Source organism: Rhipicephalus microplus, chromosome 9 (assembly GCF_043290135.1).
Source record: "Rhipicephalus microplus isolate Deutch F79 chromosome 9, USDA_Rmic, whole genome shotgun sequence".
NCBI lineage: Eukaryota > Metazoa > Arthropoda > Arachnida > Ixodida > Ixodidae > Rhipicephalus > Rhipicephalus microplus.
In genome coordinates this window covers 7,579,452-7,643,222 of record NC_134708.1, presented here as the reverse complement: position 1 = coordinate 7,643,222, position 63,771 = coordinate 7,579,452, and the positions used below count along the sequence as shown (strand labels likewise).

At 44.3% G+C, this 63,771-nt stretch overlaps 3 protein-coding genes across 4 annotated transcripts; 1 reads left to right on the top strand and 2 right to left on the bottom strand.

Annotated features, from left to right (window-relative positions):
• Window positions 1-3,911: 3,911 nt before the first annotated feature.
• On the bottom strand, window positions 3,912-30,252 carry LOC119164833 (uncharacterized). Its single transcript, XM_075873047.1, has 4 exons — window positions 29,965-30,252; window positions 26,470-26,675; window positions 19,208-19,511; window positions 3,912-16,039 (listed from the first exon to the last, which is right to left on the bottom strand). Exons 2-4 carry the CDS (start codon window positions 26,612-26,614, stop codon window positions 15,319-15,321), a joined length of 1,170 nt encoding a protein of 389 aa, XP_075729162.1. The 5' UTR covers window positions 26,615-26,675; window positions 29,965-30,252; the 3' UTR covers window positions 3,912-15,318.
• Window positions 30,253-30,627: 375 nt separating this feature from the next.
• On the top strand, window positions 30,628-45,774 carry LOC119163408 (acid sphingomyelinase-like phosphodiesterase 3b). The gene is made up of 7 exons (XM_037415397.2): window positions 30,628-30,952; window positions 32,572-32,788; window positions 33,542-33,789; window positions 35,453-35,613; window positions 37,334-37,526; window positions 38,402-38,598; window positions 40,288-45,774. The coding sequence occupies exons 1-7, from the start codon at window positions 30,784-30,786 to the stop codon at window positions 40,708-40,710; spliced, it is 1,608 nt and encodes a 535-aa protein (XP_037271294.2). The 5' UTR covers window positions 30,628-30,783; the 3' UTR covers window positions 40,711-45,774.
• A 4,906-nt stretch (window positions 45,775-50,680) lies between these two features.
• On the bottom strand, window positions 50,681-61,778 carry LOC119164832 (acid sphingomyelinase-like phosphodiesterase 3b). Of its 2 annotated transcripts, none has more exons than XM_075873045.1 (7): window positions 61,559-61,776; window positions 60,905-61,124; window positions 58,655-58,902; window positions 57,742-57,902; window positions 56,215-56,407; window positions 52,628-52,824; window positions 50,681-51,287 (listed from the first exon to the last, which is right to left on the bottom strand). In XM_075873045.1, the coding sequence occupies exons 1-7, from the start codon at window positions 61,638-61,640 to the stop codon at window positions 50,883-50,885; spliced, it is 1,506 nt and encodes a 501-aa protein (XP_075729160.1). In that variant the 5' UTR covers window positions 61,641-61,776; the 3' UTR covers window positions 50,681-50,882. The 2 variants fall into 2 exon arrangements, with proteins under 2 accessions (XP_075729160.1, XP_075729161.1); XM_075873046.1 differs by having other exon boundaries at window positions 51,093-51,352; window positions 61,559-61,778.
• Window positions 61,779-63,771: the final 1,993 nt, after the last annotated feature.

The following is a 63,771-nucleotide window of genomic DNA, read 5'->3' as shown; positions in this document are numbered from 1 at the left end:
AGTACTGGTGTTGAACATTGTGGTGCCTGGCGATGCATCGCACATATATTTTTATTACCGCTACATTAAAAAAAAACACTTTCGGTTCTGATATCGACGGGGCGGCTTCTTCGTTACTTTTCACAGCAGTGTGGCGTCACAGAAAGACAGCAACGATTGAAGTATTACCGGCAATTTTGTCACCTGCTCCTGCTCCTAGTGCACGTAAACAGCGATGAGTGAATCGTCGTTCAGTGTCCCTAAACGTGATTCCTGAGATAGAGGTAGCGTGATTCTAACTGAGCGCTCACCACCTAGCTGCCGCGCCTGGAAACGGCGCTAACAGGGTCGACTTTGAAAGACGGATAGTTATAGCGCGAGAACATGACGACACAGAGACAAGAAGGACACGAGCGCTTGTGTCCATCAATCAAATCAATAGTGCACGACCTTATTGCTTGGAAACCTGATAACATAGATCGTCAAAAAAAAAAGAAGCACTTCTATTACAATTGAAACTACGATTTGCCTTATCTCATGATTGATATGTGGGGTTTAACGCCCCAAAACCACCATATGATTATGAGGGACGCCGTAGTGGAGGGCTCCGGAAATTTTGACCACCTGGGGTTCTTTAACGTGCACCCAAATCTGAGCACACGGGCCCACAACATTTCCGCCTCCATCGGAAAAGCAGTTGCCGCAACCGGGATTCGATCCCACGACCTGCGGGTCAGAGGCCGAGTATACCTTAGCCACTAGACCACCACGGCGGGGATTTGCCTCATCTCAGGATACACTGACCCAGGCATAGCTCCGTTCTGTAATGAAGTTGACGGTGTGGGTACTCCACTTTTGACGGGACAACGGAACTCCGTGGGATACATGCAATCGGCTACAAGAGTCGTTGTTACCTTGAAAACTGTTAAGGCCTTGCCTGTAGCTGTTCAGCAACGAAGCGCACAAGTGCTTGCACCTTTCGGAGAGGCCCGCTACACATGAGCAGTTGCCTTCTTCAACTTCGGGCTCACTGACAGGCTCTTCAACTTGTGAAGTAAATCTGATTTGGTTTGCCGAAGAGGCTCGATGTTTGCACGAACAGCGCAACTTTCCGCTGTTTCACCAGTGAAGTCCTTCCTGCCGATGAGAATGAGGCGGTCCGCGTCCAGCAACGCAATTCGACGCCACAATCAAGAAACTTCAGCACAGCGCCAAGCGAAACTGCCGCGTTTTAAGCTTTGCCATCTTTGTTTTCTGACCAGTGTTGCCAGCACACGGAGCGTTTTAGGCAGCAGCGAATGTCTGTTGCAGGGGAGCTGGTTTGCAGATACTCAGCAACAAAATCGTTTACTTTAAAAGCAAAATATGTTATACTCTGATGAGAGAGCCTTGATAGTGCACACCAAGTAAACATTTTTTTGCATTGTCTACAACTTAAGCAAACACGCCTTCAAAGACACGTTTAAAGGGTTACTCACACAAAAATTTTCATTTGTCGCTTTCTTGCGTCAGGTGAAAGGCCAATCCATCAAGAGGCCTGGAAACGTGCACTGGTATAGACTCTGTAGTACTGTGTATCCAGTTCGCTGTGGTACAAGTGAACGCGAGTGCGCCCTCGAACATTATTGGGAAAGCTAGTTTCGGTTCATACTGTACTTTGAGTTATGGCCACGACACTGTACGAGCTTCTCGTTACATGCCCGCAAAATATACCATGACGTTTCCACAGCTCCGTGAGGCCCGACCACACGCACCCGTTTCAGCGCGTGACTTGCTGGCGCGGGACTGCGCACGTGGCTACGCGAAGTTGCGTGTAGTCGCCAATACCCCACGTCACACCAATGTTGATATGAGTAGGTGCGCCATGCAAAACTTTACTATTATATCATAAACGAAAAATATAAAGATAAACATATCTTATAGAAATAGGAAGTTTTCGAATAGGGGTCCCAAAGAAATAACGTCAAGGCTGCTGCGCATGCACAAACCCCATACCGCCTTTGGGTTTCCTGTCTGTCTCTCTTCTTTAGTATCCCCATGTTGAGTTACTTCATTATGCCAAAACAACTAGCCCAAAGTTTCACTCTACTAAGTTATATTTGGGTTCAGGGTTGGGGACCCTTTTTCTCGAATTTAGCGGCATCTCAAAGCCTGACCCAAAATTTTGGGCCAGACAAACGTGACGGCTCTCAGCCAAGACAACAGTGACATAGAACAGGGAGTGTGTTGGGGGGGGGGGGGGGGGGCGCCACAGACTCTATTCAAAAACTCATTGCTCCTGCTTGACCCAAAGTGTCCATAGTCAAAGACCTTTGAGACCCCTATTCGAAAACCCGATTATGTCAGGATGGATGGGAGCTGTCTCTATATCCAGATTTGTACATCAGAGTTAAATCCGCTTCGAAAGTTTGTGTCGGTACCTTTAGTACACTGGCCTAGGCGGAGGGGGAGGAGGAGGCTGTTAGAGCTTCAGCCAACCCCCCTCCGAAATTTTTAATGTTGCATGTGTATACTAACACGCCCATGAGCACCCCAAAGGCTGACTGAACCCTCCCGCCCCAAGCATAGGAAAGTCAACAGCGCTTCGATCTGAAGCAACAACATCCTTGAGGCCGAAAAAGTAGTGATCGCACTCGTCATCACGCACCAGAGCGAAGAGGCTACTACAGAAATAGTTATTGGCTCGCAAGAAGCACGTAGACGGTACAGCAGTGGACGCATATCAACTGCTTCCATTCGCATACTCAAGGGGAAAAAAAATTACCTCCTCGAGCTACTCCATTACGTGTATACCAGGCCATGCAACTGTGATAGGAAACCAGCATGCAGATGCCATGGCCCAGCATACGCCGACCGGGGGCGCACGACGGCGAGGAACCAGCAATAATTACTAGACGCGATGGGGTAATTTTAGAGCACAAAAGAGCCCCGAGGATATACCCCCTCCCCACAAAAACCTCAGCAGAGAGCAGTCGATTGCCTGGAGACAGCTGCGTAGCCCAATTTCGGTCTTCTGAGCAAAATCTATCCAACAGTATATACCAACAAATGCCCGCAGTGCAGAGAACCCCCAACACCCATAAGTAGTGCCAAGAAACTGCACACCAACACAGGAGCAGTGGGAGGCTGCACTGTACTGCTCGATGCCTGAAAACAGCTCAAGCTGATCGACAGAGCTTGCAAGATGGCAAAGACCCCTGGAGCCCTGAACTGAGCGCTCCACCATCGCCAAAAAAATTTATTTGAAATATACTTTTGCATTCCGTTTCCACCACTCCCTCTTTTCCCCTGAAAATTTCTGGTTATACCCCTTATAAAAATCGCCATGACATAACATCGGTGTGTCATGAAAGTCATGCATATCGTGATATATATGACAAGATGTCACCATTCTAGTGACCATTTCCTTAACTTGATATCAAAATTAGCATGGAATGACATGCATGCATGATGAACACAAATGACAGTTGATGAATGTTTGAAAAATGGATATCATCTCTACCATAAGGGGAATAAATATGAATGACACAAGGAGAATTTTAAGGGCTACGTTTTCGTTAGACACATCATTTATGAGAACAGACAAAAAAAGACGAGGAAAGGATAGGGGATGTTAACATCGCCTATACTTTCCTTGTCTTTTTTTTTTTTTTGCCTGTTAGTTCTATATACTAAATTATATGATGCAAATTTTTTGAAGCCGTCACAACTGTTTCAGTGGCATCGTATACAACTTGCATGAATATATATGAAGAACATGCGATAGTGAATCATATGCGATCACATAAATGGCAAGGCTTGCCTCATGGCCAAGTAATGCTATGTATGAAGCTCCTTGTTGACTGTTTTAAATAAGTGGACTCTTTGAATAACTAGATTTTTTTAGTGTGTTCTCGTAGGTCATATGCCAAAGTAACACAGACTTCCAGTAGTAAATTATTCACTAATTTTATTCAAGAATAGCCGCTACTCGAGTACAAACAAGTTGTGATAGACACTCTCTGCCACCCAGAAAAAAAGATTGGGCAGCGATTCGATGGACACTGGCTTTACCAGCAGCATGGCTAGGATAAATGTCGTTGCCACATGGGTCCTCCCTTGTCGACTGCTACAAAACACACACATCCAACTCCAACCTTTCTACAAGTGAAACGCCATGTCCATGTTTGAAGAACACACAAACAAAAGCATTCTCCACTCTGCTGTGCCCGCCACATGCACCAAAAGGGGTGCTCAGGCCACCTATCTAGACATTTTGGCTTGCCTGTGGGCCCTGCACTCGTGGAAGATTTGACAATGTCCCAAGCACCGAATCCCCGTGTACATTCTAACACCTTTATATGCCAATGAAGGTATGCAGCAAAATACTTAGGTTGTGTGACTACTAGCAACATCAGTGCAGTAAGCAATTCATCAGAACCAAAACATAAAATTTAGAAAGCTTTCCTATAGTATTCGTTATCTAAAGAGAATGTTAGGCATTAAAAGGATATCTCTGACGTCGAATAAAAATATGGTATCTTTAGAATGTGAACCACATGCCAATAATGATTTAATCACTTTAATTAAAAACTTTAGTTTTCTTTTTAGCACATCTTCAACTTACAAAATAATCCTACAGTGCTTTCAATTCACTTCACATTCTATACTTGCAAACTTCATTTTAAGTTTCCATTAAGCATGAACATTGATGAAGGAAACCACAGTTTCTGTCGTTACTTTTTTGAAGTATTTAGTCCTAGACATTGAAAAGAAGAAATTGCAGCACAAATTAACCAGATACTTTAATGTTGCTCAATAAAATTGATTTGCCGAATAAGTATGCGTGACTTCCTTCTTTTTTTTTAAACCTTTTTAACATGACTTCTGCATTATACGTTTTATTTTCAAGTTCCTATGAAAAACATATCAACAAGATTCCCCTCTATTTTGCACTGCTGAAGCCACAAAGCAGCCAGGTATCCTCCTGTGTTTTCATATAACACTAGACAAAGAATAACCAAACTTGTCTAACAACTGTTTTCACATTTGTGCAACAAGCCTAATCAATTTCTTTAGTGCACGTGAGGTGCAAACTTGTCATCCAAAGATGAAGGCATCAACAAATCGCAAGCTGAAGTTTCTCCACCAAACTGGGCACCAGAGTAAGAAATACATGTTTGAGAACGAATGTTGCTACTCATGTTTTGAGAAAACGTATACTTCGAGACATGTGAAACTTCCAAGAGTATAGGGCGTTAACTTTGCAACATCTCAACACGCTTACAAATGGAGACAGCATGAAAAGCACTGCTTGAGACTAAAAAAAAAAAAAAAAACAAGCCACTTTCAAGAAGCTTGGCATCATTGGCAGATGCTCACAACAATAAATACATCCTACAGCTATGACAGAGCTTCACACAGCTTGATACAAAAACTGCCCAAGATCTGCACAGGACCGTTTCATGGGTGATGAATCTGCCTGCCTTACTACTTAAACAAAACAACAAGAAGAATTAAGAACACACTCAACTTAACCAGCTGAAGATACAAGGAACTTGCAGTGAAAACATAAAACAGAACTGATAAAACACCAGCTATTACATACAGCTTACGGATGACACGTAACATTATTAAAGGATGATTTGCTTAAAGGGGCACTAAAATGAACTGCTGAATCTGTTAAGAATCTGTTTAGATTGACTAACTATACTTTGAAAGCTGTAATGGCATTAATATTGCCATTTTATGTCCCCTAATAGTGAAGAAAATCAAGGTCAAAGTTTCACTTCTGAATTTTGAGCCGGAACCTCCACGCGTGATGTCACAAATTTTAAAGTATTTCATATTTTGACGACACTGGCTCAAAAAAAAAAGATTTCCTAAAACTGAGATGTCCTGTCTGTGTTCGCCTCGGAGGAAAATACTATTCATTTTTACCGTTTATGAATAATGTATGCCTTAGCGCACGCCATCCAAGTCCATGATATCATGGCGATTGGTGTGAGAATTTCGAGGAGGCATATCCACCTGCATTTTCTTTTCGCATGTTATCTCACTTGCCAAGCATTTACTTGAGGCAAGCATGGCAGTTTTGGTGTAGTGAAATAACAGTTTACTAATATGAGAAACATAGTTTTTCTCTGTCAAGTCCCTGTCAAACAATCAAATGGGGACAGGATATGGGCAGCAGTGCGTGCTGCTTTCGCTACTGTTGAGATAATTCAGCAGTGCTTCTTTTTTGTTTAGTTTCTTTTTGGGGGGAGGGGAGAGTTAACGCCCCGAAACCAACATATAATTACGAGAGACACTGTAGTGGAGGGCTCCAAAAATTTTGACCATCTGAGGTTTTTTAACCTGCACCTAAATCTGGGCAGCAATGGCCGGGATTCGATCCCACGACCTGCAGGATAGCGCACCTGTTAGAATTTGAGATTTCATTAAGAATTTCGCGAGTCATCAACAGACCACTACACCATGCACAATAAAACCGAAAAATGCCCGGAAAATCTGCTTGAAGACCAATGAGGTGCTACTAAATCGCTTGACACTTGTTCTGGACAATTAAGCAGCAATGATGAAACTCGGATGTATACACTGCTACTAAAGTTCCCTGAATGTTGTTATAGCCTTTGCCAAAAAGTATATGCCATAACACAAGTGAAGATGCAGGAACTGTTACTTGGCTAGATGAGTTATAAGTGATACACAAGTTCTCTGAGCAGCTCAGACGGGCAGGCTGACATTTCGATAGGTGGACCTATTTCTATCAAAAGTGCCTCATTATCACTGACAACATAGTTCTGAAAGGGCCAGTCGCGTCATATGGTACTTCTGATCTGAAAGTGCAAAATGATCGTCCTGACTCCCTCTCTTGCTGCTTTTTTTTTTCTTTCTTACGGTTGACAAATACTGGCTGTGATACCACATCACATCATGACCCTGACCAAGCCTTTAAAAAAAAACCGACATGCCAAGGATTATGAAGCACCTTTGATGAACATAGGCCCACCTATTGAAACGTTGGCCAGCCTATCTGAGGCACTTATAAGCAATGCATATCGCATTGTGCTTCCATCTATCAGTCTCCATGTGAACTTTGTAATGTGAGGAGCATTTTAGACGCTGAAAACGGAAGGAACTGAGGATAATTTTTGCAATCTGTGGGATTTGCTATGCTACTAGGGCACCACATCATACTTTCAGTGTTTCGTTGTGAACTGCTGCAATTATTGTTTGACACATGATGCCTTTTTCCGTGACGAGAAGGGACAAAAAAATTCCTGCCGACAGTAATTCTGCAGGTAAATTGCTGGAGCAACAATATTTCAATAGAATATAAATGATTCCAACAAAAATAGCTTGGTGTTCACCCGGAGCACAATCCTGTGCAGATCGGGCGCAATGCACTATGGTCAAAGCGACACGATGAGCATGTGTGAGCCTACAGTAACATGGCTTGCCAAAATAGTTCACCCGACTGTGAGCATTGGGTCCCTAGATGGACGACAAATCTGTGAGCAATACGAGTGATGCATATGTATGCACAAGGTTGAACGCTTCTTTATAGCATGGCTGATCTGGGTCTGTATTTCGGCTCCCATCCCTGAGGACACGATTCCAAAAAGCAGTGCGGCATTGTCAGCTAGAGTGATGGAAGCTGGCTCATTTCAGACTAGAACCTCGGCTATCAGCCATTGATGGAAGTCGCATATTCTAGGGCCTCCACAATTGCTAAACTGAGTGCTGGGTCCTAACCATACTTCCGCATGGTTCTTCGTTCTGAGCGTGACGCTGGAAAGCACATTTGCCACATTTTCATGGTAGCTACAGCCATGAAATTTATTGTACAGCTGCTCGCTTTTTCGAAAGCAGCAGTCATTTCTAGAACACAATCTTGTCAATGCATCCTTAATAATCAAGGCCTTAATGAAACGCAAGCACCGATGTGCAAACTGAAGCTAGTGCTGGTTGATCTTGTCAATGCATCCTTAATTATCAAGGCCTTAATGAAACGCAAGCACCGATGTGCAAACTGAAGCTAGTGCTGGTTGATGGTGCCAGCAAGCATGGCGAACAGTCTGACAGTGTGCTTGTCTTTTCTGCCAAGCTTGAATCCATTTCACTTACAGTGCGGCACAGACCAACCAGACTGAGTCTATTGAGGACTGTTTCAGTGGGAATAAAAACCAACAATATGATGAGAGTGCATGAACTTACTCAGTAGAAGTGGCTGGCAGAGAAGAGAACGACATAATGAGCATCCAGCACTTGCAGGAAAACCTCTAAGCTACGGCACGGAAGCACATGCAGTCATTGAAAGTTGTGGGGTACAGGACCACAAAAAAGGATGACGCACTGTAGACGAAGGGCACAGATGCCACTGACTACATCACACCTTGAACCCTGGACGCCGTTGTCCTTCAGCCATGCATAAAGTCGATGCCTCTTCGAAGAAACTTTGGCCTATTTTAGAGTACTTGTTCTGTGTGGCCATGGTGTTGTTGCTGTACATTAGAGTCCCCACATCAGATCGTGCAGGATTTCATGACAAAGGGCAAGACAAAAATTATTCGTCCCTCGCCCATCACACACACAGCGCAACCAGCCCACGAAGAACAGAAAAGAGAAAGCGCACAAATGAGCGTGCAGAAAGCAGTAAATGCATGCATATAAAAAGCAAAAGCTGATTCCGGACAAACAAACTTCATACGTAGAAGATGATACTGTAATAAAAATCTGCTTAATACTTTCATAAAAAATATAAGCACGTAGAAAAACAAAAAGCACATTAACAAGGTGTATCAGACATGCGCCAGCGCATTCCATATAGGCTATAACAATTCTTGCAGACTATATTAAAGTTAAAGTGGAGTGACCTGCCTTACAAAGACAAAAAAAGCCTAATCAGCCACAACAGACAGATCAAACTCTCGAACAGAACCCTGAAATTATTTACTATATAACACTTCAGATTTCAAATCAATAATATACCTCTCGCTTTTACTCTCTGCTGCCACTGGTTCCAAAAGTCTAAAGCCACAGCAGAAATACCGCAAAAAGCTCGACATCACCGGTCAGTGATCCTTCCTCGTCCAACCTGACTAATGTAGTGCAGTGGTAAAAAACTAGAGTGCCAAGATAAAATGATAAAAGAACCCTACAGCCACAAGCATGTTGAGAAGTCTGCGCCATGAAGCCCTGTTCGGTTAATCCAGCATAGCATGATCCTGGAATTGACGGAGCAACTCTAGCTGAAAAGCAACTGCTGTCTACCAAGTTGCATCAATTTTACCTGTACTGCAACAGATGCTGGACAAGTTGATGCCAACTTTGACGCCGAAATATCAACATGTGCTTGTGGCTTTGTACATCAAATATTTCATACCTGCACACAAATAAAACACACATAGAAAAAGGAAGATCCATGATGATGTGACAAGTGGACAAGGCTATGACAGGACTAAAATCACTCTTCGGCTAATCTAGATACCACCTCATGGTCCTCCCAAAAGGGCCCGGCAACACTTTATCAGCATGGTCAAAAATTGCTGGCTAACAGAGGTTGATGCTCCTGAAAACATGTAAGCCAAACAGTACAACACTGCATATGGCCTAGCATTTACAATTCATTCTCAAAATCAGCTGCACAGCCATTGGCTGATTTGAGCATCGTGAGCTGCATAGTTAACATGGATGCTGCAGGATAGGGCGACGTGTCAGCGTGCGTACCAGTGAATACACTTAAAGTAAGCTATGCGTTCAAAGGAAAAAGGAAATAGAGTGCTCAAGGTCACAACACGCACTCATGAACGATGGTAGCTGCGTGCTCCTTTATCATCCCTCCACTTCGAAACAGCTTTCAGCGAGCTCACTGAAAATTGAAAGCCCTTGAACCTTTCGACAAGTCCCTGGAACTGCGTGGGCTCTTACTTTACAGATTCCAGAAATTTTTGCAGCAGTCAATTCATAAAGCAATAAACACCTTTAATGAATTCATTCGACAATTATGTGCTAAAGTGTGTCAGGGCTCCTTCAAAACTACATGTTAAAACGCCAGAAAAGTGCATGACATAGGTGAGAAAGACCTAGAGAAATGCGAGTGAGAGCCCAAAAAAGTCTATCTTTGTATACTAGCACCGGTGTATGTTGTGTAGGAAAAGCTGCCCACATACCTGCGGAAGAGACAAGGAGAGCAGCCATTGCATACAGGCCCGGGCGCCTGACTAGACAGCGTTTTACAAAAAGAAACTCGCACAGTGGCCCTTTCCTGCAGTGTGGCTATGGAAAGTGTTCAGTCCCAAAATAATCCTTTGGTAGACATAGGAAACAATGCACAGCTGTTTCTATCAAAAGTGTGCAATCCTAAAGCGGCTGCAAACATGGTAAGTCATTTTATTTTTTACATGATGTCGATGCGCAGCCCTCATTCAGAGCCACCCCGAAGCAAAATGTAAGGTAGCGCCTGAGCGACACATTGTGCTCATTATTGCAATAGAATAAAAAATGACATTTCAGACAGGGCATTGTAAAGAATATGATGGACCTGACACTGCCTTCACTTCAATTTTTACTGAAGCACTTTTCGATACTATTCGAATAGTGTGCAAATGAAGCACAAAGACAACATAGGGGCTATAATAATACAAGTGGCACGGTGAAATTTTTCAGATTAGTTTGGATCAACTAGGGAACACTAGTTTATAACACTCGAGCATCATGTCACAATTCGAGTGATACGTTAATAAAACGCTCCCGAAGGGAGTGAGAAGTGGAGCTGTTTAAAGGGACACTGAAGTGAAAACAATGATTTTGTTTATGATTGGTAAACTGTACTCTGAGAAGTCAAATGTCACAAGTTCCACTATTATAAGTTCATTATCAGAGCACAAAATCAAAACGCAAGTTTGATTTTTAAAGTATCGCGTCCAAATCTCTGCACGTGACGTCACGAGTTTCGGAATGTATTTTTCATATTTCCACGACGTGGGCTCAATGAAATTTTCAAGAATTTCGTATGTCAGGTCTATGGCACTCACAAAGAACAATGTAGTTCATTTTGAGCAATTATAAACTATAGTGGACTCGGTCAACACAGTCAAATTCGATGACGTCATGGTGTTTGGTGCAGAAATCACAAAGTAGCATCGCCACCCACATTTTCTTTTCATACATATTTTGGCTTACTAAATGCAGCCTCGCAATAAAAAATGTGTTTTGGGGACTGTGAAGTTGTACTTATCACACAAAAAATCTTTTAATCGTTAGTGTCCTGTTAAGCTTTTTGTTGCATTCGGTAGTGAACAGAAATTATCATCATCATAAACCAGCACGCACTTGCTTCATTTTCTCCATCCTCCACTTCTCTCCCACACGTGTGTTGATTTGTATAGTGTAGAATGCATAACTTTGATGGACAAGAGATCACACAAATTAAGCCGAGCCATGGTAATTAAGGCAGGACATCAGGATATTTTTTTGATGGAAGCCCTCTTGATAAAGGATTGCCAACCTATTTCTTTTTAATATCTTTGGTAAAATGCCCCCTGTCACCCAAATTTTGATGGCAGAGAGAGGGGGGGGAGCTAGGGCACTCTCATTGTCTATTGGGGTGCATGACATACCAACACCTAGCCACTTGGACGAAGAATAATTATGCGTAGCCTAAAGTAGTTAGCTAATCCACTCAGACTTAGTATAATAAGATTTAACTATGCATTAATCAATTATACCCCTCCTCATTAAGATGGGACAATTTAGGCCGAAGCTAATTTAGCTCGTGCTGATCAGAGAAGCTGTACAGTCAATAAGTTGATCCACTGTTTCTCTCTCCAATTTGAAGCGAGATACAAGTGGAAATAACTGCTCAGACGTTAACCAGAAGTATGCCGGACTTGCTACCTACAATAGGAAAGGTTGCAAAATGCAAGCGAGAATTGTACAGTTGGAATGACAAATTGGAATGCTCTTATTGTGCATGACACTAGAAGCATGCACTGGGCCCACAGGGCGAAATCAATCCTTCCAACTGAAAGTTGCTTGTCGTGAATGGGGTGCTTTAAGACAACTTAGAGAGAATATTTATGCACATGCCTTCTGCTTGCCTATTTGATTATCAGTGTACAGTTGACTCCCGATAATTCGAAGTCACTTAAGTGGAATTTTTGGTTAATTAGAAGTCAACAACTGGTGCCGTCTATTTCGCATGCACGCGTATAGGAAAAAATACTCGATAATTCGAAGTTACAAGCCCATAGTGTTGGTTAATCAGAATTCATTTGAGATCCTCGAAGCGAACAAAATTTCTCAATAAAATTGAGAATTTTTCATGTACTAAGACTGCCAGGACAGCTGTCGGACCGTGCTGTGTTTGTCATCCCCACTGCCTGAAGCTCCACGGTTCATGACGCGGCCATCTTGTTTAGTCAACACTGGGGCATCGCATGGATTGCATTGGCTAACTAGTGATGTGTCGAGTGCTTCAGTCGCGCGCTGGTTTGAAGTCTGGTTGAAGTTAGAACAGCGCAACTGGACACTGGCGGAAAAGAGTGCTCAAACACACACACAGCGCTGTGTGTGTTTTAGTGTGTTCCACTCCGCCTGCATCCAGTTGCGCTGTTCAAACAAAGCGCGATACACCAAATAGCCCGCCAAGGCTGTGTTGCTTGATTTCGCACGTGCTTCCACAGCGGATTTTGAGTGTTCTGGTGGCGACATTGGATAATGGAAACTCGCGGCGCCTACCCAACGCTTGACTTGACGACCAAAGTCCAAAGCCTTGAAAAAAGTTGACCAGGGAAGCACGGCCAAGCAAGATATCGCACAAAGTATGGAGTTAAGCCTAACTCGCTCTCAAATTTCATCAAGTGCAAATAGGTGAACTCGACGATGGTAGTTTTGGAGCTCATATTAGTGATGACTGTTTTGAAAAATTCCTTGACATGAACAGCAACGTCCACACATGCTGTTAGCGGTCGAACACAAAAATTGTGCAGATGGTTCGGCTAGTGGACGACGACGTAGAAACGAACCGCCATCAAGGTCTACGCGCTGCTGTGGGACCTGTTCTTGCGCTACGGTTTTTCTATTTTGTTGACAATGCTGAAGAAGCACTTGAAAATGTGTAGTGCTTGGAAACTTTGCTAGCCACAGCCAGGTTGGGCAGGAGAAAATGACAAACTGTTTTCTTAGAGAACTGCCAGGTTTGAAGCAATAAAAGCGCATTTTTTCATGCACTTTGCTTAATCAGAAGTTTCTTGCGGTACCCGAGAACTTCATATTAACGGGAGTCGACTGTACTATATTATGTGCAGCAGTTGCTTTCGTGATAGTACCCCACGAAGCTGATAAGAACTATTAGGTAAACCAATCTGGTATTCCTGCCACAACGAACGACAACTGATGCTGCCATTCACCAAGGCAACATTGCCAAAGTTAACTTGAAACCTCATCATTGCTATGTCCAAACAACAGTAGGAAGGGGAAGGTGGAAGCTTGCAATGAAAAATCCGTAAACAGGGGTGGTGTCGCGGCGTCATTTCGACAAGCGAACATGTCTTCCTTGAGGCTAGAACAGAACTGTTCTGTTCTAGCCTCAAGGAAGACAAGTGCGCTAGTGAAAACGTTGGCTCAAAACAACCTCTGTTTAGGGATTTAACATCAATGCTATGTGCCTCATAATCATACCTTGATGCTGACATGTAAAACTATATACAGCTCTATTTTTTAAAACCAAACTGACCAGGCCATTTGGTCCTTATAAAAGGCAGCTTTCAGAATCCTTGCCAAATATTTTCTTTGTATAGGAAATGTACACTTTAGCTACAAATTAGTTAAATGTGCGTCATTAAACATAAGCCTCGATGTAAATTGGTATCAGTTCTTCAAAAGCAATTGTGTCTTCAAAGAAACTAGTTAAAAACCCTATGAAGAAATCTATTACATTTAACCGTGTGTGTAAATGTGTTGAAAACATTGCTCCTTGTAATTAACACACATTCAAGTTTCACATAGCATTTGTAGGAAGAAAAGACTTCATCATGAAAGTATTGAATGATTAACAGCTAAAAAAGTCCCCGGAGATAAATGGGAAAAATCTCGTGTACCTCAGCATCAGAGTGGAAGCAAGGCATCCTGACAACAAGTAGCAAGAGGCTACAAAACAATAGAAAACTTGGAGAGTTGGCACACTTACAGAAGGAAGAGGAATGTAAGGTAGAGAAAAACATAAGGCAAACTCATTTTCTTACTGGTTTTCATTTCTTTCATTTGTTTAAAGCATCTTCTTGAGAAAGCCAATGCACATGACGGAAGATATTCTGAAGAAATATCTAGGAGCAGCGAGGGCTTAGTGTACCCACACTGTGGAATTAAATCACGAAAAATGGTCCTCACTCACGATAACCAAAGCAGGTGACTAGAACCTGTGCTTGCCATAACGTAAGGCCTCAAGCCTTGAAACCCACGCTATAAAAATGACAACAAATCTTAAGTGTTTGTTGAGAGTGGTGTCCCCTAGCAACTCGTCATACTATAACAGAGCTATCAGAATGGTTTGCCATCGAAACACCGAAAGCTCACTTTACTTGGACAGAAAAGTTGACAGAAAAGGAAGTGTGACAGCAGAGTAGACTGATATGTTATGGCGATGATTGTACTTATGGGCCTGGAATGTATGCCAAACGCTCGTAATACAGGGGTTTGCACAAATGAAGCAAGCCGAATTGTACAGCAACGTTGGTGCATAATGAAGTGCCACAAATATTAAAGTATGCTTCCGGTGGGCTGATTTTTGGCATGATGTAGTGAGATCAGAATCAGAAGGGTCTCAATGTTTGATGTACCAATGCCAAACTTCTCATTATGCTACCATGAACGTCTACTAATATATTATACAAGCAAAAGTAAATATGCACGTGCAACACTAAAATAGACAGATACACTGTGCTTAAAGTAACCAACAACAACGAAAACAAATCTATCTATCTTTTATAGAAGACAGAAATATTAAGTTTGGGTTGATGACATTATGGTCCTTACAATGTTACAACAGAAGCACTTCACCCGTGAGTACCGGAGGCTCTGCTGCACGAACTATTCATTTTATGATAGGCCCCATTTTAATATGTGAACGCGAAAACTGTTCATGCAATGTTAGACTAAAAAATAAAGCGATATTTTAAACACTGTACAAAACAAGTGTACTTAATCCAAGGCAACCTCTCCTTAATGTGAACGCTACCAAACCATTGGCTGCAAGTACTTAAAACTCCCTTCTTAAAGCCACACTGCAGGAAAACTATAAGACACTGCACGCATTACCCCGGGACAAACGCTAGCTTGAATCTTTGGCGACGGTGGTCAGGAGCTAATGGCTGCCCTGCGGCAATTGAACAGCCACTTGATCACCCTGGCGTTCTTCTCCACAATGGACGTCTCAGCCGGACCGTGGTCTACCAAGTCTCGGTTGCGCAGGCCCGCACCACCTTCAGCACAACCAAAGCCGCCACCGACCGAAGACGTGTCGCTGCCGGCCAGGCTGCACGACCTACCCACCGAGTCCGCAGAGCTGATGCTGTCGAAGTAGCGCGACGATCCGGACCCCGTTGACGGCGAGAGGACGCTGTGCCACGTGCTTGCATCCAAGCCCAGGGTGTCAAAGAAGCGGTCGGGGAGTGACCGCTGCACGTCCCGAACTCCCGGCCCCAAATCCGGCTGGCTACGGTGTGCCACGTCGGACTTGGACCGTAGAACGGGCCGCCGAGAAGAAGGGACCACCTCTCCTCCTAGACTGCAGTTTCGGCTCGGAAGGTCGAGGGGCCGGAACGAGAGGCTACGGCCCACGACCGTCTCAGACGAAGGCCGGGGCTTTCGGCAATAGCGGTCTCTGCTGTAAACCGGAGACGGCTCACCATACAGATCGACCGTCGCTCGAAGCTCCGTGCTGGCACGCCGTGTTCGGGAAGGTGAGAGATCGGGTAGGCTCTTGTGTACCACGGTTAGCCCACGTGATTGAGTGAGAGATGGCGGAGTGTCTCCAGCAATGAGCCGCCTCAGCTGGTGCTGGACGCCTTGGTCAGTTCTGAAATGGATATCTTGTCAACTTAGTGATCACCAACTTTCAATTTGCTTCATGAATTGCATAGCTTGCCATCTTTTATAAAACTGTCCAGCGCTAACTACAGCAATGCTACACAGTTGACCCTTGTGACACGCTGAATTGCACATGAAAAAAGACACACTGAAGGCACAGGTAGGACACACACGATCGTGATTCGTGTGCAATTCAGCGCGTCGCAACTGTCACCTGTGAACAACCAACTAGCCCCTACGCTGGCCCTAATGCTACACAGCTCCTGCTATCAATTCTGCTTGATAAGATTTTCAGTATTGCATGAAAAAGTTGAGCTAGTTAGCAAGTACTATTCATCATACAAGATGGTGCATGTGCAAACAGACACAGGAGACGAGAACAAGACAACACAAACAGACTATCAACTAAATCTTTCTTTCATGATGACCTTCAGGAGCAACAGTTTTATGTGCTATACAAGTTCAACTAAAAGAAGTGGCAGATAAATCTTACAATTAACAAGTGCGCTCCAGCTGTAAATGAGATGACCACGACACATGAGTGGGCACCATGGCTTCAGAAATGCACAAGCAGTGAAACAAGCACAGTAAACTTTTCACTCATGTTTTCATCTGGGAATGACATTTGCGCATCAAGCACAAGTACCATAAATAATAAGAAAAACAAACGAGTCGAATATTGAATCGAAGGTTTCTTTCTGTTTGCATTATGGGATAGCTTGTGAATAAAATGGGTATAATAATGCCTATGATGTGATGCTGAAGCTGATTCATAGACCTATTTAGGACCCGTTATGCTAGCAACAAAAATTCTGCTCACAAAATAGAAAAGTGCCACAGATGAGATGTCTGACGATCATATATAAGTATGAAAGGATGTTTTGTGTACACTTCAATCTGGTAGATGATAACGGTCTCAAAGCTACATCCTTAATATCCTGTAAATAAGAACCTCAACATTGATTAGATTTTGCTATATGCTATCAGGTTTGTGATTCTTTGTCACGCACCTGCAGTCGAGATTACACAAGTCGTGAACTGAAATTAATAGCACAAACATACAAGACAATCCACGTAGAAAAATACACGACACACACAGGCGCCAACTATCAACTGCTTTCCCAAGGCAGCTTTCCCTTCTGTGTGTTTGTGTTGTCAATTTTATTTCAGGAATATGTACCAACTAAGCCCAAACGAAGTTTTATTGAAGGAACACACATTGTGCTTGCATGAGTTTGGGAAATGCATTCTATGGGTGAATGCTGTAGGCTGTGAATGTCATTCACCATGTCCATGTAGCAACAACAACACTGGTCTTAACACTTAGTCACACCCACACTGAATGACATGACACGTTGAGTGTGAAAAGGGGCTTAATGGCCTCAATTAGGAATACAGGGGAATCGCGACGTGTTTTTCATGGAAACCGCAAAATGAAGCGTTTTATGTAAAAAATAGTATCAATCAAAGAGATTGGCTGGTGGGGAGAAAAAAATGAAACTTATTAACCTGAAAAACGTATCAAGAACCATAACAAGTATTCACTGTAGAGAGACACTGGGAGGTTTGGGACAGTTGAAGGAATGGGACAGTGCGTTCATCTCTCTTGCATTTACGTGAAAGACAGACAACTACTGAGTAGATGGTGCTGACATACCAACTGCGTGGCTGAAAAGATTGGAGTCTACGACGAATGGAGCTTTCTGTAACTGCTAGTCGCATTTTTCATGCACCCAAAGTAAGTTCTCTCAAGTAAGTTCTCTCACTACCTGATTTGTAATGCTCTTAAATTTAAACAGCTTTCTGGACATTAATATAAATTTTTCTTTGAAAACATGCATAAGTGCTGCAATTTTGGAAAGAAAAGGTTTAGGCATTATGACTGAACTTTACCCACTGAATTTTTTACTTTGGGAAACATAGTTAGGGAGGAATGGTACAGTTGAATTGAGGAACAAACGGAAACAGTGTCCCCTTACTCTTGATCCTACACTCACACAGCATCAACAGCACAAAAAAAAAGAAGACAGAAGTCCTTACAAGTACACTGGGGAAGCATACAAATGAATTCACAGATGTCAGCAAAACAGTAAAAAAAAAGTGCAATACAGTCAAAACTGCTGCCACAGCCAATCCAAAAATGAAATGGCACTTGCTGAAGGATTTCTGTTCTCCAAGTGAAGACTTACTTGCTGTTGCCTTTGACGAGTCTGACAAAAACATGCCAGGTTTTGATATTGACTGATATGACATTTGTGAAATCAATTGGTCAATCAATATATTCAAGTGACAGAAGGTAAGTTTTTTTTGCCAGTTTTTAAAATTTTGAAAAATTGGAATTCATTACATTGCTAAAGTCGTGAACTGCAATAACATCGCAACATCAGTACGCTGCTCCAAAGGAACAGCGTACTGACACCGAGACGTTAATAACAGAGCTCTCAATTCTACTTTCCGCCTAATGAATATATGGGGACTTTACCTATTATTAAAATTGCGATAAAGCTGCCAGTGTTCAAGGCTATCGGTGTGGCAAAGTTTGAAATAACTCAGTTTAATGTTTGATGTTGAACTATTAGCTTATAATGGCCGCTGAAAACACATCCCACTTCTCTCAAGTGATATCCTACTCCAACCACAGAAGCGGCTTTGAGACAGATTTTACACAGATTTTAGCCATCACAAGCTATTTCTCTACAGCTCTAGCAGAAGTCGCAGGAACCAGTGCATCGCAAAAGTCCTGCAGCTTTATTATAGTATCTGTATTAGTATTATGAATAAAAAATCTTACTGTGTTCAAGTACAACAAAACTAAAGATACAATTATAAAAAGCGTCCCAATCCTCCCGACTCTCCCCAATACACTCTTTGCAAGTTCTGTTCGCCCTGGGTGACTGACACTTGCCGTTTTCAGTGAAAGTTGTTTCACCGCCTCTCTTATACTATGAACATTCTCCACCACAAGAAACACAAACAAATGAAGGCAGCACACCACATATGAGTGCTACATAGTGCATGTGCGTCGTCTCCAGTCTTCTTTTCTGAGTGCGTTTCCAGTGCTATAGTCATTTTCGACGTACAGCCAACAGAGCCAAATTATTACGATTCTAAACTCCATCTCAAGAGGGGTTATTTGTCAGGCTCTGGCCTGTCTCACCTGGTGGGCCGGAGTAGCCGCCTCGCCTGCGTCTCTGACAATGCACGGGCGCGCATGGGTGGTGATGGAGCTCGCCGGAGTCTCAGCGACGGTGCTCGCGCAAGCAGTGCGGCCGGCGGTGAAGCCCTTAGGCGCTCGACGAGCTCATAGGCCGAGGGCGAGCGCGCTAGCAATGGTGGATCAAACGAGGCTCCTTCGGAATGACGACTGCGCAGCCCCTGGCGGCTGTCCAGCACCCGCTCCGACTTCACATACTGCGCCTTGGTCTCCTCCAGACGCTCCACTGCACTGCGTCGTTGCTCACCTGCAGCCGTTGGGGTTAGCATCATGCACTTGGTGACATTGGGCACATGGCCTGCAGTCGTACATTTTATGTATACAGAACTGCTACCCTCTAGGTGAAGCGTCAAGCAGGAGTGGATAGTATCAAGTACAGAACAAACTTTAGACATCATAGCAGTTCAAAATGAAACAATCATGTTGTATGAATCAACAGGAAAAACAAAAAAAAAAGGGTGCTCCTGGAAAGCAAGATACAAAGCATAGGCACGTTTAGGCATAAAACTATTGATGAATAAATGAAAATTTTCACGTAAAAAGTAAAAAAAGAAATGAAGACACAACAGACATTTCCCATCCTCTTACATGGGTAAAAAAAGACTCCTTCAAAAGCAAAATATGTGCAATGTATATGAGCAACTTTTGAAACCATGATGGCTATAATTAATTGTCAAAGTTATTACAATCAATATGATAATAAAAAGCAGTTTTTCATTGTAAGAAAACTATGCAATGCAAAAAAAACAACTTGGCGTTTAAGTTTATTGCTGAGAAATATCATACTAAGTACACTCAGGTTAGAGTGATGATATTAATAATATCTGGGGCTTTATGTGGCAAAACCATGACATGAGTATGAGGCAGGTCATAGTGGAAGGCTCTGAAAATTTTAAGCATTGTTTGTTCCTCAGACCTCAGAACTCCTCAGACCCTAGAAGGCAATTGAATGTGAATTTATTTCAAACTTCTTTATTTAGCTCCAGAAAAACTTATTTTGAATCAACACTGAAAGAAAACTGGTGAAATTTAATCAGTTTTACGAACAGAGTTTGTTTAGTCAAATTTAATTAGTGTATACAGCTGTAAACTGAAATTCAGAACACAGATTATGCACAAAATATACTACAATTATATTCAGCAGTGCTGTCACACATGCTGGGTAAAAAAAAACTACAGAAAATTATATTCACGCGCCATGAGGACGAAGAAGGTGATGTTTCTAGGGAATGCCATTTTCAAGTATGCCGTGCATCACAGATAACCAACATGGAGTGCCTCCTCGTTGAGCTAAGGTAAAGTAATGTTTTGCATGCGTGGAAGTCAAGCTCCAGGTAAAAAATATTTGCTTCAGAATTAACTACACTTGCTCGAAGCAATGGCCCCAATTAGGGTCACAGGGACTGAAGAGTACTGCACACTACCATTTCAGAGCACACAAGTCTCCAGAATTTTGCCTTTTTCTAAATGTGACAGCCACAGCCCGGATGGAATGACTCTTGTGTCAGCAGCCAAGCCCAGTGACTACTGTACCAATGAGGTGGACAGTGAAGATAGATCGTGACACCAATTTTATCATGTAGATACATTCTTTTTTTGAAACGACATTGATGTTGTGCATTGCAGTATTTCAAATAGTGCTTTTGGGCAGCACGGCAGCTGAAAGCTTCATTCTAAGGTGAATGCAACAGCCTGAATGACAACAGCCAGTTCAAAAAGCTGTGTAATTGAACCAGTCAAAAAAAAAAAGGGAGGGGGGAAGCCTTTAGATTCACTTTTAAGAGTTGAACGTGATCATAATATTCTGTTTCTGGTGCGTACTTCAAAATCTAGTGTATGAAATCTTTTTGAACTTGCTATGTACCCACTACGTGGCCTTAAGGGTGCAGTAACAAGTGTGCCTTTTGTAGTGTTTGACTGGCTTTAAACTATGAAGTGATTATGACGATCCCATGTCCTGATGCCCGATGGCAATGTACGCTTGTACCACGCATTATTATGGCGATATTTCATGTTGTATTGCAAAGCATGTACACACGACATGCGTGCTCGTAAAGCATGAGCGTTACTTTCCCTGCATTTCCAAGCAGAGGAAGTTATTTTCAGTGTATTGACAAGAAGAGGCGTGGCTGCCTGGTAGAACACCCGCTTTCCCAAAAACTACCTGGGTTCGATCCTCAGTCAGACCCAAAATTTTTATTATTAATTTTATTTGCATCTTTCTGAATTTTCCAGTCAAACAACGATGATTTTTCACTCAGAAGCAATGAGGCCAAAATTTCTGCAAGACAAGCTCTTTAACGCTATCGCATTAAAAAAAAAGTGTGTGCACACGTGCACACACACAGTTGAACCCGCTTATCACAATACTCAAGTGCCACAAAATTTTCATTGTTATAATCAATAATTTACTATAAACGGGTTAGACGGAAAATAGCAATATAGGGGAATGGTAGGCTGTTGTGAGAAACTAAATCGGATGAGAAATGCAAATTGGTGGCAAGGTTGACCGATTTTTCGAACATGTTTGGAAATTCGGACGGTTTCACAGGACCACCACAAGCCACATAGAACCAATGTATGACAATGCGTTGGATGCTGAAACTCCTTGAAGCGCTTACTTTTTACCGCCACAGCTCCCACATCTTAGGTGTATTTCAAAAGCCGGCTTTGCTGCAATGCGCCAGTGCCATACAATGAAGCATACCGCAAATCCGAAGGGGCGCTGATATACGTTGGGTTGTGGGTGGGAGTTAAGCAGCATGAACTTCTCGTTTTTTTTCCCTCCCATTTCGAGGATTTCGCGTTCCATTACCTTTCGGCACAAACACCCAGAGGGCAGTGTTTATTATAACCAACAATGCAGCACGCTGTAAGCCAGTTGTTTCACCACAGAAAACATTCTGAAGTTGATGGCGCGGCACGTTCTCATTGTTATAATCGATATACTGTTAAAACCGGAATCGTTATAAGTGGTTTCGACTGTATCGCTGATTTCTGCATCGTCACTGTGGGGGTACGCTGGCGACATTGTCGTCTATTCTGGACTAGGGAGCATGCAAGCAGGGACATTAAATTAAATACTATAAGATGAGATGGAAAGGGTAGCGCGTGATCCTAGACTCCCGCCAAATGCATGGTTGCATGTCCAAAGCACATCGCCCCGCGCACGCAGTTTCTCTCTCGTGACCATAAAAAGACGAACGAACGGAGTCTGCCAGACCTACAGCACTGCGGTGCCTCCCACGCCTACTTGGGTGCTAGGCTCGCGTGCTTCCAGATGCGCGCATGGGTTCACGGTCCCTGGCCAACAGGAACGTTTTCTTCTGCACCGTTGTGGGAGTCATTTGCGGCGCAAAAGCGCGCAAGGCGACCCAAAGGCACGCCTCGTTAGGTTCGCGCCACGCGGCCTAGTTCGCCCGAAGCACGCCAGGCGATCGACATACATGTGCGCCTGGCCGGCAAACGCTGAACACGCGGAGGCGAAACAAGCCGCACGGAGTCGTTGATCGGTTACCACTCGGATTGTCGCTCCATTAGACAGGTGTGCTAGGGGTCACACGTGCTCGAACGTTATCGTTACTGCTCTCTTCCGGCCCATTCGGATAGTCCGGAGGCTCGTTTGTCGGCGACCGGCGCCGGATAATCGGTCCTTTTCTGCCAACAACAACAACAAAAAGTCATCGCCGAACCCGAGAATGCGCGCGATCGCTGGACGGAGAGCGAAGGTTTTTCTCGAGCGGCGCGAGATGTACCCAGTTTTACGACGGCTCGTTTTTTGTTCTTCCATAGCTTTTCGTTTTCCTTCTCTCCCCAAAACTTACACATTTCTAGTCGGGAAACGCTATAGAGAAGAAAAAGAGAGAGAGAGAGAAATAAGCCGTCGTTTCGGTCCAGCGCTCCCGCCGGCCCTCCGCCACGAGGTAGCAGCAAACGCGCTTGCCACGCGTTTGTCGACACTCCGGGAAACGTCAAGCGGGCCAGGGAGAGAGAGAGAGAAAGAATACAAATTAAATAAGTACGCCATTTGCACTATATACGAGGAGCCGGCGTGCCTGCTTACCGCCGGCGGAGCGACAATCGCGTGCCGTGAAGCGAGCAAACGCGAGCGCAGCGCAGAAGCGCCGACAGAGCGCGCTCGTAACAATAGTGGAGCAAAAAAATGGGGGAAAAAAGAAAAGAAGAAAAGAGCCCTACCGCGCTGCGCGGTGATGCAGCTGCCGCGCGCTGAATTTGCGAGGCTCGAAAGTCCGGCAAGTCGAAAAGAACGGAGGCCGCGACGAGTGTACTTTTATTCCTCACTTTTTGTTCTTTTTTTTAACGCGCAGGCATTCACCTCTGCCGCGACAAGTGGCGACCGGCTAATCGCATTCACGCTGGGACACTACCTCGCGCGAAGCCGGCTGGGATTCGCCGGCACGCGTTCTCTACGAAATCGGTGACACGGATAAACAAGGGCGCACAACACTTTCTTTGTCCAAGGCTTCACGGATTTGTGCTAAAGAATTAAGCCTGTTCTGGTTGGGGAAATTCTCTTTTGTAGAGAAGCGAAGAATGATGCCGGAGCAAAGCTGCATTATTTCCAACCAGGCAGTGTAAACGCAGTGACTCATTTGCAGCAACCCCGCCGCGGTGGTCAAGTGGCCAAGGTACTCGGCTGCTGACACGCAGGTCGCAAGATCGAATCCCGGCTGTGGCGGCTGCATTTCCGATGGAGGCGGAAATGTTGTAGGCCCGTGTGCTCAGATTTGGGTGCACGTTAAAGAACCCCAGGAGGTCGAAATTTCCAGAGCCCTCCACTACGGCGTCTCTCATAATCATATGGTGGTTTAGGGACGTTAAACCCCACATATCAATCATCTGCAGCAAAACCATATTTGCTGTCAGAATGAATGGACCAAAATCGTGAAAGTTCTTGGAAAGGATGCAATACAATTACAGCACATGATCGTATCCACGATAACCTAGGCCAAGTATGTTCGGAAGACAGCAGAATTACATTGCCGCCACAAATTTTTTTTTTACAAGTAAAGCTGGCCAACAAATGGTTTTAACGCACCGTCAAGCCCAATCTACAGTGCTTACCAACAATTGTGACTGAACTTTTGCACCCTTGCAAAACAAAAGTGAGCAAACAGGAGGAAGGCCATTAAGTGCCATCGTCAGCAAGTCCGTCCTGCTTGCACTTTCTAGTTCCATTTTTATTACCAGCTTGTCCATACCCTTCTGAGAGGCACTGGGCTCAATGGAATAATAGCCTGCACGTTACATGTTGCAGTGCGTTCTGCATACAATGTCTATCACCCGGCATATTAATTCATTTACCCTTGCAATTTTAACTATCGTCATAGGCCTGCTGGCAGGGAAACATCTCCAATGTTTAACAAAGGTCCCCTCAGCAAGTTTTGATGCTGCATGCAGTATATACAAACAGGACTGCTAAATTTCTTCTTCCTAAAATTAACCAATTAGAAAAATTATTTTCATAAACCTCCCCACGTTTGGCAACTCACACTTCCAATGTGCAACCAAATCTTCTAATATAGCCTTGAGAAGATTTTTCAAGGGAATCTTCTCGATCTATTCGACTTCCATTCTATGCGGAATCCACTTTGTGGTAATAGTCAATCACAGCAACAGACAACGGTTGGAGTGTAGAAGAAGAAAATGTGTAGAAAATGGTCTGTTCTCCCTGCAGTGACATCTAAGAGATCACTCCTTTTGTATGTCTAACGGCTTGATTACTGGAAAAACCACGATTGTTCTGTTATGTTATTCATTCAATGTGTATGCATATGATCAGCACTTTGTCAGGATTTTTGTCCCTTTAAAATGATCCCCCAGTTAAACATGTATACCAAGCATCTGAAGTAAATATGAAATGAAACCTTGATATCCGTAAATACGAGCCACGTGGTTAATTAGTTACATTTTCCCAGCGCAAACTAGTACCCCTGAAGCAACAACAAGGGTAATAAAACCGATTGCAAGCATGTCACTATTCAATGGCTTGGCATAATGGCTAAATTGATGTGTAGTGGCATTGGCACTGTGCCAGAATACACTTTTTTTAGGAAATATGGTAAGAAAGGTTGCCCACATTATAACCCCATTCAATTATGCTTCTATGAGCTTGCTACAAAGCAGTACAATGCAAGTGCAAAATTTAGTCAACTTCCTAGGCCTCCTATAGATGCATTGATTGATTTGTGGGGTTTAACGTCCCAAAACCACCATATGATTATGAGAGACGCCGTAGTGGAGGACTCCGGAAATTTTGACAACCTGGGGTTCATTAACGTGCACCCGAATCAGAGCACACGGACCTACGACATTTCTGCCTCCATCGGAAATGCAGCCGCCGCAGCCGGGATTTGAACCCGCGACCTGCGGGTCAGCAGCCGAGTACCTTAGCCACTAGACCACCGCAGCGGGGCGCCTCCTATGGATGCAGTACCCGTATTCTTGTAGATTTCAGTGTGTCCCATCCACTTCCTGAATGAAAAACAGACAAGAGTGAAACTGTTCCCATATTACCACCTCCCAAATGTAGATACAAGGCTGATGTTCGAATGCTCTTACCCTACTCTTGAAGGCTGTGTTTGCTGCACTGGTGCAAGCAAAGTTATGGACTCATCGAATCTTCTTTAGCTGCTGCTGTGTCTTTAAAATGCCCACTAAGGCATAAATAAATTTCTTATTATTGATTATAAGCATGCATGTAATCACTGTCTCATCGTAAGACTTTTTTGATCACTGATTAACAGAGGGGAATGAAAATACGGCACACAAGAAAAAGAAGGACACAGACACCGGTTAGCAGACAGCCTTTCTAAAATCTCACTTGACGTTGGCATGCTGAGAACAAAGTTTTTAGTTGACTTGTTCCCAAGATTGCAGGATAGTTTAAACAGGTTTTCGTGATCAAAAATATTTCAGTTACTAGTAGTTTGTCGTCTTTGTCCCTTTCCTAATGTGCCGAATCTTGCGCTCCTCTGCTTATCATGATCTAACACCAACTCACTCAACTTTTTGCTTTACTGATCTTTCTTGATGAACGCCTCAAGAACTGTGAGTACTCTTTCAAAGAGCTTTGAAAGCCGAAGACCTTTATTTATGTATATTAAATAATGAAATGTTTGGCACATCACTTCCGCACTTTTCTAAGAGCGCTACTGCACAACTACTGCAGAACGATTTCTCACCGGGAGTTTGCTGCTCAGCAGCTGCATGACTGCGTGGCCTGGGTGGCCGTGGATGTGCCCCAGCACCTAGCTCGGCTTGGGCAGAGAGCCTCCGCTCTCGTGGCTGCAGTGGTGTAGGGCAGCAGGCGTGCACCGAGGCTGCCATCACTGACCACGACGCACACGCGCCCGCTGCCACCCTGCCAGCCAAGGGAGGTCCCCGAGTCCTGCGTTGAGACGGGTAGAAAGGTGCAGCAAGCAGCAGCCGAGTCAGCCAGCATACCTGTGACAGCTTGCAATGCTTGTTTCTTTCTTTTTTTAATTTAATACCAATACTGCACATACAGGCATTATAGCAGGGGGGGGGGGGGGGGGGGCATGTGCAGAAAAGGAGCAAACATGAAAATTGCAGGTTCACATAAATTTACGTAAAAAAAGTAAAGTATATTACGCAAGACACCAAGCATACACTGATGCATCCTAAATTGTCATATGTATTCAGAAAACAAACTAAAAAAATGCACAAACCATAAAAGTTAATGACAATTCAAAGAATAATTAAAACAATGAGCAGCTTTGATCCGGTACAAGGGCAAATGAAACACCAAAACAAAACAGCTTGCAATTAAGATGCAGTACAGATCATGGCAACTGCCAGGTGCACACACAGAATTTATAAAGCTTAGTGGCCAAAAGATTCAATCATCTTTATTGCAGAAAAGAACAGAGTTGAAATTTATGAAGGCGGTTCTAAAGGTTCAAGAATGCTGCAGCTCTTGCTTGTGTGGCTTCACAGACATGTTTCAAGGATCAATAATCTGCAGCACTGGTTCCAAACTTTTGGCCACCACACAGCCCTGAATCATAACACTTTACAGATTACTTGAGGCACTTATAAAGAGGCAATAGCATATCCTTCGAAGAACAAATAAGGTATTGCAGTACTTCACACAGTGCTGTACACCATTACAGAATCCCGCAAAATTCGTCCCCTGTGAACAACGAATGGGTGGTCACAAGGGCAATGCCAGGCAGCTAACTTTCCTTCTAAGTATCTGTCAACAACGTGTCTTCAAGGCAATGCTCATGGCCTGACCAAGCTATCCAAGGTGTTCTAGTGGTCTACAGTTATGGCAAACAAGCACATGCAGTGCAGAGTATATGCTTTGCCTCACAATGCCCAAAACGACCATGTCTGAACACGTCTACAGCGTTTTTGACCAGCATATTTCCAAACAGCCCAGTTCCTGTATGCTTGTACCACTTGGCCACACAGAGATAGTGACTCTCTCCAATATTCCAATACAACTGAACTCATTGTTTGGTGACAGTGAGAAAATTCAGTGGGAATATGTACAAGCTGCATATACACATGGTTATTCTTTTACATATTATGCTTTAATATACACCTTTCGTAATGGTGAAATTTATTCGAGTCAAGACATAAATACTTAATCACAACTAAACGAGTTGAAGAATAAAATATATATGCGGTCTGTTTCGTTAGAAAGGGCTTATTCATATATATTTTTTAAATGCTTGTCATGTCACTGACAACTAAACATGTAGTCAAGTAAATGACTTGTAAAGCCTTGTAGATGACTGACAGCCTAGTAAACCTCCGAGTTAAAGTAATACCATCGTGAACTTACTTACAGCGCAACACCAGAAAAAATACAGGATAGGGAAGGAGCAAAAGAGAAAGAAAAGACGGGGCTGAAAAGACCAGCATCGTCTTTTCTTTCTCTTTTCCCTGTCCTGTATTTTTTCTGGTGTTGCGCTGTAAGTTCACGATGGATCCTAACCAACTGGCCCAACTTACCGTCTTACTACAAAGTAATACAACAGAGGATTAGCAGCTGTGTTAGTTTAAAGATATTGAAGGATTGAAGTAACATATGTTAATTTGTTTCTTTTATTTTTTATATACTGCAGCCCCATTCGGGCTGTTGCAGGAGCGAGTTTTTTCTATATCAGCACACACAGAAAGGCAATGCAACTCTGCAAGTAAAAGAGAAAGAAAAGAAAGGGCAGTGAACACAGTGAGAATGCTAAATAGTCATTTAGTTGATCGAAATTTAGAGACCAAATTTACAGCTAGAATCCAAAGGATTATTACTGAAGGAATTAATGTTATTCGGCAGCAGTGCTGAGCACCATCATATGTTGCCTCTGAGTAACTGCTGCACCATTTGGAAGAGCCACCACTAGCATGGGCCTTCCCTTCTCAAAGACAACATAAGTGCTTTCGTCACTCAGGAACAGTCGATTCTTTAATTGATGATCAAAAAAACGACCAATTGGCTTTTGAACATCCGCACATTCTCAAGTAGAACATGTGTGTTTGCAACTGTAAGCAGTCAAGCATAGTATAACAGACAGAACACAAGAGCCAAATGCTCTTACTCGCACCTCTTCATAAAGGAAATGTCACAACTGGGGAACATCACACTAACTTATGCCCTCTGGGGCACCTTAAGATGCACCCATATCCGTGTGTGAAAGCATGAACAACTAGTAGATTGACGCATCCATGGCAATGCAAAAAAAACTAACAAAATGACATGTTCCTAGCAAAAAAAGGCTTGTAAGGGGCTTGTTTTCGCCTTCCCTCCCGCGCTACGCTGTCTCTGCTGGTAAATGAATTCGGCTTGAAGTTCTACTTTTGAAAGCCCGCGAACGAGAAAGAGCCCAACGCAACAAGTGTAGCGTGACAGTCTCCTTCGGTGTATCGTTTAATTTCGGACAGCGCGTAACTAGGAACCACAAGAATTTAGATCAGAAGCTACCCCAGTTAAGATTTGCATTGCAACGGCGGCTGCAGACCTAAAGAGTCAGGAGATTTGTGAGCCGAGAGAAGCACAGGGGAGTCCCCAAACTAGATGAGATGGGACGCGCTGCGCGGACAGCACAGAGGGGGGCCCTTCAAGTGGCTATCTTCGAGCAGTATCTCCGCACCACTATCTGCGGGCGCTTTCACCCGGGATAGGCGCGGTCGTCAACTCCCGCTCGAGCGTAATCGCGCCAGAGCTTCCTTTACGGAAAGTGAATCCTCTGATTAGAGTTGGGCGCTACCGTTCGAGAACAGAGACGGAGGGGGGGGGGGGGGGGGCAACAGTCGTCGCCAGCGTCGAGGCATCGAGCAACCGCACGTTTGTACAGATGCGGGCGTTTGCGAAACCTACGGCGGGTAAACACGGCTGGCCGTACGCCAAGGCGTATGCTATGCATCGCGAAGTCATCAGCTGAGCCAACAATTCTCTGAAGGAAACGCGACGCGCGAAGGCAGCGAGAGGAGCGGCAGCTGAGTACGGCGAAGGCCAAAACGGCTACAGCTGTCCGAAATCGATTTAGCGCACGGGCACCACGTCTCGTTTCCGAACCGACCGTGCGAGGTCCACGAAACTACAGTAATGACGGGGACACTCTGCTGACCACTCTCCTGCGAGCGCGGGTATCTACCACGGCTTGCTAGCGAACGGATGTAACGTGGAAGGGCGGGCTGTTGCTTCTTACCCTGACGTGACCGGTGATGTCCCGAGTGCGGCGGCAGCAAATCCATCACTCACGGCAGCAACACCCGGCCTGTCCCACTGTAGAACTCCGCATCTGAGCAGTCCCCTGCTTTCCACATAGGTGGAGAAATGTCAGGGCTGTGGCCCTTAGCGAGCACGAACTTCCCAAGTCCCACCAGTGCCGAATTGTAGTACAAACTCACTACTGCTGTTGCAGTCTGCAGCAAGCACAGAACACCACAGAACTCTCGCGGCTCCTCCTGACAGATCACTCGCTCTCCGCTCACTCCGCCATGGGACGGAAGTGAGGCCCGCGAGGGCTACAACCGTTTCCGGAATAGCGCTTAGTGACACCTAGCGAAAATAGAGAACATTATAAATCCTCTGAGATTTAGGGGGCCAATATTACCATCTTAGAAACTTTAGCTACTTTTACTTTAACCGTAAAGTGCACAAATAGACGTGTTGAAGCATCTGAAATATTTAAATTGATCAAAAATTACCAAAACATCAACTTTATTTTAAGAGTTCGAACGTGTTCGAAACAGCGTATTCATTAGTTCTTTAACTGCACTGTTGCTGCACTGTGTGCGCTTTTGGAATGGTTTTCGAGTGGAAGATGGAGTGAGTTTCCTCACGCATCACCATGACAATAAAATCACGACTCCAGACCCTAGCCTCCAAAATATGTGGGACGCAGCACGCGCTACTCGATGACCAGCGTTGTGGCCTTTTTACGCCAGCTGTTGTTCGAATCGGCGCCTTTGCGCGGCGTCGCCGCGCGGGGTGTTGGTGCTGAAGTACAGCGAGATCTTGGCGCATGGCCAAAACATTTGTTAGTCGGCAAACAACTCGACTGCGACGGTTCATCGTCGGTGCCGCTGTGAGGAATACAATGGCAATCCGAGCCGCGCTGCTGCTGTTCTTCTGCGTCGCGTTGGTGCGGCTGGCGTCTACAGTGTACGTGACAAGAGCGCAAGACGATGTTGGTGCGTACTTAGTAGCACGTCTCGATAGGTGTCCGTCACCCCGTACAGTACCAAAACGATCGCTGCTTTGTCGTCAGCATTGTCGGCAGAACGCTGAAAGGTCAAGGCGTGGCTTAGTAAACGTAGCCTAGTTGTGTGGTTTATTTCTACAATTGTAGTTGAATATACCAGCACCGCGTAGTGTGTGTGATCTTCCTTTTTTCCAGGTAGAAGGATATCCGACGGGAGACGCGTGAACGGAAACTTGATACGTGCGATCGTGCGCACTTTCGAGGTGCTCGCTCGCATCAGCGCTTGTAATAAATAACCCACAGTCAAGTTCGTGCTCGAGGTTAGTCGAGGTGATAACCGCATAAACCCAAGCTCAATGCATCCAAGCAGTTGGTGACAGTGCGAGTGCTTGCATCACGTAGATACCCGTTTATTATTCAGTCTTAAAGTTTATTCAATGACCTGGCAGGCGTTTGAAGTCTCAAAAAGCTTAAAAACAAGCAAACAAAAAACACCCCGCTGAAATCGTCAGCCCCCCGACCCGCTAAATATCGAAGGCCCGTGGAGCATTCAGTACGGACGCGTAAAGGGTCAAGTTTCTGAAATCAATTTGTTCATTCAGTATCGTCCACCTGAGTCTTGGCCAAACCCCCATAGCACATGAATATGAGTCATTTGTACGAGGAAGCCAGACCAACAAGCCACCGCTGCTTACTCGCACAACGTGGCGAAAATGGATAGTTGTTGCACTTTCTCACAAAATGAAGGATAAAAAGCACGGTTCAGAACTGCATGTCACAATCAGAAGTGTGCGAATCATATGGGTGCGACACACTTCAGCAGAATTATAAATGCAGTGCTTTTGCAGTGAGATTATAATGCATGCATATTGAACTAATCCTAATGTCTAGCACAGCTGATGTACACATAAGGCTGGTACTTCGGCGTGTTGGTGTGCCATTAGCACATATAACATTGCACTTAAGCTACTCGGGGAGAAGAAGGAAACATGAAACGTGCTTCATGCTCAATATATAATATGCACAAGGTCCAACAACCAGCTTTTTCAGAGTGCTACACATGGCCTCCATTGTTCTGTTGGTTATAAGCGATGAAAAGATGAGAGGATTATGAAAGGGAACTGCTTATTGCATTCCAAGTGCAAGCCATAGCAAAAAAAAAAAACGGATTTTTTTCTTTCCCCCCCTTTTTTTTTTCGCTTGCCACTGGTGGTGATAATTAGATTAGACATATTTCCTCCTTTTCACAATGCTGCTGCTAGCCATCTATACGATGTTTCTTTCAGTATTGGCGGCTAGTGATGTAAGTGTATGAGATGAGAATTCTGCAAATCACAGTGCCATATAGGTTTCTCTCAACATTTTCAAAGTGAGAGGTGGCATTCAATGTGACGGGAAATTGTCATGGAGTGTGGTATGCTTGTATCTCTAGTGGCTTCATTACTACAAGTCATCCACTGCATTTTTGTTGGGTAGGGTTGACCTTTCTTCGCCCCAAAATTTTCAACCTTGTATGTGCGTATACATACGCATAGAAAGAGATACACAAATGCACTTATTTAATTATTTTCATCTATATATAGTGCGATCAATTTTATCTCATTGCAGGCTACTTCTGGCATGTGTCTGACTTCCATGTGGACAAGGACTACACGACGAGAGGAAGTCGTGACCAGGCATGTCACCTTGTCGCGAACCGTACAATCTTGGACAACATTGGGGCCTATGGCGACTTCCTGTGTGATGCTCCGAAACTGCTGGCTCAGTCGGCTGTCGAGGCCATGGAACAGATACATCCGGCGACAGACTTTGTTCTGTGGACAGGGTAAGCCTTCAAGCCTTCATTTCAACTCTTAGGCTTTCCAAACTGAGGCATCACTTGTTAATGGCAAGTCTGAAGAAATGAGAATCTATTGCCCATTTCTTGGATCTGTGTCTCTGTTATTGCAGTGTGCTAGCTACCCTTGCTAGCTCTCTAGTGCTTCGCTTTCACCACTTACTGCTATGTGTATATTTATTGGCTTTGACTCTGACCAACCTCTGATGCTCTGGCCTTCGTGTACATGAAAAAAGAAAAATGTAAGGACGACAAAGAGGAGTGTTTTTATAGAGTAAATGCATATAATAATAATGAAAAAGCACTGCGTTCTATAAAGAAAAACTTCTTTTAGAAAACATTTCAGCTGCTGCAAAGGAGCCTTGTTGACAATAACAGCAAAAATGGCCAGCAGATGTATCTAATATGCATCACTTGTTGTAGGAAGTGTGAGTTTTAGGGCAGACTACCAGTACTCTGTACACAGTAATCTGAATGTGCACAGTAATCTGAATAATCGTCCTTTACAAATGCAGGTGTGAAAAAAGTTTCTTCTGCATGTTGATGATGGTGAAGGTGTTCTCCCAGTTTATTGCATGTCCAGTGGACAAAACATGCTCTCTGAGGGCATTGGACATCACTGTCTTAGTCCAGCATCATTGCAGCGCCCTTGTAATCTTCTTTCGGTGTTCTGTGTTTCTACTGAGGAAATGTACAGTTTTTTACGGCCTCTGATGTCGTGTACATTAAACATATTTACAGTGACAACCTGCCTCACGTGAGTGGTGTCACTTGGGCCGACATGTACAACGAGACACGTTACATTGGAGAACTTCTCTGGCACTGGGCACAGCGGCACAAGTCATTCGTAGTGCCTACCTTAGGCAACCATGACTGGGTTCCGGCAAACGCTATGGAGGCCAAGAACACCACCCTCTACCGAGGTTTCCTTACCCGCGGTGGCTTCAACCAATTGCTCCCAGAGGATGCTTGGGCAACATTTGAACAAGGCAAGGGTGTTTGCTTTATCACTTGTGCTTTGCAAACGGACTAATCTCTTGGCCTTAGTGGTGCCATCAGCATAACAGAAGCACATGTTTGTTGCCATGCTTCTTATTTGCTTTGTGTGCATTGGTACACTCATCCTGGTAGTTCTCTACAAACTCTTTTTTTTTTTTTTTGCAAGGTTTTAAAGATTAGTTTTAGTTGCGGTTCATAGATTAAGCAAGCAAGGAACTGATTTGGAATTTATTGGCTTCACATTTTGTTCTAATCTGCACTTGTGCATAAACAAATTTGATTCCTTTATACAGTGATGTATGGCTCTAGAATTTTAATAGCAGTTGAACTATGACAATAAGTATGCATTGCCAGCGAAATTAGACTTCTTGGTTGTATAATTCTGTGTTCAAGGTATTGGCTTTCAGCTGTATGTTTGTATCATAGGTTCTTTTACCTGTAAGCTCACTGTGATGTCACAGAATTTGATGGCATCTGTAATTTTTTATCAATCAAGGACAAAATGCAGTGTGATATTAGAGCCACAGACTTACTGCAAGTTTCAGTGAATGTGGCAAACATTGATGAACAAAAAAAGTTTGAAATTCATGACATCATAGTGACAGTGAGTGCCTATAATTTCTGCATGAAGTTTAAAAATCAAACATTGATCTTCATTTTGTCTTCTGGTAATGAACCTGCGATGTCAAGATGAGTGAGAACAGTGTTCTCAAGGAATAAGTTGTCCGTGCAAATTGATTTAGTGCCCTTCGAAGTTGTACACAGACATATGTAATGCAGTATTGCTGGATTCAGCAAAACGAGGTTCCATAGGTTTAATAACTACTGATAGTAATTTTGAAGATCTTACAGGCCCAAATTTATGATATTATTATGATATGATTATACTGTTCTGGAGGACTCTGAAAATTTTGATCACCTGAAATTTTTGCATCATCCACCATGATCTCACATTCACAACACTAGTATTTCACCTCCATCAAAATTACATTTCTGCGGCTGGGATCGAATCCTCGTCTTTCGAGTCAACAGCCGAGCATTGTAACCATTGCACCATCATAGTGACCTATATGTTTAAAAACTCTCACGGTCCCTTTTATGCATTAGCATTCACCTGAGACGGCTCGAGCTATCCTCTTCTTACTTTTCTCAGTTAATTCTCCTCGACCCACCCCAGAAAGCTTTCTGCATCTTCCTGGTTGATACGGTGAACATGGGTCGTGGAAGAATAACGAGACGGGCACTTATTTTCTCTTACTCTTTGTCCTCGTCCTGTGTTTGCTTTATCAACAAAGATGAACCTGTACCAACTTGCTCAAGCTTCCATTCTTTTTGCATCTAATGTGTTCTAGTGCTGCCTTCAGGATAGGAGACATTGCAAACTTTCTGTACCTCACCCGGTTTTGCACTGCTTCCGTGTCGCACTGCACCATTGATTAAGCAACAATGTCATGTGATAACCTCAAAAAATTTTGGTGATCTCTGGCATCATGATGACGTCATATGTTGGCATTATCATGCGGTGACAATTTTTTTGTTGCGTCACTTTTGTTAATGTTGCTGACGTGCGACACGCCAATGGTCAATTTCTGCATTTGATGGGGCATCTACAGATTTCGATTTAATCACTGTGATCACGTGTCGTGTGCACAGGTGGCTACTACAGCCAACAGCTGTCGAACAAAATCCGTCTGGTGTGCCTCAACTCGGTTCTGTGGTACTCATCCAATAAGGGGGAGCGACCGGGACCCAGTGACCCTCAGATGGCCTGGCTGCGAGACCAGCTGCACGATGCTCAGCAACGGAAACAAAAGGTGTTGTGGAGGACAAGCTGCACATCTGCATTTATCTCGCTTTGCTGTACATCCCGCCAAATTGCCTTGCTTAAGAGATCTGTCTGTGTTGCAAAAATACCTTTATACGGAGAGATGATAGAGAGTCCAAGAGGAATAATTTGTTTCCTTTATGTACAAAGTACTGCAGGCCACTTATAGGTTGTCCAAGCAGAAAGAGTTGCATTTCAAAGAAGTGTATTGTAGTCCCACTGCGGGGGTCTACTGGCTAATTTACTCGGCTGCTGACCCGCAGGTCGCGGGATCGAATTTCGGCTATGGCGGATGCATTTTCGATGGAGGCAAAAATGCTGTATGCCCGTTTGCTTAGATTTAGGCGCATGTCAAAGAACCCCAGGTGGTCCTAATTTCCGGAGCCATTCAATATGTCGTCTCTCATAGTCATATGGTTGTTTTGTGATGTTAAACTTTACATATCAATCAAATCAAAATCATCAATCAAAGATCACTGTCATGGTGCTGTGCTTTCAAAATTTATACAACATATTGCATATGAGTTGTTCATTTTGGGGCTGTTTTAATACAAGTTGCATAGCTATATTGTTTATTATTTTTTCTTATTTTGAATTTCCAATTAGCTTTCATTCCCCACACACATGCTTGGATTATCCAAGTGAAGGCTATTCCATGTCACTTGTCAATTAAGTGGCATCTGGAAATCATAATCACCTGTGATACCAAAATGAGCAATATGCAGAGATTTTGCTAAATTATACCAGACATGCTAGCAAATTTACTGAATAGAAAATTTTGTCCCAAAAAGCAGTTATAGAAAATGGCAGCAAATTTTGTGATGAAATAAACCAAACGGCCAAGTTAAGTGACCACACGAAGTATAATTACTATGCATTGAAATTAATTGGCTCTAGCCACCAGATTGGAGCATTCAATGCCAGAACGATTAGCAGGCAGCTATCTTCCATTCGGAATAGAGCATTCTCCTCCAGCTATTCTGAAGAAACTTTAGTTTTGTTCAGTGCATCATTGCTCCATTTGGCTCAGTAACTTGATGGGGTATTTCCATGGTTTTCACTGCAATCTGCGACAGATATCTGCTGTGGCAATGGGCTTTGAAGATTTCGATAATAGGAAGTGCTAATAGGTGATACGGGATGCAAACAGATCGGAATAATTTTACATTATTGCACCGTAGGATTTAATGCAATAGTATTTTTAAGCACGAGAATTCGCACCTCACTGCACCAACTTAGAATATGAGAATGTTCAAGTAAGCTTGGTTTGTGCAGTTATAATGAAAAAAAAAATGGTGATTATTTTAGAAGAATTTTTGCCTTCGCTCGTGTTTGTTTAATTGTATGTACCGCAGTGTGTCTCCGTTAACTTAGGGGTTGATCTGAATATGCGTACATGGTACCCTGCTTACAAGGGACACCTCATGTAAGGGACGAGAATTTTTCCCCCGTGCATGTCTCCTATAAAAGGGTTAAACTGCAATGCTCTCTGTGAGATCGTATGTCCTTGAGGGAAGATTAAATACATTAAATATAAACAAACGACATCAGAACAAAAAAAAAACATCGACTTGTGTCCTATTACAAACTTTATGAACTGCAATCGGTATGAACGTTTATCGTGCTTCGAGCATTCTTTTGACTTGACAACTAACGGGCAATATTTTAGAAATGATAGACACAATTTCTTGCTGTCTATGTGTTGACAGGTGTTCATCTCGGGCCACGTTGGACCGGGCTACTACAGCCGTGCCCTTGTTGGTCATTCTGCATCAGTGGTTTTCTTTGATGACATTAACGAGAGGTACCAGGACATGATTGCACAGTACAAGGATGTTGTGGCTGGGCAGTTCTTTGGCCACCAGCACATGAATGCTTTTGTCATCATTTCAGACAAGAATGGCAAGTGCTTTTTCTGACCTCATATTATCCATAGACGTTCTTCACGGATCCTTTTTTTTTTTTTCATTTTCTTCCTGGAAATGGACTCATGAGTTGTGTTTAGAAGTGTTTCCCTGAGTAATTGTCGAAAGAAGCTTCTGCACCCCTGTAAAATCAGAGGGTGTTTCACAAAGACTTGCATGGTTCTTTGTTATATATTAGCACTTATAAAAATTGAGACTTCAGTAAAGGTTTTGTAGCATGCTGAGTGTTATGCTTTCAGAACTGTGGCTTCATGTTGAATTGGTGTGGCTGCATTTTAATGTAGCTTCTTAAATATAGACATTTGAAATGAACACATTGGGACACTTGCCTGAATGGCAAATTGCACTTGTAAAAACAAATGTGGTTGTGCTGTGTTTAAAATTTGAACACTGCTTGTCTGACTGACAATTGCATATAGAGTGAACCCTGATTAATGTGTACCTGCTTTTAATGTGCAACGGTTATGAAGCAATTGTGATGAATTCTCTTCATGAGTTTCTATAGAGCTGAATGTACTTGCATACCACTTAAGCCATGGTTACACACAAATGTTAGGTGCATTCATCAACGCGTCATATGGCCGTTGTAACTTAATAAAAGCTTTTAAACTTGCTAATTTCAATCTAGAGGTTGCCACACCCCAATATTTGAAAACTAATAGCAGTGGGGAAAATACTTGCAGTAGGCAGCAGTCTGCCCTTCAGGCTCAGGTAGAAAGTGAGATCGCATGAACAGTTTGACAGCTCTTGCCGGCCACTGTAATTTTCCGTGTTCTCAAATCTGTAAATAATCATTGTGAAAAGTGAGGAGTTCTATAAGCGACAATCTTATATATGATGGCATGCATGCAGGCTCGCCGGTCAGCACGATGCATTTGGGTGGATCAGTGACTCCGTGGGGCAGCAAGGACCCTGTCTACCGCACTCTCTCCGAGCCCACAAACCCCTGCGTGCGACTCTACACGTATCGCCGGTCCACCGGGGAACTTCTCGACTACAGCGTCTACTACCTCGACCTTGACAAGGCCAATGCAGCTGCTGCTTCTCAGGTAACTGCCTGCGACTATGTCAGAGCTCGTGCGTTAGCCATCTTTTGGCAGTTACATTAAAATCGTTAAATGGAACCAAAGAGGGCCCGAGAAGTATGTTTCATTTACCAAGAGATGAACAATGTTGCAGAACTCAAGCACGAAACCAAAGGCAGTTGTTCCATATATGCAGTTCCATCTAAGAGACTTCAGTTTATTGAGGTTTACTGTATAAGCAGTCAGTGTTTTATGAAATTCTTCTATCTCAACATATCCTTTCGCAACTTCTTCATAATCTCCTCAGCATTGAAATGACTTGTTCTGTTGCGGCACATTTTTTTTGCATCGTATGTTTGATACTTTGTGACAATGCAGACCCATCAATAATATCAATATAACTTTTACATGGTGTGATGCAACTTCCGCCAGTTGTAAGACGTTCTGGTGTAGTGGTGCGGTAAAAAGAAGATCGTGCTAGCTAGTGACAATGTCTTACTTTGCAAGTCTTGCCAGTAGGGGTCGATTGTGCACCCTCAATCGGTATCACCCTTGAAATCACAGGGGTGTCTAGCATTTGGATGCCACTAAGGACAACCATGTCCACAAATCCACAAATGTGCTGTCATGCTGAGCCTGAATAGGTGTGGAAGCAACAGTGCAGATACCTGGTGCATGATGTGCATCTATCAACAAATAAATTCACAATAAGAACAATGTAATTTGCTTTTTTTTTTTTTTCATACAAGAAGGTCAGGTGTGCTATGCACAGCCGAAAAAATTAGACGGTGTAGTGGAGCAGATGCACGGAAATGGCTCGGCCATTGTGTAAGGGCACCACTTAATCAAAATCACAAGAACTCATGTAGGTAGCTGTCTGCCTTTTACTTCAATGTATGTGGCATGGCATGTAGACCTTGAACTTGTGTTGCTCCCATAGTCTACTTCCATAGCATCAACCTCAACCAAATGCTGTGTGTTTGTGCAGGCTATTACAGTCGAAACGCTTATAAGAGACATGGATGTAAGCGACAGATGGGTATAAGAGACATCAGTGTGCCTGCGCTGAAATAGGGGTTCATAAGAAAGTGCAAACGTGATACCCTGTTTATAAGAGACTCCTCACATAAAAAAACAAGAATTCCTCTTTGGTGCTTGTCTCTAATAAAGAGGTTCAGCAGTATAATCTTGTTAAATGGAACCCGAAGTGCCTAGGAATATGCGTTCAATTTAACAGGAGTTCTGTTAGCAGCGATCAACAGGGGTAAAACCAATCATATTTTATGCAGCTGGATGAAACAGGATGAAACCAATCATGTTTTAGGGAGCTGTTCCATTTAACCAGCAGCTACGTTTTCCATTTACAGCAGCCTCTCAGTAAAAAGAAATCTGTTAAACGGAAGTGCTTTAAATGGAACTATTGCTTCCGCAATGCCTGGTTTCAGGCTTGTTTAATGCACCCTTGTTCACCTCTCAGTAAATAGAACGCCTGTTAAATGGAACACATTTTCCCGGTCCCTTCAGGTTCCGTTTACTGAAAGTCTACTGTACTGGGAATCAACTGTATCTGTTTACAACTATCTTCTATGGGTGAATCTGTAGTACCATGTGCGAGATTCCTGTAATTAGGTCATCCTGTGATCATTTGGAAACATGTTGCAAGGCCTTTGAAAGAAAGTCGCATTCACATGTTTGTCTCCGTTTTTCATGCAGCAACAGGCCAAGTGGGAGTTTCTGTACTCGGCATGTAAAGAGTTTGGGCTGCAGGACCTGAGCACGGCATCTATGGTGGAGTTGGCACACCGAATCACTAGCTCACCAGAACTGCTCACTCGGTACATCAACCTTAGCTCGGCACTCAAGGACACCGGCCCGTGTGACGCCGCCTGCCGCCAGACAATGCTCTGCGCCATCCTGGGATCCCGCCACGATTCTCACGCTGCCTGCATTTCCCAAGAAAGCAAAGTTCACACTCTTGCCGTGCAGATGGACGAACATGGCAAGAGCACCACGACGGTTCGCGACGTGCTTGTCGGCTTGACGGTGTCCATTGTGATTGTGGTTGGCATTGTGCTGGTGGTGCGTGCCAAAAGGGCACGCATGATGCAGGGACCCCGATACGGACGCTTCAGGTGATGCGTATGCAAAGGTAGACTGTTGAGGTTTATGTTTTGTTGTTATCGTGCCTGTTGGAAGCCTTGAGTTTACCCTTATTACTACTGACACACCGTGGCGTGTGACCTACTTTGCCTGCGTCTTGGTCATTTAAAACATTTGTGTTGAATTCGTTGTCACGTTTGTGCGGGACTTTTATTGAAGGCCTTATTTTTGGCACGTTGGCAATATGCTGCTTTTTTTAAGACAGGATATAATGATGCATTAATACAATATTAATGCTTCTGTATGTACTAGCTGTAGAGAACTGAGCCTTCTGGAACTGTGATCAAGCAAAAAGTGATATATGGGCTTGTTTTTGTCAGCTGGCTTGCCAATATTGTAGTGTAGTTTAAAGGCAAACAGACATTTCAATTTACGTTTATTACGCCTGCAGTTTTTTTTGGGACAATTTATGAAGTGATGTTTTGACTTCATTATATATTTTTCAAGCATCGAGTAGTTTCTGCGACCTGGCTACTGAACAATAATTTTTGAAATTCCCAGCTATCACAACCAGCTTATTTTGTGGACGGAAAATTTTGGAGCTTAATTTTTATTGCAACAATGAAATAACTAGAAAGTTATGGGTAAAAGGTTAAGGTATATAAATAAGGTCATTGCAAAGAAAAATGCAAGCACTACATGTACAGTAGAGCCCACATATAACGGTCCCACTTAAAACGAACAATATCCGCGTGACCGTGAGAATATACATTGGTTCAATTGTTTTAACGGCACAAAATCGTACTTACAACGAACGTCTCCTAGCGCCGCTGATCGGTTGCAGCGAATGAAGTCGGCGCTCTGCCGACTTCCAGGGAAACCACTTTCGATCACCGATCAGGCAATGGCAAGGTGCCCATACATTTTTATTGTTAAACGCCGACCCTGCCTCTGCGCCCCTCTAGTTGCTGCTTTCCCCCGACCGCTTTTCGTTACCCACCCTTCCGTCCTTTGTTCCCCCGCTACTTTGAGCACCCCGCATCGTCAGACGAGGCCCGTGTTTTCACACTGCCACTGATCTTTCGAAGACCGGTCGGCCATCTAACCTGTTTTTGATCGCTGGTACTGTCGTTGGCATCGCCGGCATGGAGTGACCAGACCATTTGCCAACATCGTCAGCCACTGACTGTATTCGATCGTCTGCGTCTAGTGCACGCGCGTACACTACCCTACCGACTCTGATAATTGGTGATTCGTTTCCTGTTCAGGACTTGTTCTCGCTCACTTCGCACTCGGCTCAACATGCCCTCCTCCGCATGCCTGTGGAAGCGCAAAAACGGCTGTTAATTTGCGCGGAACGAATTGCGACATATCGAAGTTAGTGAGGCCACGCAAAACCACCGGCGCAACAAAACGATTTTTTGACCGCGGCCGCTGATTCTTTTAACACCGCAGCGCGCACCGATCCATGAGGCCGTGCTTTGACTTCGGCGCGCGCAGGGACTCTCTCAAGTATTTCTACGTGCGAGTTGCGCGTTTCGCGGACCTTTGAAGCAAGCTACCCAACCTGCTTCTTTCCCGTGTGTTTTGGTTTTCTAGGTCGCTCTCCTGCTGCATCCTCCCCTCTCTTTATTCTAATGCAACATCTTGCCCTTCTTTCACAAATTTGCTCTCCTCTCTTGATCACAACCCCTTCGCCCGTCTCCACCGCTCCGCGACCCCAGCCACGCTGGCTCGAATTAGTTTCGTTCTCTGACTGGAAATGGGCCCAGAGCTGTTCCACGCGTTCTGGCATGTGTGTCACGTGTGCGCGTCTTGCTTGCTCTTGGTGTGTGTGTGTGGTCAGGATGGCAGACAGGACGACTTGCAAGCTTTTTCCTGCCACTCAACAAAACGTCAAAAGTGTGACTGCTTGTCTTGAGCGTAATCCGTGCGTTAGGTACCGCGTTGCAGAGCACTTGCTCATAGCTGTTGACCACCTGGCAGCCAACTTGCCGCTTCGAGGGTCCCGGTATTCAGCTGTGGAGATGGTTAATATTTCGTGGGCGGTAGTGGCGGCTACAGCACAAAACCGTCTTCGCAAGGCCGACTTCATCGACGTTGGGCTAGATGCCGAGCGTGAAGCTTCCGAACAGGATCACTCCGGCAGCGATTTGTAGCAGCGCGTTGTCGGCTCCAACCTGGAAAGCGGGTGGGACATCTGTTGCGATGGTTTAATTACGGACAATGATGATGCAGACACTGCGGAACCGTGCACGAATTAGGGCATTGTGAATGAGGTACGTGGCGAGAGCGATTTGGAGAGATCGGATTGCGAGAACGACAAAACTTTGGAGCCAGTGCCTCATCCAGCTTATGCCACGGGCCTCGGCGAACGAGCACCCTGCTGTTCTAAAAAAACTCAAAACCATCCTTGTCGCTTCTGCTCTTCAAAACACGTGCATCACGGACTTTTTCGGACAAAAAAAGTTTGTGTTTTCACTCGCAACTTTTTTAAAAGCTGTGTTTCATTTACTAGGAACTTCCGGATACAGCGAACGGATGATGCGTCACACTCAGGTTCGTTAAAAGCGGGCTCGACTGTACACACAGTATCTTCTTAATGCACATTCAAAAGATCCTTAGTAGAAAGCCTTTTTTTTTTTTTTGCATATGAGATTTTTTATATTGATTATTACTTTGCCATTAGGGAAAAAAAGCTGTTCAGTTATTTTACATGGATTCTCCTTCAATATTTTTTTAAAAACTTTGTTATACTTATAAGTTGTGCCCTTTCTACAATAATTCCTAATGGAATTGGCATTGTGTACAAAGTAAATAAATAAATAAAGTTTACTTAGTACTAGGGGCTTCAAGACATCAAGTATTTCAGCATTACTGAAAGTTTGTTTTCTTATTATGAAATTGTAATCCAAGATATTGCACATATTCATGAGTTATTCATAAGAATTCAGATACTCCATCATCATTGGCGCATGTTCACTTGAAGGATGCCTTCAAAAACCATCTTGAATACAGACCAAAAGTTATGAACTGTGGGCCCATGTCATTTGGCCAGCAGTCACTGTATGCACGGTGCACTTGGGAGTGTAATCAAGGGATTATGTATGATTTTACTGGACAACAGGAAGCTATTCCCTCTATTTGGCACTTGGAGGTGCAGGAACTGAAAGGCACTAGCTGACACACTTGCAACAAAGCGTGACAAGTTTGCGGCACCCTAAACGCACACTTTCCACAACTGCGGGAAAAGGCAGCATTTCTGTGTATAGCTGTAATGCGATTCACGTGGAGAAAATGAAGCGAAATGGAACACAAGCAAAAGGGATGCCAATCATAAGTTAACACTAGTTCCGGGCTGAATTCATGGAAGATTCTGGGTGAAGAAAAATAAATAGGAAATTACTAAAAAAGGGTATTTGGCCTTTTTCGTTTGCATCTTCCTACTTCTCATTTTTCATGCCAAAATTTTCAGGATTTGTCCTTTTTCCTTTTCATCTCCCTACTTCTCATTTTTCGTACCGAAATTTTCAAGATGAACATATTTGAATGAATGAAGCCATCAGCGAATTCTACTAAATGTGGATACATACAAGCATTTTTAGAAGTAGCAAAAATAGAAATGTGAATTTTCTGATGTTTTGATATCCTTCAGAGTATGCTTCTGAGAGGAGTTGTGGACCTAGCATGTAAATTATTCGTCGAAAAAGATTGTAAAATATTTTGTGTACGGCATTATAGTGACGCTTTTAAATGGGAATACACAATGCTGTAGCCCCGAAACACACAGAGGTAATACTAGCATTCCCTTTTTCCTGACCATTTCAGCCCAGCAATAGAAAAGCTTGCATGAGAATAGTGTATGCACTTAACTTGTGTACTCGGAAATTTTTTTAAGGCAGTCAGAAAGCTATTCGTTGTGCGTGGTGACTGCAGGCAGAGGATTACTTCATTATTGGTTGACTGTATTGGTGTGTGTGTGCAAGGGCTACAACAAAGGCGAGCCAAGTCTGGTTTGGTACAATGGTACAACAGCATTTGTTGCAGTTGTACAGCCATATTACCAGCAGTGACTGTTGATTGTCATGTACAGTTGTGTTTTGTTAGTATATTTCATCATAAACGTAAACAGTCAGCCTTGTCAATGTCCCAGTGCCTTTTGAAAACATGTGCTAGTAATGCAACGCATTGATTGTCAAGGTAGCAAGGCTTGCATACATACCGGTAGACTCTGGGAGTAGTTAGCACATGAACATTGTTGCTTTGCCATGCAAAATTGATCTAAGATGTCTTGTAGGGAGATGTAGTGCTGGAACAATGGGCGATTGATAGCTAAGTGGCACGTGAAGATACAGTGTCATATGTATATCATAACACTTGCATTTAATGTCACTGTGTGAAACTGGGATTGTTAGTTTCTGGTGTATACATAGTTGAATGAACAGTGTAGACAGGACAAAAAGAGGTAGAATTCCATGCACGTGCGAACACAGTGCTTTAAGTTGGCTCATTCATGAAGGGTCTTGTCATTTTGTGAGAACTGCAGCATCCAAACGAATTTCAGGATCTTAGTTCTTTTGGTAGTGGCATGGCATGCGTGAGAGCTGAATTTTCAGACATTAAATGTACAGGCTATAATTATTGTTTTGTACCCATGTGCAAGGCAAAAGAGTTCTAATTTCTGTGCATCGACAGCAGATGTTTCTCACGTGCATTACAGTTCATCAGAGTGCATTACAGTTTAGAACTTTTTAAACTAAGTCAACAGTAAAAACCTGTTTGATTTCTGTGAGAATGTTTATGCTTTTCTGATTTATGTACACTGATGCAATAGTGGGTTGTTGTGCATGACTGCTAAGGTGGAGACTATTCCTGCCAGTTGTTGAAGCTAGTCGCGGTTCTGCAGAACTGCATTGTAGTTTGAATAAGCCCTGTCTAGACTTACCCCAAATGACTGTTTGTTTAGATGTTAGTTGGTAAAATACAGGAAGCATTCAATTAGTAACAGTAGTAGTTTATATATTTGTACATTTATGATGCTATTTTGCACAGAGAACACTGTAATTTAGTGTTTGTTATAAACATGTCTTGTGAATACGAGTATTGGCCCTGGTGTGAAATTCCAAACTATGCAATTTTTACAGCTTTTGCACAGATGGGTCTTGTGCTGGCAGGAAAATGGACAATGATCATGGTACTTCCGAATGTCAAATTTGAGCGCAGCTACATGTGTTTTTTTTTTTTTTTTTTTCATTTCTAGGGCCCTGTGAGGGCAGCGGCAATAAGCTTTGGCCTTGACAACACGAACACCACGATGTTCTCAGTAATGACACCCTAGCTTCCCTTGCGGCAGCGCGAACTGCAGGGGCTATAAGATTTTGCTTTGGCAGTGCAGATTGCAAATACTGTAGTAGTGCCATCTCATTGTCTCGTGTGGCATTCTGCTTTTTTACTGACCCCTTCCTCTATCCTTTTGCCATGCTTGCTGTTATTCTTTGCAGTGTTCATTTTCTTGGTTAGGACGATGGACAAGACACACTAACGCACAACACAGGAACGGGCACCTGAAAGCTGTGCTGTACAATTGAAAAATCTGGCATACAGATCTGGTAATGTCGACTGACTGGGTAGCTTTAGGGGTGAAACTCCTCAAGGTCAAGGCTTGCCCATTGGTGGCATTGGCATGCGCCGTAGCCGTGATGGAAATTATGATGATGACGATGAACAATGACTGGCTTGTGCAGTACATGGCATGTTGATGCATGTACTGTACTGATGTTCTGAGGCATTTCATATTACTGGAAACAACCAACAACCATCAGGGAAATGTGCACAGACCTCGTCTTTGCCAACTTCTGGCTAGATACGATACCACAAAGCAGTAACGATGAAGGCAGAACGAAATTCACTACTCAAGACAAAATACCACTTACGACCAATCAACCTTGTACAGTAGACTACTATTCAGCGAAACTCTTCTAAATGAAATTGCTGCTTAAATCGAACAACTTCCACTAATACGTTTGGTGGCGTACTTGAATATATACCCCTATTTATCTCTCAATAAAAGAAACTCCTCTTAAAGGAAACATATTTTTCTGGTCCCTTCAGGTTTCGTTTAAAAGGAGTCTACTGTATATATTTGTACACCACTTTGTCACTCAGTCACATGTGTGAATGGTCAATGTCACGGGTGATCAACAGTAATGCCAAATAATCCCAATGCTTTGCCCATTCCTCATCATTAGCTTTGTGGATATGTGGTGTTTTTTTTTAATTTCTACAATTGACTAAAGAGCTGATTACCAGAACACAAACAATCATTTGCCTTGTATGCCCATCAGTCTTGTGATGATGATCTTCACAAAAAAGGTTTGCTTTTCTAAGTAATCATATAATTGCCTGTATAGTATTGAAGTCGAATAGTATTGAAGTCGAAGACCTGCACGGAACAAGTCTACTTCTTCCATTATGTGACTATGTAGAGCCTGCACTGCAAGCTCAAAATGAGCACCTCAAGCTAACTCGCCCTTGAAGAGCCATCAGAAACGAGCTAGGTCTAAGCAACAAAGACCTGCTTCAAATTCTACCCACCATTTCGCCATGGGAAGATATTACCGTGACAGACAATCGGCCGCTTCCAAAACATGAGCCAAGCCTCGGACAATCAGCGAAGGGCATACTACACTCTGCGGCATATTGAACACCTTACCTAACGTATACCTAACGAAAAAGATATAATCTACACGGATGCCTCATGCATTCTAGAAGGTTCCAATACAGGGGCATTTTTCAAGCTGAGATTAGGGGTAGCATCCTCGTTCTTTATTACTCAATCCTGCTTACTGCCCGAAGCAGCTGAAGGTTATGCTATTTTGGAAGCTCTAGCCCATTACAATCAAACAGGATCATCGCCAAAAGCTATTCACATCTTCACAAATTCGCAGCAAGTGCTCGAAACACTCCGAACTACAAAAAAGCTACCAGCGTACGCCAGGCACATCCTGCACAATGTCGCCCAACTTCAACAGCGATCAGTCCGGGTACGATTTCATCTGATTCCTGGACACAAATAAACTGCGACACGAGCTAGTTCTTCAACGAACCTTGCAGCATCACAGCAAGGAACGACTCGGGGATGCGAGCTTGAAGCATGCCGCAACGATGACCCAAGATGAGACCCATGAAGGCAACTACCGAGCGAAAGTTCAACGTCAGTGGCAAATAAAAGCCAAATTAGAAGAAGCTACAGATACTCAGAAGATTGCAAACACGAAGTTTCACGACAATCCCGGTCCTTCACAAGATACACCCAACAAAGTACTCCGACCCCAACTGTTACTACTGTCACGAGCCAGCAACGACAGAGCATATCCTCTGGGAATGCCCCGTTCACAAATCAAGCCGAGCTGCTTTTATGAAAAAAGCCCAACGTACCCTGCCTCAGCTACAGCAAGACATGGAAGGTACTACCAACTGGATACCTACTTGAAGACCCACTCATCAGAGCCAGGCTGAACCTGTGGTGTGCTGCCTTGCGAAAATAAAGAAAAAAAAGTGTGCTGCCTTGCGCACGATCGCCATTCCCTGCCCAGCAGTAACAAGCTGACCAGTTTGAGGTCACCCGCGATTTTTTTTTTCCATGGTGCTGAAGCCAACAAGCGAGAGCACACTGTAAATAGTCCAATAAAGTTTTCAATCAATCAATCAAAACTAGCTGGGAGCCGATGGCAAGAAATTGATCAATGGCCGTTGTTGCTGCAGTGGCTCCCACAGCTTTCATTCTGCTGCCACTAGTACCGGCGGCCGCGCAGTAAAGCCGGGCAGCGTTGTGCACGCAACAGGGACGCGGGACCACAAAGTTTCATAAACTCATTTAAGTCGACTGCAAAACGGTGACAAAGCAAAGTAGATGCACCATCAGGCTACGCTGACTCGGCAACCCGAGGTTCGTTGGGGGCAGACCACTTGGACAGACGCACCTAGCGTCACAGAAGATGAAACGTTAATTGTTTTTCACTTAATACTGTACTGTTATTCCCATAAGTAGATAATGCGTACTTTCTAAAGAAAAATAAACATGCTTGTTTTCAAGTGTTGTAAATAATAATTCATTAAATCTTGATGCCAAAATCTGGAATGCAATGGCATAGCGATGCATACCATTGTGGTTAAATTTGCCCAGCTTTCACTTTTGTCGGCTCGTAACGAAAACCTTTTGCAATAATGTTTGCATACAAATAAATGAAGTAAGCTTCAATGAAATATAAGTTCATATCACTTAGCTTTACACTCGGAAAAGAGGCGCCACGAATCTCAAAAATGTAATCCATCCTAATCACATCTAAAGCCTGTACTTCCCATAATTCACATGGGGGTACAAGTGCAGCTGAAGGCGCCTGCGTAGACACCAGCGCCAGATTCCCCTCTAGGTATTATTACATAAAACTCTATGCGTGAAACGGTCCGCTTCTGGAGGCGGGTAATTTGAAGTGCGCTAACCCGACGCAGACCGCTAAAATGCGATTTTTATTTCAAAATAAGTCCTTCCTCGGCGCAAAAGTAACACTACAAGGTTTCTGGACCACTATTTCAACCATTAACGTCGACTTCATAAATGCATTTAGTGTCCCCTTAAAGGCCAACGCCGGCGATTTTTTGAGGTTAATGTATCTCAATGAAAATCGCTGGGTACATTCTTTTGCACATTTTCGTCATTTATGCCAAATTACAGGCTTGAGAGATGCGCTGATTGTTTGCAAATGAATTTTAAAGATTGCCTTGAAAAGCTTACCTTGATTGTCAGAGTTATTGGCAAGACTGTCTGTGTGACGTCATGTTTGGCATGTGAACAGAAGTGACGATGGCATCGCTACTTTGGCTGCTACAGCGTTTATTATGCTGGCCACAAGGCGGCGGTGTTTGGCACGGGTATAGCGCGGGAAAGCTTTCTTCTTTCCTTTGTGCACGGTGTTTGACCGACGCTTCACTGGCCTGGCTTGCACAGTTTTCATACTCCGCGCCGGCAAAACCAGTATGCGGCCTCCGGTTCTTGCCAAATAGTATACGTCATACGAAGACAGGGCGGCCTGTCGGGTTTCGGTTTTGCACCTTTTTCCTCCTTAAAATTATTCTCAGATTTCCTGAGCATTTCAGCGATTGGGCTCGTGACAAGTGTGTCTCAGAAACATAGAAATACCATTACCTTGACATGGTCGAAAAATCGCCGGAGTTGGCCTTTAGGGTGTAAAGCGTAACTGATAAACTACTGCTGATTGTTGTTTCTTGAAAAAACAGCTTCGAACCGTGCGAAGCCAAACAGTACATGAAGTACGAAGATTAGGCGAACCCCTGTACCACCTATAATCTCCATGCTTGCTGAAGCGCCATGAGTTGCAGCTCCCGTAGACAATATAGCGCCAGGGTTCCATCTATAGTGCATAAATAGGAAACTCTATGGCGTCTTCTTCACACAAATAAATTGCTCCGCATCTTCAATCTCAAAGTGACCTGCTTATGGAGCTATGAAACGAGCTCTCGAACTGTAACCGCCGTAGTCAGGATTCGAACGCACGCTACCGAGCTTAGCAGCGCCTACATTTCTTGATGCGCTACCATGTAAGATACGAAGCAAAAAAAAAAAAAAGCAACACAGAGTGATGCTTCTTTGCCGCGCGACTCCTTACGAGCTAAACTATTTTATCACGTGGTCGGGAAACGCTGGAGATGGAGACAGAATGTTAGGTGGGCAGAAAAGATTAAGAAGTTTGCGGGTGTAACTTGAGAACAGCAAGCACAGGACCGCGTTGACCATAGGAACATGGGACCTTTGCCCTGCTGTGGGCGCACAGTGAGACTAGTGGTGGCGGTGGTGGTGATGATGATGGTGATGATGATGACGATTATGATGATTATGATCATGATGATGATGACGATGATGATGATGTCGTTATGTGCGTGGAAACACGGGAGTGTTAGTAGGCCTGCGCTGCTAGTAGCCGTGACGTCGAAAAAACGAGCGCTTTAATTTCCTCTTTTTGTTCATGACAATAAGTATATAAAATATGAGACGAAAAAACAGAAAAAACAAATATGTACGTAAAGCAAAACCATGTGCTAACAAAAAGAAAACATAAATTGAACGCGCGTGTTTGAGGTCATGTTAGAAGCATTCAGAAGGGCGCCCGCGCCCGAATGCGACGCGGTCATCAGAATCGCACGTATAACCGCATCGTTCTGTTCCTTCTGACTATCACGACAAAAGCGACTCCGGTGACCATTACTAACAAGAGGACTGTCGCGTCTAAATACGCGGGCATAGTGGCTTCGGCGCGGTTCGTCCTCCGAAGTAGTCGACGGGGACTGTCCTTCCGGGCGAGACACGCGGCGTGCGAATCAGGCCGCGAAGCCAGGGCGGCGCACAACATGGTTCGCCGGCAGACACTGCCGCACGGCCCGGAGTCCTTGAGGGACGAACTGAGAGCGATGTAGCGCGACAGCAGGTCCGGAGAACTGGCGATTCGTTGGGCCAGATCGACCATAGCGGCCGTGCTCAGGTCAGGTACGCCCAGGTCATTCCTCGCAGAGTACAGCAGCTCCCACTGAGGCTCTTCCTGGACGACGCCAGGCAGCGTAGATAGAGTTGCCGCCATTTCCCGAGAAAAAAAAGAAAACGGCCCTTCGACGGAGGGTGAGGGGCAATAATACGATATTGAATTAGTGTTGACAACAGACGCTATAGCGTCTGCTGTCAACACTTGACATATATGTCAAGACATATATGACATATATGTCAAGCCTTCGGAATGCAGTGCCGTTTAACGTAATAATCTAACATTGAGAGAAAAATAAACCTAATGTAAAAAAAAACAGCACGATGAGCTGACCGACTAGTCTATACTTGCTGGCATAGAATTATACCCGTGTTTGGAAATGACGCACCGCTTACTTCTCTGAATGTGGCGCCCTTAGAAGGAACCGCTATACTTCGTTCAACAAGAAGAGTTCTCTTTGGCGCGCTCAGTATGCCACGTCACAGCTGGCTGTGATAAGTGTGGTTTTGTCTGCGTTAATATGATCACCAAGACGCTCGAATAGCAAGAGGTACAAGACTTGCTTTGATATCACCATCGAAGCGCTCGAGGAAGAAGCGCGTGCTGCGTATACGCTACAGTTGTCTATATTAATTGGCTATATGTGGCTTGGTCTGCGTTACGCCAAGCGACGACGACAGCCTGGCCCAGTAAAGTGAACCGCACTTAAGGTAAGGGCAAGCGGGGTTACGTGATTTGCATTTTCTGAGCACCGCTGCCCCTACGAGATATACGTACCGGGATTGTTTGCATTGGCAAAACTCAGTCATGGCTAAAATATCGTAATTGCTAAAATACCCAGGACACTAAAGTGAAGCAAAAAATTAGTTCAGACCGATAAGTCATAATTAGAAAATTGTGTCGTTAATGCTCAACATCATATACGTTACGAAACCTAAATGATGGTGAACATTATATGTTTGTTTATAAGTGAAAAAATCAATGCAAAATGCCACGCTTTTAAGTTTCTCCCTGAAATATCCAATAGTGCCGTCACAAATTTCGAAGTGTTCCTTTCGTATTCCAGCCACACTTATTCAATAATTTTTTCTGAAACTTCGTACGACGATCTTGCTCACACAGAGGACAATGTAATCTTCTTTAACGGTTAGGAACTACGTAGGTCCTAGCAGGCGACGTCATAATGAATGACACAGCGACAGGTACAAGAACTTCCAAGGTGGAGTCACCACCCACGTTTTTTTTTTTTGCGCATATTTTCACTTAACGAGCGGTGTTCTCGCACCAAACGCGCGCGGTATTTAAGGTGTCGTAGAAGAGCAATTTACTAATGCGAGATAAAAATATAGCTTTCTTTAGTGTCCCCCTAATGTTAAGTAAAGCAGCTAGTGCACGGTTACCTGGTTTAGGGCGTCTGCATTGGCCTTTTCCAAGTCTAGATAATAGACAGTGTAGTCGAGGAGCTCTCCGGTGGTGCGTCGGTATGTGTAGAGTCGCACGCACGGATTGGTAGGCACCGACTCGGCACGGTAGATCGGATGGCTGCTGCCCCACGGCGTGACAGATCCAGCCAGTTGGACAGAGCTCACCGGTGTGCCTACGCACGAATGCATTACATTGCATACCGCCGTTTAATACAGGAACCCAGCTTCCACTCGCGTGCGCACGCGGTGCGAGGGGTCTGTTTCGTTCCTATATAGTCATCTAAAGGGCCGGGGGAGCCTATTTTGTCCCACCCCTTTACTCAGTCGGGCCTTTCACGCCATTTAGTCCAAACGCGCAATGTTACGGCTACTCATGCTTTCTGACGTTAATGGTGACCAAAAACACCTGAAATTGCATTCAAACGAAGGCTGACGAGCAAAGCAAGCCGTTGTAGCAACTACGTCATTATTTTAGACTTGCTGCGGCAACAGAAACAAGGAAGACAGAATAGAGCACTCTGTTCCGTTTCCCTTCCTTATGTCTGCTTGCGCAGCAAGTCTAGATTTCAGTATGAACCAACTACAGTCAGCAAATAAGCCCCTGCAAGGAAGTATGAACCAACTAGTCTGCAAAGAAGCAAACATTTATCAGACAGGACAATCGTGCATGTGCGCAGATTTATCTTTTTTTTGGGGAAATTATGAGTTCAAGCAAATGTCTCAATCGTAGGAAGACGTATCAGATCGGGCTGTCGCACTTGTGCGCAGATACTGTTTTTTTTTTCCATTTCTTTCCCCGTCTCTCCCCTTCCCTCAGTGTACACTCAGCTACATAAACGACATGAACGAATAAACGACCAGTTGGTCATTCCTTGCTCAGCAGTCCACCGCGGTGGACCAATGGTTACGGCGCTCAACTGCAGACGAAAAGGTCGCGGGTTCGAGACCGGTCACATTTATATGGATGCGAAATGCTCGAGGGCCGTGCAGTGCACGTTAAAAAAACCCCAGATGGTCGAAATTTCCGGAGCCCTTCACTTCGGCGTCCCTCGTAATCATATCTTGGTTTTGTGACGTTACACCTCGGATTTCATAAGTTGGTAACTATTCCTGATCAGCAACATATTGCCTCGCTTCGTTACATCGAACACGCTATAGTCGACACTTCACTTTCATATTTGTGTCAGAGTTTATATTTAGGGAATAATAAAGGGGGGGGGGGGGGGGGCTCTTCTGAAACGTTGTTTCCATAATGAAGAGCCCTGCATGCGATTATGCTTGTTCCATAAAAAGGCAAAAGGAAAAACAGTGACAAAATATTCAAATGCAAACGAATGTGTCCAGAGAGGAACGAACACGAGGTCCCGGTCGCCACTCCGAATTTTAACGATTACTTCAGGCACGTGTTTTGAACCAGAGCGATAATTTCTAAGCTAGTTGTTTGACTTTTTTTTTTTCATCTAGAACTAACTATACAAATTTTGGGGCCAAGAAACACTTTTCGCTCGTTTCGCAGTTCCCGAAGTTTAGAGCCCACGCGGCGAAAAAACGGCGCTCCAATTGGTTCAGAGTTATTCCCAACAAAGAGCACGTACATGTGATGTAGGCTATGGGGATGTTGTTTTACTTTGCTGTGCAAGGGCTTTGGACGGATAGAAAAAAAATCGCAGATGTGGTAAATGGCGTAAAATAGCCGCATTTCAGGAATTTATTGCCTTAATGTTAAACTGAACCTAATAAAGCTCTGCCGATATTGACTTTTATGTTTGTTGCTTTATTTTAAAATAATTTTAGCTGCTCTCGTGATATCCGTTATATTTACTGCGCTCAAACATATGTGTTTACCAAGAACGCCGAAGCTAGAACATTGTTTTTTTTTTTCAAAAAGGCCATTCGTGATAATAACAAAAAATTATCTGAGCCCGAGATTACGAGTGTTGTCTAGCACTCCACTCCGCTGTAAGAAAAGTTGCATTATTTGAATGGTTACGCCTCCATTATGACCAACTCGGCCGCGTTGTTATTAGCTGCAATTCTGATGGCAGTCATTTGGAAATGGGAAGTTTTAGAAAAGCTTACACAAAACTTGCTGGCGTATATATTGGGTGTCGCACGTAACTTGAGCCAATGTTTAAAAATATGCCGGTACACGTAAATCACGACGTGACCCTAACGCATGTTGCTCACCGTTGCTTGGCGTTAGTCAGACAATTTTTTCTGTTCTCAAATGTTGTTTAATTAGTTATGTTTAATTAACTAACTTTTCGAAAATCGAAGACAAAAAATTGAATGAGAAAGTTGTAGATCGGTTTGCAAAACGTCCGATTAGACAGTTCTGAACTTTGTATCTGTTTGGTATTAGTGTTTTTCTGCTAATTACAAATGCCGCGATGATACAAAAAATACCACGTGACAAAGCCGCTCGTGCGCCAGTGCGCGCAGTGATTCTAGTGCTCCCTAACGTTCCGCGTACGAACGACTATAGCATTTTCCTCATTGTGCTGTCTCGGCAGGGCCGCAACGATGGTGGTGACTTTACGATAAACCCGTTTTGCTATCGGCCACAAAAACGATAACCGCTGTGGCTGCTTATCGCTGTTATGAATCGTTGCGAGGGAAGCATGTCGTTCCTACGCGGAATGTTAAGGAGCACTAGAATCATTGTGCGCACTGACGCGGGAGTGGGTTTGTCACGTGATATTTTTTTGTATTCCGCGGGCATTTGCAAATAGCAGAAAAAACACTACTACCTAACAGATATACACTTCAAAACTGTCTAATCAGGCGTTTTGCAGACCGATCTACAACTTTCTCATTGAAATTTTTATGTGTCAAACATATCTAATTAAACAATATTTGAGAACACAAAAAAATAGTCTGACTAACTCCAGGCAACGGTAACATGCATTTGGTCGCGTCGTAATTACGTGGTCCGGCATATTTTAAAACTCTGGCTAAAGTTACATGGGACACTCTGTATAGCGTTAGCGTTCGTCGCTCAATAGGAACCCGTAATAGGTGAGTGTACGGCGCATACGCAACGAAAACGCAATGCTTTGCGTACGTTTTAAAGCTCCATATTAACTGTGCCCAATATAGCCCTAAAGAGGCTGCAGAAAATTAATAAACCAGTTCCACGCCTTGAGAATTGTCAGTCTGCGAAAGTGTAAGCGCGCGACTGAATGCAATAATAGAGCATCATCATCGTTTCGTTTTATTCATTCCTTTATGAACACCGCCACTACTACTACAACTACCCCTACTGCCACCACTACTACGACTACCATTACTACTGCCACTCTGACACCACTACTGCTACCACCACCACCACTACTATATTGTTATTACTACCACCACCATCGCCACCACTGCACTACGACTAGAATGGCGACGGTTGAGGTTAGACTAAGTCAGCTTCGCTGTAATAACAGAAGCGCTCCAATCGCACGGTGCGATAAGCTTTGTCTTGCCACCGTACCATCGGCCGCTTAGCAAACTTGATCCATGGCGGGGCTCTCCCCTTTATAATCATGCATAAAAACGCGGGCACTTTGACAGCTCACCGTTCCTATCGGACAAAAGGGCGAAGCTGTTGCTGTGTTGGTGGCCGAAGAACTGCCCGGCTACGACGTCCCTGTACTCGGCGATCAGGTCCTGGTACTCGTCGTTGATGTCGTCGAATAACACCGGGCGAGCGGCTTTGCCAGCGATAGAGCGGACAAAGTAGCCAGGGCCAATGTGTCCCGATATGTACACCTGCGAGAGAAACAGAATTATTCGTTACTGATTTAATTTAGTGCCGTTGAGTGAGCTAGGTTACGTGAACATCCTCTTCGCCAGCGTCTTTAACCCCGGCACAGCCAGGAGGAAAGGGGTTCCTCTCGAGAATTTTCAGTTTTGCACGTATGTATGAACACGCACAGATGACACATACGAAAAAATAGAACATCACCGCCCACAGAAAAAAAAAAAAGTATTTGGCTACACCCCTCTTCCCCAACGAAGCGCCTTTGAATACGCCCTCGTAAACTGCCACGGGAAGAGTTCCAGCTTAAATACAACCTAACCTAACCAAATTTGCTCTTCGTTGCTTGTTAGATAAGTATTTCCAATGACCTGTAGTTTTGATGTGGCTTACAACACCCAAATCCTGATCGTGTTTTGATGTGCAGTGATTACGTGAGGCACTGCCGTCCGCGCATGCGTGGTGCGGCGCACATATTTCTGCGGTTAATAAATGAGCTGCGAGCGTGACGCTCTTTTCCTGCGCTTCTTCGTTGTTCTTGTGGCGTCTTAGGCGACTAGAATTTGCCCTCACAATGACGTACCAACTAGCCCAGCAGCAAGTGCTTCTAACTAACCTTATCCGATCCCACCCAGCCCACATAACCAAACCGAAGCGTGGTGGTGTGTTCGCACAACTGAGAAACTTACAGGCTGATTATCTAACACTTGTAAAACTAGTAATTGTCAAAGTTGCATGTCTCAAAACCACGCTAAGATTACGAAAAATGCCGTATAGTGGAGGGCTGCGCAAATGACGAGGCGCGCGCAAAGTTTTTTTTTTTCGCAAGGGGGACACATCCTTGATTTCAGGGGGGGGGGGGGGGTAACTCCATAAAATGTTCCATTTTTCGCTCTGTATGCCATAGCAACAAATTTGGTGGGGGGGGGGGGGGGGGGCATGGACTCGTTGTGCCATCCCCTGGCTACGCCACTGCAGTTTAGGGTCCTTTAACGTGCAACTAAATTTTTGTACACGGGCCTGATGCATTTTTGCCTCCATCGAAAATGCGGCCGCTACCTTCGGGCCAATAGTTCAGCACCGTAGCCACAACGGCACAGACTTGTAAAACGTAACGGCCTCCTCGCCAATGAACGAACCATAACATTCGATGGCGGCGAAAATGCTTGGGGCTCATGTGCTTAGATTTCTGGAGCTCTCCACTACGCATTGTCTCTCATAATCATATCATGGCTTTGGTACGTTAATTAAACCCCATAAGGTATTACTATATCTTTACCATATTAGTATACGGTGCCTAAACAAAACGATACTGTCAACGGTTGTATGGCACCACAGTCCGTGCCTTCTGTCCTAGACGCTGCGCGTCGTGCAGTTCTTCCTTCAGCCAAGCCATCTGGGGATCATTGGGTCCAGGACGCTGGCCCTTGTTGACGCTGTACCAGAGAGCAGAGTTGATGCACACCAGCCGAATATTCTTCGACAGCGACCGGCTGTAGTAGCCACCTGTGTAGAAAACGTCTAAATTATGGCAAATGAGTTGTTCGTAAGTTCGCAAGGCAGAAGAAAAGTTTGGATGAAAGCAAGGATGAAAGAAAAGTTTTGGCAATTTAGTTAAAAAGCGCATTAGAAAGTTATCATCGCTGCGGCAGTGTCTGCGGCGGTGCAATAGTTTTTTGATAACTTTCAAAATATTCCGCACGGATTGCCTTTTAGGTTCTTGCTGCAAACGTGTGGATGATCGACCTATCAATCAATCAATCAATCAATCAATTAATCAATTTACCTTCCACAGGACTGATTTGCTGCAAATATAAAGAAAGTCTTTTACTGATTACTACAGCAAGCTAACTAACGAAAGAAGTGCCAAAATTAGGACACGGTCCCAAGCGAAACCGATGAAAAAGCTTACTTCTCAGACTGCTTTTTCAAACAAGTGCATGACAGCCTTGTTCACTTTTTTTTCCCCTTTACATGGGCAAAAAGCATGGCAGAACGCTTTTTATCGAACGGTGCGTCAGTCGAGATAAACCGTTCAAAGTGACGTTCATCCTCGTTTCCTGTTTGTAATTGTGCATGCGCTTCACTTTTGCGCTAATTTTATTAGTGAATACTTTAAACAAATGACAAATTAGCATCGTCATCATCAGCATATAATTACGCCCACTGCAGACAAGGAATACCCCCCCAACTATCACAGTAGACTGTCCTTTTACGGAATCGAAATGCCCCGAAAGCATTGGGGTTTAATAACTGACCGCGCTCGAAGGTGCTTCGCCCATCTACAGGAAGCAGTCGTCTGAACCCGGCTTCGTTGAGGAAGCCTCGGTAGTGCGCTGCGTCTTCGGAATCCAAGGCGTTCGCTGGAACCCAGTCGTGGTTTCCCAGGGCGGGCACGAGCAGGGCGCGATGTCGCAATGCTTGACGTGATAGCACAGCTCGAACCCAGTCTGTCTGGCTGTACAGGGCCGACCACGTGATTCCCTTCACGTGGGGCATGTTGTCCCTGTAACGTCATAAAGGCGCATGACAATGCGCGCCGAACGACTGTATCTTCACATTGTCAAGCAGCACGAACGGCAGCACGAATATGCCAACCGGCGGAAAAAGACACATTACTGATGTGTCAGGAAAATAATTCCCCATAATCACGAGCATGCTTTACGAGCTAAGATTACATACATTTTTTCAAGCACAAGAACGCCACCAACGAGAGCGCAAGCACTCATGGGAAAAGTGTACGCTTCAGCATCCGCCACGACAAATGCGTGGGCCTCACATTTAGGTTACCAGCTGCACCGTGCCACTACTTCCAAAGTAAAATGGTTAGAAAAGGTTCGACTTATGACTGGCTAATTCAATCATGAACGGCTTTGTTGAGGTTCGATGGCCTCTCAACGATTTCGAGTTGTCTAGCATTTCCGCGTGTTGGACCAGCTGAGCCGTAAGCTGAGCAGTTCCGAAGCGCCATATTTGTAAAATGCGAATGCATTTGTTAGTCGGGGCATGTCAGGCGTCTGTCGGTGTCCGCACGCCGGCAGGTATTATCTTTCCGCTCTCACTCCCTCTCCCAGAGCAACCGGAGCACGTGGTGCGGGCGGAATAGCGAAGAGTGAGTGGAGAGAAGGAGTGCGCTCCAGCTTGTGAGGGCGCTCGCATCGCGGGAGCTCAGCCAACACCACCTAGACTAGTCTAGGTGGTGTTGGCTCAGCGGAGCTCCCGCGTGTGTGGAGAGTGTAGGTGCAGTGCTGCGCCGCGCCTTCTCTCACCATTCGCTCTCCTCCCTGCGCCCCACACTTCCGTCCGATCGCTCGTACGTACATATAAATGAAGCGCGCGCTTCACTCTCGACCGAACGTTCACTGGCTTATGAATGTGTAAATAAATGGTTACGGCAAAAATACTCGTCTCGTCATTAATTTACGCCATTAAAATGTCGGCGCAAGAAATGCATTCGCATCTCCTCACGATTCCCTTCAGGGAAGTGGGGGCAATTTTTCGTTCAATCCCCTTTTCCCCCCCAAGCCGCTCCAACCTTCTTCACGGTTCCGACTCTTGCGGGATAAAATTACATGACTGCGGTCCGCTAGCTCATTTGAGTTTGATACCCCTGATATATACTCTAATGTTAATGAAAACAAGCAGATATTGAGGCCAAGAAAGATATAGGGGACGTTACTTGTACTGTTTTAACTGTGTTGATTAACACTTTAATGTTTGCGTGAACATAAAAACCCGACACAGTGGACGAAGGGACGAGCGCCCCGTAACTCAGTTGGCAAGAACACCATGCGCGTTATCCAAAGGTTGCAAGGCTCGGTCTCTGGCGGCGGCAAGTTGTCTTTTTCCCCACTCTCTCTTTATATCTATATCAGAATTGTTACAATACACTTGAAACGGCGCCATTAAAGATCTCCATACTTTCCTTGGCTTCATTATCTGCTGGTTTTAATTAGGCTGTGTCACAAGAGAGAGAGAGTCCCAAGAGTTCGTTTTTTTCATTATTTATACTGTATACTGTAAATATCAAGAGTCGTGACCAATATGAGATAGATCTCTGAAATTACACATCAAAGGCCACGCCACGGCCAAGTGCACTTGGCAAGCGAAAAAGGGTGCATAACACCTAATTCTCGCCCCGCCGCAGTGGTCTAGTGGCTAAGGTACTCGGCTGCTGACCCGCAGGTCGCGGGCTCGAATTCCGGCTGCGGCGGCTGCATTTCCGATGGAGACGGAAATGTTGTAGGCCCGTGTGCTCAGATTTGAGTGCACGTTAAAGATCCCCAGGTGGTCGAAATTTCCGGAGCCCTCCACTACGGCGTCTCTCATAATCATATGGTGGTTTGGGACGTTAAACCCTACATATCAATCAATCGTATTTTACTGAGATGTGACAATATCTGGTCTGCCGTGTGCGTAATCAATCAATTCCTTAGCTAGCCCGCATATAAGCAGTGGGCCGTCCGACAGCAGGTTTTGCATTACGAAGTGTTCTGAAACAGGTTTACCCTGTCCAGAGTATGAAATCTACGTCCGGCTTAATCCGTTCCATGGCAGCGAAGGCGGACGTGGCCAGTAGTTTGGGCGTGTTGCATAGGAAGTCTCCGTAAGGACCGACGGTCCTCAAGCCAGTTGGACCCTTATTGATGCGGTGACACGAGAGCTTCTGAGAGCCCTGCGTCGAGTAGTCCCTGTCTAGATGAAGGTCAGTGAAGTGCCAGAAGTAGCCTGTTGGGACAGAAGGCATTCAAGTAAACTTGAGTGGGGCACCTAGTTCAGTAACTACGCATATGCACACATTCATTACTATGTACTAACCAAGGAAAACTTACGCAAGAATAGCAACACTTTCGCGAGCAGTCTCAACGGAAAACATTTGCACAAGTGAGCGGTCGCCAGAGTGGCAAGATGGCGACACACGCGGCACTGTTTGTCCCGAGCCCGCCGATATCAATTGTTTACGTTCAATTTTCCTAAGCATGCAGGGGTGGTCTGTGAAAATCACTCAACAGTTTTTTTCGGGGCGATTGCGATAAAGATCTATACGGTTGCTCGAAACTACAGCACAAAAAAAAACAAGAAAACAAATCGTGTGCACGTGCACATCTGTCGGCTTTCTGTTGGGCCAACCGCAATACAGGCTGTAAGACAGAAATGCCTACCCGTCGTGTTGCCTTCTGGAACTTCTTCGATTGCGGGCTGGTCATGTACGTATGGCCTGATTCGTTGATTCAAAAAACGCATCGTCGGTATAGTGACTTCTGCAAAAACGAAGTACAGTCCGGGCCACGAGAAATGACGTTACATTGAAACAAGATCTTGCGTCTGGCCATCTAGCGAGTATAGATTTGCAACCCCGCTACTCTGAAGCGCCCGACGGAAAATTTCTACGTACGAGAAGGCGTATAGAAAAAGTGTCACCCTCACACTCAACAGGCTCAACAAATCCGTAATTAAAATATGCAGCGTGACAGTATAGTTGGAAAAAATCACGCAGTAGCGGGAAAAGACAGAAAATGCGTCTTTAGTTGGTGTGGCACTGTATGCATTTATACAGTGCCACACCAACGAAAGTCATATTTTCTGTATTTTTTATTCTTTCGAAGTCCGCGTGGGTGTGTGTGTGTGTGCCACACCAACAGCGGACTTCAACCGCATTGGTAGGAATTTAGTAAGCGTAATAATGCAGTCAGAGATGAGCGACCCTCACACGTAAAGTCGCCTCGTTAATTTTGTGGGAAAGCTGTAGGTATGCATGTGGTCAGCAACGCAGCGATATCACGAACATCGTCATTAACCGAACTGTGCACATCACTTCCAATAAAGCCTTATACCCTAATTAAGCTACAAACAAGATGAAGAAAGTAAGACGAGGTGAATGCCGATGACCACATTTAAAAATAGACGCATGGAATCTCTTAGCACCATCACCGTCGAACTGCCCGAAGAAAGGTCCATCCAGATGATTCGCAGCTAACCCGCCATGTATTGGCTCTGCCTGAGGCAGGGTGTAAGAAAAATAATGAAGATGTGGACACTTCGCCCGATTGCGCATCCAGAAAATGTTCGCCTCTTTTCTTCTCTCAAACAGTAAAGTTACTGTATGTGCTACCTTATGTGACCTACCATATGTAACAATATCAGCCCCCATGTCGCAGCACCTTTCACGAAAATGCGGCCGGCAAGCCAGACATTATCTGGACGCGCTCTCCATCGCGGCAGTCGAAGTTTGTCCGCACCTAAAATGTTTTCTTACGCCGTGGCCTGTAGTCAAGAACTGATTTTCTTCCTAATTTTTAATGAGGAACGTACGACAATGATCTAGGTGTAGAGGATGTTATTAGCAGTAATTGTAATGTAAGTTTGAAGACAGTAAACTGAATGAAAAAATAACTTTTCGCTGGCCTAGACCAAACACGCGACCTTCACATAACGGGTCCGATTCTCTGTCAACAGAGCTACAGCGGCGGTGCTACCACCGTCCATTTTATGGGGTTTGTGAATTTAAATTATGGGAGAGACCCTGAAAGTGGCCTTTTCGTCCACTTTCCTTTGTTCGCATTTACAATGCGATTACCATCCTCTACACTTTTCTGGGCATCGTCGTCTGTTAGTGCTGATCTTGTCTAAGAAAGAAACACGAGCCCTTAAATTTCCACAAGTTTCCTTATTCATACGAAGGGGCAGATGTGCGATCGCTATTTCTAGCCTATTTGTCTGTGAGGTTATACATTTGTTGAATTCGAGTAGCAAAGTCACAGTGAGACCTTGTTACATGACGTTCCAGGGTTTGCATACACTGTGTCAGACCTCAACAACGCCACCAGGGCTCGCATGTCGGTGCAAGTAGTGCAGCCAATGCATACAGTATATACGTTTTGCCAAAGGCTTAATTTTTCTGCATACGTACCCATTGAGCTCTGAAAGCTCAGGATGGAGACAATCGAAGCGAGAGTAGTCAGCGAAACGCACAGAAACTTCAAGAGGTGTGAACGTCTTGCCATGGGCAAGGTCGTTCGATTGTGAGTATACGCTCCGTTTTTGCGAAAAAAAATATCGAATGAGAAACTCCGGCGGCACGGAAGTCGCTCAGGTCGTCGGCGGTCAGCTGCAAGAAAAGGCAACAACGGCAGTTCCGTATGACGACACATTTTCTGGGGGTTGTACCATTGAGTGACATTAACTATATGGGTTTTACATTCAAAACCACGGCATGGTTATGAGGGTCGCCGTAGTGCAGTGCTCCGGAAATTTCTGCCACCGGGTGTTCTTTAGCGTGTACTAACATCGCTAAGTACACGAGCCCCTGTCATTACGAAATGCAACCGGCACGACCGGGATCGATACCATGGCCATCAGGCAAGCGACATAAGAG

Coding starts and splice junctions, on each gene's coding strand:
- LOC119164833 (XM_075873047.1), bottom strand. CDS start 26,614: ATGGCAGCCTCGGTGCACGCCTGCTGCCCTACACCACTGCAGCCACGA. Junction 19,512..26,469: donor TGCTGAGCAGCAAACTCCCG/GTGAGAAATCGT, acceptor CAACGGCTGCAG/GTGAGCAACGACGCAGTGCA. Junction 16,040..19,207: donor CGGCTACTCCGGCCCACCAG/GTGAGACAGGCC, acceptor TATCCATTTCAG/AACTGACCAAGGCGTCCAGC.
- LOC119164832 (XM_075873045.1), bottom strand. CDS start 61,640: ATGCGTTTTTTGAATCAACGAATCAGGCCATACGTACATGACCAGCCC. Junction 61,125..61,558: donor TCCAGAAGGCAACACGACGG/GTAGGCATTTCT, acceptor CTGTCCCAACAG/GCTACTTCTGGCACTTCACT. Junction 51,288..52,627: donor ATGCAGACGCCCTAAACCAG/GTAACCGTGCAC, acceptor GGCGTCGTCCAG/GAAGAGCCTCAGTGGGAGCT.
- LOC119163408 (XM_037415397.2), top strand. CDS start 30,784: ATGGCCAAAACATTTGTTAGTCGGCAAACAACTCGACTGCGACGGTTC. Junction 30,953..32,571: donor AAGAGCGCAAGACGATGTTG/GTGCGTACTTAG, acceptor ATCTCATTGCAG/GCTACTTCTGGCATGTGTCT. Junction 32,789..33,541: donor GACTTTGTTCTGTGGACAGG/GTAAGCCTTCAA, acceptor ACATATTTACAG/TGACAACCTGCCTCACGTGA.